The sequence below is a fragment of the Rana temporaria genome, chromosome 12 (genome assembly GCF_905171775.1).
Source record: "Rana temporaria chromosome 12, aRanTem1.1, whole genome shotgun sequence".
NCBI lineage: Eukaryota > Metazoa > Chordata > Amphibia > Anura > Ranidae > Rana > Rana temporaria.
Genome location: NC_053500.1, coordinates 70,256,435 through 70,328,523, shown reverse-complemented (window position 1 = coordinate 70,328,523; position 72,089 = coordinate 70,256,435). Strand labels below are relative to the sequence as shown.

Sequence of the window (72,089 nt, the reverse complement as noted above, 5' to 3'; positions counted from 1 at the left end):
TGGTAACATAGGGACATTTTTGCACTACTTCAAAATGGGTCAAAAACGAAATCTCTCATTGGACCAATACGTTTACAATGCAGATGTGTCATATACACACCCCTCTATGATTACTTACAATACAGTATGATTTTACTGTTTACATTTTAAGATATAAACACCCAAATATCAGCACATTGGCTAGTTATAATAAATATATGACCCAATGGAAAAATAGATAGAAAACTGGCTAAAAGATAGAATTCAGAGAGTCGTGGTTAATGATTCTTACTCTGAATGGTCCAAGGTTATCAGTGGTGTACCCCAAGGTTCAGTGTTGGGAGCCTTAGTTTTTAATATCTTTATAAATGATATTGGGTCTAGGATTTCTGTCTTTGCAGATGACACTAAGCTATGCAGTGGAATAACGTCCTTACATGATGTCGCCAATTTACAAGCCGACCTCAATGCTCTGTCTAATTGGGTGACTAAGGCCCCCGTACAGACGAGCAAACATGTACGATGAAACCGGTCCGCCGGACCGTTTTCAGCGTACATGTCTGCCCGGAGATCTCTGTATGATGGCTGTACTCACCATCATACAGAAATCCGTGCGTACTCGATAAGCGGCGACGAGGCCGTGCCGTCGCCGCGACGTGCGCGGCCCTGGCAGTTCAATGCTTCCACGCATGCGTCGAAGTGATTCGACGCATGCGAGGGATTGCGGCCACTCGGACATGTACGGTAGGTCTGTGCAGACGACCGAACATGTCCGACAGACAGGATTCCAGCGGGCTGTTTCTAAACATGTTTAGAAATATTTGCCCGCTCGAAAAAGGCCCGGCGGGCAAATGTACGGTGGAATCCTGTCCGCTCGGCTGTACAGACGACAGAACATGTCTGCTGAAACTGGTCCGCGGACCAGTTTCAGCAGACATGTTCGGTCGTCTGTATGGGGCCTAAGTGGCAGATGAGGTTTAATGTTGATAAATGTAAAATTATGCACTTGGGGGCTAAGAATATGCATGTGTCATACATACTAGGGGGGGTACAACTGGGGGAATCCGTAGTGGAGAAAAATCTGGGGGATCAGTAGGAGAAGGATCTGGGGGTTATGGTAGATCATAAGCTCAGTAATGGCATGCAATGCCAAGCTGCGGTTTCCAAAGCGAGCAAAGTCCTTTCTTGTATTAAGAGAGGTATGGACTCCAGAGAGAGAGATATCATTTTGCCCCTGTACAAATCATTAGTAAGACCTCATCTGGAATATGCAGTTCAGTTTTGGGCTCCAGTTCTCAAGAAGGATATCGGGGACCTGGAGAAAGTGCAGAGAAGGGCAACCAAACTGATAAGAGGAATGGAGGAGCTCAGCTATGAGGAAAGATTAGAGGAACTGAATTAATTTTCTCTTGAGAAGAGGAGATTAAGGGGAGATATAATCAACATGTACAAATATATAAGGGGTCCATATAGTGAACTTGGTGTTGAGTTATTCACTTTACGGTCAACACTGAGGACAAGGGGGCACTCTTTACATGTAGAGGAAAAGAGATTTCATCTCCAAATACGGAAAGGTTTCTTCACAGTAAGAGCTGTGAAAATGTGGAATAGACTCCCTGCAGAGGTGGTTCTGGCCAGCTCAGTAGATTGATTTAAGAAAGGTCTGGATTATTTCCTAAATGTACATAATATAACTGAGTACTAAGATTTGTAGGTAAAGTTGATCTGGGGAAAATACGATTGTATGAGCAACTGATACAGTCAAAATGTCTAATGTAAAATATTTTTATTACAAAGTAAAAATTTCTAAACATTTACAGTAAAATATTGATTGTGACAACCATAAATCAGCTTATTAACATTGTATTAACAATGATGTATACAAAACATCAAATATTGTGCAGTGTATATAAACTCTACATGTTGCATGTTTCGCGGTTACTTGGTGTCCGCTTCCTCAGGAGCCATACATGGGCACATAATTTATTAAACAATGTATATGGAATATGTCACAAAATGTGGATGCTGTGTCAGGTAGGTGACCAAGAACCCGGTTCAGGGAACCAACCCACCCCGGGGGACACAAAAATGCAGGATGACCCACATAAATTGGTACAACCTGATTATAAAGAGACGTCTGTCCTATCCCCACAGTGTCACCTTGGTATATTGTACATGAATAGCCCCTCTGGGTACAGGGACGTCTTAACAGAAATTGTGTTGGTGTGAAGGGTAAAATTATACATCCTCCAGCCAGATCTTCCATTACTTCAATCAGGTAACTGCCTCAAATAAAGTGAGGGATCATTGGTGACAGGGGAGATACACAGGCGTCTCCTTAAAGCGGGAGTTCACCCATTTAAAAAAAAAAAAAAAATCTCCCCTTAGCTTCCTGCTCGTTCGGTCTAGGGGAATCGGCTATTTATATTAAAATATGTGCAGTACTTACCCGTTTTCGAGCTGCATCTTCTTCCGTCGCTTCCGGGTATGGGTCTTCGGGAGCCGGCGTTCCTTCTTGAGTGACAGCCTTCCGAGAGGCTTCCGACGGTCGCATCCATCGCGTCACTCGTAGCCGAAAGAAGCCGAACGTCGGCGCGGCTCTATACTGCGCCTGCGCACCGACGTTCGGCTTCTTTCGGAAAATCGTGACGCGATGGATGCGACCGTCGGAAGCCTCTCGGAAACCTGTCAATCAAGAAGGAACGCCCATTCCCGAAGCCCATACCCGGAAGCGACGGAGAGGATGCGTCTCGTAAACGGGTAAGTACTGCACATATTTTAAAATAAATAGCCGATTCCCCTAGTAATAACGAGCAGGAATCTAAGGGGGAAAAGTGCCCTCTAAGGGTGAACCCCCGCTTTAATGCAGCACACAGCTATTATTTATTTATGTTTTTATGGTTGAACTTTTTTCAACCTGACTAACTATGTAACTAAATAATAGCCCATTCATTGAAATTTATGTTGTCATAATTATATATATATATAGAAAAAACATCTTATATTAAATCTAAGAATTTACAGAGACATATCTGTTTAAAAACATTGGTTTACCATACATATTTTCCTGTTTCGGGCAATGTGTCTGGAATTAGTTTGTGGTTGGTACTTACATTGGAAATATTGTAACAATAAAACATATTCGTATACAACACCAGCATGGCCACTGTTGATGCATAAATATGATCCCTACTTGTTTCATCTTAAATCCATTTAATTCTGATTGTGAAGGATTAATAAATGTTTCTCATCATGTTTCTCATTGATCATTTAATACTCAAAATACAAAATTAATACAAATGTATTTTAAAGGTTGCTTTCATATTTTTTAAAAATTCATGGCAAAATCCATGGACAATTATGAAAAATATCGAATTTATCCGGGGGAGGGAACACAACAGTCTACTTGTGAATACATAGATGTACATTTCTGTAGATTTCGGCAAACAAATATCTATAAAAACAAAATACTGTCAACCTACAAATTAGTATGAAAAATGTTCCAAATAGAAACTTAAACTTTGTGTGTACTTCTTTTCATAAAATATGTTGTGTTTTAAATTGACATGAATTGATGTATCTGTTTATTTACAAATTTTGCATTTCCATACATAGCTCTTCTTTTTAATTGCAATCTCTGGTATATTTTGACATTCTTGATGATACCATTTTGAACATGATGAGCACTGAATCATCAACTCCCCGCAGTAAACAAGCCTACATATGCAGTACAGTGGGAGCACAGCAATGTTTAAGTCAAGTGCTTCTCTTCTACTTTTACTTGGGAAAGGTGTTATGAGTTGGTCCTTGAAACATGCTGAAATGTGTGATCTTAACTTTGCTTGGTCAAATGTAAGGCTAGTTAGATTTTTATCAAACGCTAAACTGATTGCAAATGCTATTGAAAAGGCTCCACAATCACATGATTTTTTTTTGGTTTCTGAACATTCTTAACATTTATTTTGATTTCATTGTTTACGAACATTCTCATCATCCAAAATATCATCAAAATTTCTTCAGAATCAAGACATGCTGTCATATACATTAACAGTTCCTTTAGAACAATACAGGTTACTTACTGTAACCCAGTGATTGCCATGCACATGTAGTATTTAATTGAAATCATCAGTTGGGGACCCAACTGGTTCACCAGAAATTACTGCAGCTAGCACTACTGTGCTCTGTAAACCATCTATTTGTTGAATTTTTTTTTCCAATCAAATAATGTGCTACATCCATGTGATCACTTGACAGCCAATTTGTTTCTTGGAGATCTCCAGGTGCACTTTGACGAGTGCTGTAGAGAACCAACTTTTTGATTTTGCTTATGTTCCTCTGCTAGATTATTCTTCCACACAGGACCAATGTAATTCTTTATCTGTACATAAAAAATATAAATAGATTACCTTAATGTTGAACTATTTTTGTTCACATTATAGAATTGTCTTGGTATGATTTATAATACATTATTAAAATGCATCTATATTATATCTATCTATATATCTATCTATATATTATATATATCTATACATCTCATTTATAGTATAGATACAGCACTGTTCAAAAGTCTTATGCCCTGTACACACGATCGGTTTGTCTGACGTCTGTCATGTTAAATTCATTTGTGTCACTTGTCCTCAAAATAGCACGGATAAAATAATTTCAGATTTCTTGTATTGTAGGAAAAGTGTATATCTCTCAAAGCACAGATTTACATATTTCCATGAATACAATAATAATTTTATATTTCAGTATAAAACATTCTGATGGTATATTTAGGCTCTATGCCGAGATACGTCAATGGTTCTGACAGCGTGTACGACACATCTGCATTGTAAACGTATTGGTCAAATGGGAGAATTTGTTTTTAACCCATTTTGAAATGCAAACATGTCAGTTTGTAGCCAATGGGTTGATATTTGGGGCTCTGAGGGGGGTGTATGTGTAACAACTCTGTGTAATCATTATTTTATATATTATATATTAAATTATGTTATATCTAGTTTTCCTGTGTTGTATATCCAACCAAAAAAACTTGCCTGATAGCATGACCACTGATATGGAACTGTCTGATGGCTTGACTTCAGTATTGATCTCTACCTGTCTCTAAGATTGTTGAGCGGTTCATGGTGTCGCAGGGCCAGATATTAAATGTCATCGCATCGAGTGCTTGTGGCGACAATGGACCATAAGGCATGCCACATTGACTGTGAGGTATGGTTTACATCAAATTTGGATCAAGATTGTGGAAATCAATCTAGATCCTCACAGGAATCAGTTAGATGGGTGGTTAGACCAATGTTATCTGATTCACGATTGAAATGACGGTCTGCTTTGCGATATGTGAATTGGTCAGTTGGTGTCACTTAGTGTTTTGGTCCCCTTAGCGGTTGGGCTGGTACAGAGGGAGGAGTTCATGAGCTTTATATGGGATATCTTGTTAGATGCTACAGGTATGAAACATAACAATGAGATTAGGGTTTCCCCAATGAGAAATATGGGTCAATTTAATGAAGGTGTCTGTATGTACAGTTTTAACATATATACATATTCATGTATGGCCATGAATATGTTTGTGCTAAAAGGGAAAAGAAAAGAGAATGATTTAAGTGTAGATGTTGTGGATTTTTTTTCCCCCTCTCTCTCTTACCACTCCAGTGTATATAATAATAATGTAAGCGGAGGATAGGGCATATATACATGGTTTGTTCTGGTCTCCGCTGTGAGATATCCCCTGTGCTCACCCACTTAACCCCCGTGTAGGTACACCAGCCCTTTGGTAGGGCTTGGTTATTTTCTTTTTTTTGGATATAGTCCATAGCCCTTTGTTTTTTGTTCCCTTTCCTTACATGTTGTCCCATTCGTGGTTTCTGAGTAGTTCAGGGTCCCAAGAGAGGGAACCTCTCTTTTACATTCCCCCCCTCTTTTTTTTGTTTTTTAAGATGGCAGGGGGGTCTTCTTCGACATCCCTACTGAAACTTTGTACCTATAATGTCAAAATCCTGAATAAACGAGTCAAAAAGAGGGCAGATTCTGTATAACTTGCATAAAGCTAAGGCAGATATTATCCACTTGCCCACCGGGTTAATTCTGGCACTTCTCTCCTTCATGTGAAAATCACAATTTTTTTGCTAGAAAATGAATCAGAACCCCCAAACATTATATATTTTTTTTTAGCAGACATCCTAGGGAATAAAATGGCAGTCATTGCAATACTTTTTGTCACACCGTATTTGCGCAGCGGTCTTACAAGCGCACTTTTTTTGGATAAAAATCACTTTTTTGAATTAAAAAATAAGACAACAATACATTTTGCCCAATTTTTTTATATATTGTGAAAGATAATGTTACGCCGAGTAAAATGATACCCAACATGTCACGCTTAAAAATTGCGCCCGCTCGTGGCATGGCGTCAAACTTTTACCCTTAAAAATCTCGATAGGCGATGTTTAAAAAATTCTACAGGTTGCATTTTTTGAGTTGCAGAGTAGGTCTAGGGCTAGAATTATTGCTCTCACTCTAACGATCGCGGCGATACCTCACTTGTGTGGTTTGAATACCGACGGCTCCGGTAAGCGGCAGAGGGCGCGGGAGAGCGGCGGGAGGGGGGGGGGCCCCTCTCCCGCCACCGATAACGGCGATCTTGCGGCGAATCCGCCGCGGAGACCGCCGTTATCGTGTACACCACCGCCCCCTGAAAAGATGAATATCTCGGTTGTGGCAGCAGCTGCTGCCGTTATCGAGATATTCAACTTTAAAAAGAGGACGTCTTTTTGACATGGGGCGGTGGTCAAGAGGTTATACTCCTCCAGGAGACCCATTTTCATACCGAGGCATTCCTGTATGTTCTGGTAAACATTATTCCCAGTGGTTTCAAAGCCCTATGTCTGGTTCAAAGGCTAGGGGGGTTCTCCATAGCGTTTCATAAAAATTTACCGGCCCAGCTCCTGAAACATATAGCTGATATTAATGGTAGATACTTATTACTTTTTAAATTCCGGCTGTGGGATAAACTTTTCACAATTGCTAAATTTTACATTCCGAATTATGATAAAACCACAACAATTTCCCGCTATGTTCGCCTTTTAACAGATTTTGCTAAAGGTGTCATTCTTGTAGGAGGAGATCTCAATTTAGCCCTAGAACCTCAGTTAGACACCTCGGCACAGCGTTATAATATTTCTTACTCTCGGCTGAGGGCCCTTAAAAAAACAACAGGCTACTTGATCTTTGGCGGATTTTATATCCTAAAGATCGTAACTATACATACTTTTTATCAGCTCATAAATCTTACAGTAGGCTAGATCATTTTTTATCATCAGGTCCGAAGGTTTTGGAGTGGAACCCTTCAATGGAAATAGGGTCATCTATCTGGTCTGACCATTCACCAGTATTTCTATCAATATACACCCATATCCCCCTCCCCCCCAGACCCGAGGCACAAGTTGGTCCTGGTGTTTGAATGATACGCTTATGTTGGACCCACTTTGCCACAAGGCAATTGTAGAAGCAATTGGCAATTTTGTTTCTGATATTGAACAGGACGAGACTGCATTACCATTAAAATGGGAAGCCCTTAAAAGCGGTATTACGAGGGTTATTTATCCAACATGGCTCTCGTCTTAAAAAAGAAAGATTGGTGGCCATTCAAAATAGTCTGTCAAAACTCCAATCATTTGAAACTTTACATAAAGCCTCACAGTCTACAGAAGTATTAGCTAACATCACATCTACTATGACATCATTATTGCAGCTTATGGAAGAATCCCATAGTTCATATCAACAGAAATGTGCCTTAAGTAGTTACAGATATGGAAATAAATGTGGGAGACAACTAGCGCGTACATTACATCCACGTCCTCCTCAGACTTTTATAGCCAGTATAAGGAAGTCGTCGGGGGAAATTACCTCAGATCCTCAAAACCTTCAACAAATATTCCGAGAATATTTTTCAGCACTCTATCATCTTCTGCGGAAGACATGGGATCAAATACTTGTAGCATTGAAGACTATGTACAAGAAACTGCTATTTCAAAACTAGAAGATGAACATAGGGAATCATTTGATTACTCTTTTTTAATGGAAGAATTACTGGGAGTAATTACAGATATTCCACTGGGCAAGAGCCCTGGTCCAGATGGATTTACTCCAAAATCATTTAAAAACATATAAAGAACACTTGGCCCCATTTATTCTACAGTTTTTTTTTATTCCATCTCTTCCACCAACACATTCCTGACTCAAACATTGGAAGCCCATATTACTTTGATCTCTACCTGTCTCTAAGATTGTTGAGCGGTTCATGGTGTCGCAGGGCCAGACATTAAATGTCATCGCATCGAGTGCTTGTGGCGACAATGAACCATAAGGCATGCCACATTTACTGTGAGGTATGGTTTACATCAAATTTGGATCAAGATTGTGGAAATCAATCTAGATCCTCACAGGAATCAGTTAGATGGGTGGTTAGACCAATGTTATCTGATTCACGATTGAAATGACGGTCTGCTTTGCGATATGTGAATTGGTCAGTTGGTGTCACTTAGTGTTTTGGTCCCCTTAGCGGTTGGGCTGGTACAGAGGGAGGAGTTCATGAGCTTTATATGGGATATCTTGTTAGATGCTACAGGTATGAAACATAACAATGAGATTAGGGTTTCCCCAATGAGAAATATGGGTCAATTTAATGAAGGTGTCTGTATGTACAGTTTTAACATATATACATATTCATGTATGGCCATGAATATGTTTGTGCTAAAAGGGAAAAGAAAAGAGAATGATTTAAGTGTAGATGTTGTGGATTTTTTTTCCCCCTCTCTCTCTTACCACTCCAGTGTATATAATAATAATGTAAGCGGAGGATAGGGCATATATACATGGTTTGTTCTGGTCTCCGCTGTGAGATATCCCCTGTGCTCACCCACTTAACCCCCGTGTAGGTACACCAGCCCTTTGGTAGGGCTTGGTTATTTTCTTTTTTTTGGATATAGTCCATAGCCCTTTGTTTTTTGTTCCCTTTCCTTACATGTTGTCCCATTCGTGGTTTCTGAGTAGTTCAGGGTCCCAAGAGAGGGAACCTCTCTTTTACATTCCCCCCCTCTTTTTTTTGTTTTTTAAGATGGCAGGGGGGTCTTCTTCGACATCCCTACTGAAACTTTGTACCTATAATGTCAAAATCCTGAATAAACGAGTCAAAAAGAGGGCAGATTCTGTATAACTTGCATAAAGCTAAGGCAGATATTATCCACTTGCCCACCGGGTTAATTCTGGCACTTCTCTCCTTCATGTGAAAATCACAATTTTTTTGCTAGAAAATGAATCAGAACCCCCAAACATTATATATTTTTTTTTAGCAGACATCCTAGGGAATAAAATGGCAGTCATTGCAATACTTTTTGTCACACCGTATTTGCGCAGCGGTCTTACAAGCGCACTTTTTTTGGATAAAAATCACTTTTTTGAATTAAAAAATAAGACAACAATACATTTTGCCCAATTTTTTTATATATTGTGAAAGATAATGTTACGCCGAGTAAAATGATACCCAACATGTCACGCTTAAAAATTGCGCCCGCTCGTGGCATGGCGTCAAACTTTTACCCTTAAAAATCTCGATAGGCGATGTTTAAAAAATTCTACAGGTTGCATTTTTTGAGTTGCAGAGTAGGTCTAGGGCTAGAATTATTGCTCTCACTCTAACGATCGCGGCGATACCTCACTTGTGTGGTTTGAATACCGTTTTCATATGCGGGCGCTACTAGCGTATGCGTTTGCTTCTGCGCGCGAGCTCGTCGGGACGGGGCGCTTTAAAAAGTTTTTTTTGGGTTTTCTTATTTATTTTTATTTAGTTTTATAATTTTTTACACTGAAATAATAAAAAAAAAAATGTATCACTTTTATTCCTATTACAAGGAATGTAAACATCCCTTGTAATAGAAAAAAGCATGACAGGTCCTCTTAAATGAGATCTGGGGTCAAAAAGACCTCAGATCTCATAATTAGACTTAAATGCAAAAAAAAAAAAAAAAAGTCATTTTTTCAAATGACAAAAATAAAATGTTTCTTTAAGAGGCTGGGCGGGACTGACGTTTTGACGTCACTTCCGCCCAGCAGAGCTATGAGGACGGGTGAAGGAGATTTCTCCTTCAGTCCCGTCCCCGCTCAGCTGCCGGACACATCCGATCCCCTCCGCCGCTACCGACGGCTCCGGTAAGCGGCAGAGGGCGCGGGAGAGCGGCGGGAGGGGGGGGGCCCCTCTCCCGCCACCGATAACGGCGATCTTGCGGCGAATCCGCCGCGGAGACCGCCGTTATCGTGTACACCACCGCCCCCTGAAAAGATGAATATCTCGGTTGTGGCAGCAGCTGCTGCCGTTATCGAGATATTCAACTTTAAAAAGAGGACGTCTTTTTGACATGGGGCGGTGGTCAAGAGGTTATACTCCTCCAGGAGACCCATTTTCATACCGAGGCATTCCTGTATGTTCTGGTAAACATTATTCCCAGTGGTTTCAAAGCCCTATGTCTGGTTCAAAGGCTAGGGGGGTTCTCCATAGCGTTTCATAAAAATTTACCGGCCCAGCTCCTGAAACATATAGCTGATATTAATGGTAGATACTTATTACTTTTTAAATTCCGGCTGTGGGATAAACTTTTCACAATTGCTAAATTTTACATTCCGAATTATGATAAAACCACAACAATTTCCCGCTATGTTCGCCTTTTAACAGATTTTGCTAAAGGTGTCATTCTTGTAGGAGGAGATCTCAATTTAGCCCTAGAACCTCAGTTAGACACCTCGGCACAGCGTTATAATATTTCTTACTCTCGGCTGAGGGCCCTTAAAAAAACAACAGGCTACTTGATCTTTGGCGGATTTTATATCCTAAAGATCGTAACTATACATACTTTTTATCAGCTCATAAATCTTACAGTAGGCTAGATCATTTTTTATCATCAGGTCCGAAGGTTTTGGAGTGGAACCCTTCAATGGAAATAGGGTCATCTATCTGGTCTGACCATTCACCAGTATTTCTATCAATATACACCCATATCCCCCTCCCCCCCAGACCCGAGGCACAAGTTGGTCCTGGTGTTTGAATGATACGCTTATGTTGGACCCACTTTGCCACAAGGCAATTGTAGAAGCAATTGGCAATTTTGTTTCTGATATTGAACAGGACGAGACTGCATTACCATTAAAATGGGAAGCCCTTAAAAGCGGTATTACGAGGGTTATTTATCCAACATGGCTCTCGTCTTAAAAAAGAAAGATTGGTGGCCATTCAAAATAGTCTGTCAAAACTCCAATCATTTGAAACTTTACATAAAGCCTCACAGTCTACAGAAGTATTAGCTAACATCACATCTACTATGACATCATTATTGCAGCTTATGGAAGAATCCCATAGTTCATATCAACAGAAATGTGCCTTAAGTAGTTACAGATATGGAAATAAATGTGGGAGACAACTAGCGCGTACATTACATCCACGTCCTCCTCAGACTTTTATAGCCAGTATAAGGAAGTCGTCGGGGGAAATTACCTCAGATCCTCAAAACCTTCAACAAATATTCCGAGAATATTTTTCAGCACTCTATCATCTTCTGCGGAAGACATGGGATCAAATACTTGTAGCATTGAAGACTATGTACAAGAAACTGCTATTTCAAAACTAGAAGATGAACATAGGGAATCATTTGATTACTCTTTTTTAATGGAAGAATTACTGGGAGTAATTACAGATATTCCACTGGGCAAGAGCCCTGGTCCAGATGGATTTACTCCAAAATCATTTAAAAACATATAAAGAACACTTGGCCCCATTTATTCTACAGTTTTTTTTTATTCCATCTCTTCCACCAACACATTCCTGACTCAAACATTGGAAGCCCATATTACTTTGATTTCTAAGCCAGATAAGGATCTAACACTAATGTTCTAGTCATCGTCCAATAGACTGATACATAATGACCAGACCGGAATTGTTCAAGGAAGAGAAAGATGCGACAACACAATAAAAACATTTCTACTTATGGGCCATGCCCAAACAACCAAAATACCTGCATGCCTTCTCTCGGTTGATGCGGAAAAGGCTTTTGATCGGGTTGGATGGCCTTTTCTTGAGCATTTATTAAGACAAATAGGGATGGGCTCGTTGATACATATATGGTGGGAATGCCCTTAAAATTTGTCAATTCTGGGACAAGATTATGCAGCTGTATACTTTAGTTACAGGGGAGTTAATCCCCAACACACCTCAAATTACATTGTTATCCATCTTACCAGGCTCATATAAAAATATCAAAAAGGGTCTACTCAGACATTGGATAACAGCGGCGAGGATAGTTATTTCACGGCATTGGCGCTCAACACAAACTCAATCAGTGAATGAATGGATAGTGGAAATGGACCTAATAGAGAAGATGGAGACCCTTCTGTCACATCAATTAGACACATGAAAAATGCTGTTGGATATGGGCACCCTGGAGGACATTTAAGCAATCAACAGGAAATTAAACTAAAAGGGAAAAATGAAACTAGAAATTAATTAAAAAAATAGGACTTGATAGAGTTTCAGTGGAGATGTCCAAATGCCATAACCCCTTGACATCCCCCCCTGCCATCTTTCCCTCCTCCCCCCCTATTTTTTGTCTGTCGTTATTTCCCCCCCCCCCCTTTTTTTTGTTGTTTGTTTGAAGTTTTGGCCACAATAGCTTGTATAATCTGCAGACGATGTAGAAAGATGTTTTGCTGGTATGTAAATACCGTTATTGTATGCACATTTGTTTATTTGTAAGAAAAAAATATAAAACTGAGATTGAAAATAAAAATTTAAAAACTGAATTTTGATGCTTCCATTGTGTTAAATTGTGTGCTACTTTCATTGCGTGAAAAGAAAAAAAATGTGGTGCTTTCATTGTCTGTAAAAAAAAAAAAAACTGATGGTGCTTTCATTGTGTTTAAAAAAATGTTGTGCTACTTCCATTGTTAAACGAAAAAATAATTACAGCGCTTTTATTGCTTATAAAAAAAATTGGGGTACTTTCAGTGTTAATTAAAAGGGTTGGAAAGGTTAATTTTTTTATTTTCTAAATATGTTCCTTTAAGCTAGTGCATTGTTGGTTCACTTATCTTTTCCTTCCATTTCCTTTCTAAATGTTTTTTTTTTTTGTCTGAATTCCTCACTTCCTGTAAACTTGCCCCCATCATCTGAGCTGTTCTGGCTGAGGGTTAGTTAGCCAGAACAGCTTACTGAGGAGGAACAGGAAGTGAGAAATTCAGACAAAGAAAAAAAACATTTAGAAGGGAAATGGAAGGAAAAGGTAAGTGAACCAACAATGCACTAGCTTAAAGGAACCTATTTAGAAAATAAAACACAAACCTTTACAACCCGTTTAAATAAAAACAATTGTGGTACTTTCATTGTGTTTAAAATAAATTTGTGATACTTTTGTTTGTTAAAACAAATGTGATTCTTTTCATTGTTTGTAAAAAAATAAAAAATAAATTGTTTTTCATTCTGTTTAAAAAAGATGTAGTACTTTCATTGTCTGTAAAATTGTGGTACTTTCATTGTCCGCTAAATAACAAATAATTGTGGTGCCTTCACTGTGTGGGTATTTTCATTGTTTGTAAAATTATATATATATATATTGTTTTCATTGTTTAAATAACTTGTGGTACTTTCAGTGGTTTTTTTTTTATTCTTTTTTAGAAAAAATTAATCATGCTGCTTTCATTGTTTTAAAAAAAATTGTACTTCCATTTTGAGAAAATACAGAAAATAATTGTGGTACTTTCATTGTTTGTTAAAAAGAATAAAATAAAAAATATTACATAATGAAAAAAAACTGAAAATGTGCACGTATGGAACCTAGCACAGTGAGCATGCAGAGTGCTGTGCCCCAAGTCTTTTTGAAAGTTCTGAGTCTGCTCTAAAAACACTACTAAAACACTATACTGGGAGGACAGGTCATGCAGTAATCCCTCTCCAGCATATAACAGCTCTGAGACTTCATATAAGTTCTTACCCTCCCATAAACTATTATATACATACGCATTTCGCCATATGATGTCATCAGGTGCCCATTGTGAAACACCATGAAATATCCACTTTGTGAATGCTGTACTGAGTTATTTACTTATATTTTATACTTACCGTATTATATGGGTATTGTGTTAGATGCCCATCTTATTGATCTGACACAAGCGCAGTTATTTTATTATTTAATTAAACAAAAAAAATGAAAATTCTGAGTGTGGTGCCCCGAGGCTCCTTCAAACACTACTAAAACAATATACTAAGAGGTCACACTATGCAGTCTTCCCCTCTCCAGCATAAAAATAACAGCCCTAAGGACTTCACACAAGTTCTTACCCTGCTAAATTGTTTAACTTCCCAAAGTTTAAAAAAAATCGTGCTACTTTCATTGTCTGTTAAAAAAATATATATATATGGTGCTTTCACTGTGCGTTAACAACAGAATTACAGTGCTTTTATTTTTTTAAATAAAATGGTGGTACTTTCATTGTTAATTAAATAAAAACAATTGTGGTGGTTTCATTGTGTTAAAAAAAAAAAAATGTATTTTCGTTTGTAAAAAAAAAAATGTGTTTCCTTCCACTACATTGTGGTACTTTGTGCTTTTTTTTGTATTAAAAGGAGAATTGTGCTGCTTTCATTGTGAGATAAAACCCAGAAATGCAAGCAATGCTTTCATTGTGTTTTTAAAAAAATGCTGTACTTTTATTGTGAATAAAACAATTGCAGCCCTATCGGGGTTTACAAAAAATGTGTTTTCAATGTGTTAAAAAAATTGTTCATTAGAGAAAGAATTGCGTTAAAAAAAAAATATATCTTGCATTCATAGTGTTAAAAAAAATTGCGCTAATTTGTGTTTTTATAGAAAAAAAGCATTCTTCTGCTTTCATTTTGAGTTTAAAAAAAAAAAGAAGAATTGTGGTACTTTCATTGTTTAAAATAAATGTGATGTTTTCGTTGTCAAAAAAATGTGTTGCTTTCATTGTTTAAATAAAGTGTGGTACGTTCAGTTGTTTTTTTTTTTTTATTTCTATTTTTATTTTATTTTTTAAATAAAACTCCACTGCTTTCACTATGAGTTTAAAAACGAAATTGCAATGCTTTTGTGATTGAAAAAAGTTGTGGTACTTTCATAGTGCGTAAATAAAAGAATTGCAGGGTTTCATAGTGTTAAAAACAAAATTGTGGTGCTTTCATTAAAAAAATAGTAGCATTGTGGCGTTTTCATATGCTGTAACCCAGGGGTGTCCAAACTTTTTTCAAAGAGGGCCAGATTTGATGAAGTGAACATGCATGAGGGCCGACTATTTTGCCCGACATTCTGTGAACCATAAAAAATTTGGTCTATGTGTGTTCCTCCGAGCACTAATACACTGCCCAACAGGAATTCTCTTGCCTTTGTGGCTGTGTGTGGTGAAGAGATGAGCTTGGGCATGTTATTTGGATATACCATAATTTAATTTGAAATAAAGAACTGTGAAGCAAAATAAGGGTCAGTGCCCATCAATGCAGCCTCACCGTTGCCATGAATGCAGCACCCATTGTATTGCCATGAATGCAGACTCACCATTATCGTCAGTGCAGCCTGCAGAGGGGGCAGGACGAGCGCCAATAGACATACAGGAGAAACTCCTGTTGTCTCGACGAGCCTCTTTAATTGAAAGTCTTGCCTCCTGTGATGGACAGAACAGTTGTCCAATGGCAGCGCAGGAGACGGGACTTCCTTTTACACAGGATGCCGTGTAAACAGGAAATACTCATGTATGCACAGCACTCGTCCCGTCCCCTCCAAGGCAGCCAGCATACGATCTTTTGTGGCCCCCGGCGCTCGGAGATTCATTGGGGGCCACAAAAGATATATATACACACACACACACAGTGGGGATCGAAAGTTTGGGCACCCCAGGTAAAAATTTGTATTAATGTGCATAACGAAGCCAAGGAAAGATGGAAAAATCTCAAAGGCATCAAGTTACAGATTAGACATTCTTATAATATGTCAAAAAAAGTTAGATTTTATTTCCATCATTTACACTTTCAAAATTACAGAGAAAAAAAAAAGGGTGTCTGCAAAAGTTTGGGCACCCTGCAGAATTTATAGCATGCCAGTCCACCTTTGCAAAGCTGAGACCTGCCAGTGTCATGGATTGTTCTCAATCATCGTCTGGGAAGACCAGGTGATGTTCATCTCAAAGGTTTTAAATGCCCAGACTCATCTGACCTTGCCCCAACAATCAGCACAATGGGTTCTTCTAAGCAGATGAAAACTGAAACTGAAAATAGTTGACGCTCACAAAGCTGGAGAAGGCTATAAGAAGACAGTAAAGCGTTTTCAGATGTCAATATCCTCTGTTCGGAATTTAAAGGGTCACTAAAGGAAAAAAAATGTTTTGCTGAAATGACTGTTTAGTGTATAGAGACATAAAAGTTAACTGATTCCTTTTAAAAATGAATCATATAATGTGCCTCTAGTTTCACTTTCGGTTTTAAACTGGTTTCATGTTTCTGTGAAGTAGAGAGAGACACAGAACAAAAACAAACAAATCCAGGGCAGTGTTTTGTTTTTAAAATGAATCTGATTGGTTCTGAGGAGTTTTAGACACACAGCGAGAAGCTCCCATGAGTTTTTTCATAAGGAGCCAGACAAGCAGGAAGTGTGGAGATCACAGCAGAATTACAGCTACTTCAAAGCAAAAAACGAACAATGAGGACATGAAACCAGTACTGCAGTAAGGTAAAGGAAGCTATTTAGCTAAAAAAATATTTTCCTTTAGTGATCCTTTAATTAAGAAATGGCAGTCATCAGGAACAGTGGAAGTTAAAGCAAGATCTGGAAGACCAAGAAAAATATCAGACAGAACAGCTTGCAGGATTGTGAGAAAAGCAATTCAAAACCCACGTTTGACTGCACGATCCCTCCAGAAAGATCTGGCAGACACTGGAGTTGTGGTACACTATTCCACTATAAAGAGATACTTGTACAAATATGGTCTTCATGGAAGAGTCATCAGAAGAAAACCTCTTCTACGTCCTCACCAAACATTTTTATTTTTTATTTTATTTTTTGTCATTTTGAAAGTGTAAGTGATGGAAATAAAATCTAACTTTTTTTAACATATTATAAGAATGTTTAATCTGTAATTTGATGCCTTTTGGAGATTTTTCCATCTTTCCTTGGCTTCGTTATGCACATTAATACAAATTTTTACCTGGGGTGCCCAAACTTTTGATCCCCACTGTATATGTCGATCCATGGTATTGCAGTACTATAACCCTATAATCTCCTGTGTGGTTACTGTCCGCCTGATTAACAGATTGTCTTTCAGTGCTAGCTTCTTAGCAGCGTGTACGGTTGTGTACTGTCAGTATTGGAAGTCACTACTGGAGGTTACTGTGGGTACAGAGGTACCAGTATTACCAGATATACCAGAAGAGTAACCAGATGAAAAAGTGAACAAGAACGGTGTAAATTGAATAGTGAAATATTGAAAATTGGAAATAATCGCATAATAACTGCATAATTGAACTTTCAGATGAAAAACTGATGAGCAAGAGCCTTAAGGATTTTTTTTAAGGTAAACTGCTTTTTGTTTTGTGCCTCTGTGCTATTTTTGTCTCTTACCTCCTGACTCTGGCAGTTTTAGACCAGGATGAATATACATAAGATATAAGCATAATCTATATGTTATTATATGCTGTTATATACTAAGCCACCTATTATGCAATTAGGTTATTGCAATTAGGTTATTATTCTATTATAGTATTGGTGTAGAGATTGTCGGTATTCCTGATATCCGGATGATATTCTGACAGACATTATTGTTTTTTACCGTTTGTGTCTTCCTTGGCTATTAATTTCAAAAAACCTCTTGATATTTGTTGCTATACCTATTGGATACCAGCAACTACCTAAACGTCACATGGTTCATAATATACACACACACACACACATATATACAATAAGAATCATATATATTTGATAAAAATAAAAAAATTGGCTCTTATTTAGTTATTATTTTGCATTGCTTTGTGGACTGCTCCTAGTTTTCTTAGTATCCTTAGTGACAATCCTGTTACAACCCAGTTAATTTGTTTAACACAGTCTGCCCTCTTTAGGATTGTTCAGTCCTGGCTCAGGCCCAGTATAAATACCAGCATCTGGTTACATAGGATTGGTCATTCTCTTTTCCTTTTTTTGGGGGGGGGGGGGGGGGTCCCCTTGGAAACTCACTTGGAAGCAGCTGGTGACTTATTAGGAAATACCAGAGATATCAGGATATTGTAAGGTCATGACTAGGGGCAGAAAGCATGTGGAACAAATTACAGGAGCAACAGTTAAACACCCTAAATTGTCTAGATTAAATAGTCTTCACCCCTATATGTCCACTGCCACTTCTGCTTCACTTGCCTCTAACTTTACTTCAAATCCTACCTTAACCTCTACTTCCATTGCAGCTAAGTTTGAAAATAAAAGCTACTCCTTCCACAGCAATAGCCCGGAATGCCAAACTAACAGGCCCACTTGTAGATACGGAGAATACTTTGGACAATCCGGACAATGACCAGGGAGAGGATAACATTCTTGGAAATTCATCTGATAATAGGGGGGGGGGAACAGTTGTTAGCCCAAGAGTGGTCCTTCAGGGCATGGAAAGGGACCCAGAGGGTAATTCTGGGTCCACAGTTGTTTTGAAAACAGGATCTAGTAATAGCAATCATACCCATACCATCCCTATCGTGCCCATTAGCGCTATGGTTGACAATTCCCTCAGGATAAATAGAACTGAGAGTATGTTATCTATGCTACCAACCTCTCCTATTGGCCATATTGCTTCTTTAGTGGAATCAATAGAAGGGAGCGGTAGGACAACCATTTTAGTCAGACCAAATATGTGTGCAGAAGACCCAAGAACTTACACGGCTAACACAGTTAGCGATCTGGTTATAGCTGACAATTCTGGGACGCCTGTAGCTCTATACAATACTGCCATACGTCATAACATAGCTGTCCCTCCGATTTCAATATTAGTTTCATCAGAAGACACAGCTATGGATCTCCAATCACGCAGCCTAGTATCCTCAGTAGTGATCGGGAATATAGCGAATCAACAATCCGATAGGGGACCATCGGTCCCATTAAATCCAGCACAATCTAGATCTTGCTATACATGGATTGAAGATCCAGAGTTGAAGGCAATATTGCTCTCACTCCCTACTAAACAAGACTAGCATTGCTACCACAACGTTTAGAAGGGGCTTTACGGAAGGAGATATCTGAGGTGAGGGAACAGTCGGATATTGTTGAGACTAGAGTTTCCAACTTAGATTCTAACTTAGAATCTGCAGTAGAAAATGTGAATATATACGCATGGACAAACTAGAACTAGAACTTTTTCTTCAGGTAGATGACTTTTAAAAAGCCGGAGGAATAACATCTGGTTGAGGGGTATTCCCGAAAATATTGAAGATGCAGAGTTGAGCCCTATGGTACAGTCTATCTGCAACAATATTTTGGGAAAACCTCCATCAGATGAACTCATAATAGATAGAGTACATTGAGTCACACCGTATAGAAGTTATCAGGGGTCGGGTCCACGAGATGTCCTTTGCCGTATACATCTTTTCAATATAAAGGATGAGATCATGCGCAGAGCGTGGCAGCTACGCCAGATTGAACATGCTGGAGTAAGGATATTGATCCTCTCGGATTTATCAAGGAATACACGTCACATGAAAGGATGTATGTGCCCATTCTTAGACCAGATTAAAGCATCTGGGGCAACATATTCTTGGGGTCATCCATTTCATTTGAAGGTCAAGAAAGAGAATCACTCTCACTCCACACACAGGACCAACTTAAAGATGTGTTTATATTTTTGGGATGTGAACCAATATAAGTCCCTAATTGGTTGGACCTTACTTGAGTTTGACTGTTTTTGTGTTTTTTTATTTCTAGGTTTTCCTATATTATATGAGCACCATATAGTATATTTTAGTGTATCGGGTGGACACAGTGTATTATTAAATAGTGATTATTATCATTAATGCCCTCGGAGGACTCAGAGTACCGTTTTTTTTTCCCTTCCTTTTTAGTGGTCACGGCAGCACTGCTGGCCATAGGCACACCCCCAAATAGGCATCTCCCAGTCCCATAGGGCTAGGTTGGGAGAATTTCGTTTACCCTTTTTATTTATTTTATTATCTTACATAGTTACATATAGTTACATAGTTAGGTTGAAAAAAGACACAAGTCCATCAAGTTCAACCATAAGAAATAAAATAATAATATCGTACTATCTATTCATTTTTATTTTTTTTCCGTTTTCTTTCTCTTTTCCACCTCTTTTGCCTCCCCCTCATTTTTTTTAAAGGAAACAAAACTGCACATCACTCAAAATTACATCCGAAGCTGGCACCAAGTTGTCAGACCCAGACTCTATAGCCCAGGAATTTCAAAAATGCTATCGGAAGCTTTATAACCTCCCTAACACTCAAATTCAGCAAGGTCCATCTCGGGCAGATTTGATATCCACTCTCTTGACAGGTTCAGGTGTGCCCTCCCTCTCGGCAGAGATAACCAAGAGAATGAAAGCACCTATAACAGATAAAGAATTGGCCATGGCAATAGAATCCTCTAAATTAGGGAATGCCCCTGGCCCAGATGGGCTAAATCTTGCCTATTACAAAACTTTTCAGGATGTTCTATCTCCATATTTTCTACGTACCTATAATTCTATTTCAGCTAATTATAAGTTAATAGAGGATGATTTGAAGGCTCATATTATGGTCATCCCTAAGCAGGACAAAGACAAAACTCAATGTGGGAATTATCGTCCCATAGCACTCTTAAATGCTGATTAAAATTATTTTCTAAAATCTTAGCGAATAGGCTATTGCCATATATCCCCTATCTTGTTCATGTAGACCAGGCAGGTTGTATTCCCCAGAAAGAGAGAGATAACACTAAGGGCATTAGATCTGATCCACTCCGCCCGTTCGGAGGCCCGATCTTTTTTTGCTTCTATCAATAGATGCTGAAAAGGCCTTCGATCAGGGGGATTGGCAGTTCTTACAATTTACTCTTAAGACATATTGGTTTGGGGTCACGAATGCAGTCCTGGATTCAGGTATTATACACCGGCCCCACAGCCGATGTGTTGAACGGGGCCCGATCAGAGTATTTTTCTATGTCCAATGGGACGAGACAAGGCTGCTTTCTTTCTCCATTAATTTTTGTACCAACCCTAGAACCCTTTCTCTGTAAAGTTAGATTAGACTCTTTGATCAGTGGAATACAGGTCTCAAGTAAAATTGCTGCCTATGCAGATGATCTTTTATTTTTTTCTTACTAACCCAGAGGTTTCATTACCTTGTTTATTTCAATGTTTTGCTCAGTATAAGGATCTCTCTAATTTTTCCCTAAATTATGTGAAAAGTGAAGCATCGAGTATTCTTCTCCCTACGGAGTGTACTGCAAAGCTACAAGGCGTCTATCGGTTTAAATGGGTTCATTATTTTCTGAAATACCTGGGGGTTAAATTAACCCCTGATACTGCCCAATTATATGAGATACATTTTTGCCCATTATTATCCAAAATGCAATTACATCGCAAACTGTGGCAAACACCTTACGTGGTTTGGGCAGTGTAACGCATTTAAGATGGCATTGCTCCTACAGATTTTATATCTAATGCAAGAGATACCTATTAAACTACCTCAAGCTTTTTTTTGTGCGTGTCGAACACTGTTAATTAAATTTCTTTGGAGCAATAAAGGCGCTAGACTTCGCTATTCATTGTTAGTGTTGCCTAAATCTCTGAGGGGGCATTGGTCTACCTGACTTGATTTCATATTACTGAGCTCTACATTTGTCGAGAGAGTGGTGTCATGGTGTACTTTCCATGCAGCCCAAACCCTGGGTACAAGTAGAACAACAAGCTTTCTTGGGTTGCCCATAAATATTATCGGGGATTGATGAGGCACCCTACGATTGGGGCAACAATTGCAGTCCTTATTCAAATACTCCCAACCCATCACATTTAACCCCAGTGATTCAGAACCCAGACTTTACGCCTGGGATCTACAACAGCTCCGGGCCTGGTAGGACTTGGTATAACTAGACGTATGCATTTTGCTACTCTGCAGGGATGGATGTCTATGCAAGATCGATCCACCCTTTCACAGCCTCATTTGAGCTCCTGGTCAGGCACATTATTTAAGGTCTATACCAGAGGCGGAACTGCATGTTAGGCCACTGACACCTTTTGAACATCTATGCGCAACGGGGGAATATGTACCACATTCGCTGTCACTCTTGTACAAATTGAATATTGAACATCCAGAAGGCCATGTCCCCCCGTATATACACCGCTGGGAGGAGAATCTTCAAATTTATTTTACAAGCATCCAAATGAAAAGGATTATTTTATTGGCCCATAAATCTTCTATAGCAAATCGCTTTCAAGAACAGGGTTATAAGTTGCTGGTCAGGTGGTATAGGGTCCCGGCCCTACTCAAGAAATTATATCCGCAAACTCCTAACCTATGTTGGCATTGCAAGAAAGAGCCAGAGACATTACTACATATTTTCTGGGCATGCCCTTCAATTATACCATTTTGGAGGGAAGTGGGTAACTGGATTAAACAATTGAAATCAGTCGACCTTGGTTCAGACCCTCTGGGATATCTCCTTCACCTAAATGTAATACCCCTCCATTAATACAAAAAGTCATTGGTAGCACACATGCTGAATGCTGCCCGGGCATGTATTCCAGACCTATGAAAATCTACTACTACTATGCCACCAGTGAAACATTTTTTTTTTTTTTTTTAAATAGATGAAATTAGGATAATGGAAAACATGACAGCCTTCTTCTATGGTAGCGGAGGAGGAATGTAGGGAAACCTTGCGGCCATGGTTGACCTTCACCTGTACATCTCAGTGTGTTGATTGCCTTTCCGGTTAGCCACTAAAGTATTAAGCCCTATTTGGGTGGGTCTGGTTGGATGGGGTGGTCTGGGGGGAAGGAGTAGGGTGTCTGAGGCTGAGAAGCTTTTAAAGACAGGGCTCCTCTTTTTTTCTCTTTGTTTCTTTGTCTGTTTTCCCCTCCACGCGACCTCTAGGGGAAGGAGTCAGAGGGAGGTTTCTTTTTTCTTTTTTAAGTAGAGAATGTAAAAACAAAAAGGAATAATTTAAGTAGCAATACCGATGCATTGCAATCCAAGTTAATAACTAGTAATAATTATTAGGTAGATTTTGTGGCTTTATACACTTAAATGTATGTATTTAATAGGAGATGCCGCTGGATTTTTTTTTTCTCCCTTTTTTTGGGAGGTCGGATGGTTAAGATTTGTACTCTTCTTTAATATAGGTTTATTCCCTCTTGCAATTGTATTATATTTTTTATATGTTTTGTTATAAAAGAAAAATATTGAATAAAGAATTATATTTAAAAAAAAAGATATATATGTCAAGATCACCAAGCGGCCATCCGAAACTGGAATGCGGGACGGACTTTGGACATGCCTGCTGTAACCACTTCAATAAGGGCACTTTTGCCCCCCTTCCTGCCCAGGACAATTATCAGCTTTCAGCGCTGTCACACTTTGAATGACAACTGTGCGGTCATACAACACTGTACCTAAACTACATTTTTATCATTTTCTTCCCAAAAATAGAGCTTTCTTTTGGTGGTATTTGATCACCTCTATAGTTTATTATTTGCTAAACTAAATAAATAAATATATATATATATATATATATATATATATAAATAATTATTTTATTTTTTTTGATTCGGTTATAAAATGTTGTTTTCTCCTTCACCAACAGGCACTGATGAGGTGGCACTGATATGTAGAATTCATGGGCACTGATAGGTGGCATTGATGGACACTAAAAGATGGTGCTAATCGGCAGCACTGATTGGGGAGGTACTGACAGGTGTTATTGCTGGACACTGATTTGCACTGTGGTGGGCACTGACTGGCAGCCGATGAGTACATTTAATAGGGGCTGGCTGTGGATCTCCTATACACTACTATATCCCTACTCAGTATACTATAGGCCCTGCAATGTTCAGTATATAAACAGCAGCCCTGAGATCGATATTCCTAATCAGTGTAGATATGCATATAAGGGGATCTCCATCTCTCAGATATGTTGATTGAGTCAATAAAATGTATTCTGTGTCAACGATTAGTGCCTAGAAAGTCCACTTTTTCCTCCAACAACAAATTCTCCTATTACAGTTTAGGACGTGGCACTGTACTACTTTAGGACACCCATAGCCCATCCTTTGGTTTGTGTACTTTTACCTTCTTGAATTCAGATATGTAATACGGGTACACTCATCCACGTGGACACAAACAACCATCAATGGACGAGCCCCATATTCCACATATCCACAAAATACTTCAGACTGCATTGACACAAGGCATATCTCACCCTGTATCCCTTCTCTGTGTACTATAGACCCTGTAATGTTCCGTATATAAATAGCAGCTCTGAGATCTCCTATATACCTACTCGGTGTACTATAGACCCTGCAATGTTCAGTATATAAATAGCACCTCCGAGATCTTATATGTGTGTATATATATATATATATATATATATATATATATATACACACACATATATATACACCTACTCTGTATACTATAGACCCTGCAATGTTCAGTATATAAAAAGCAGCTCAGAGATCTCCTATATACCTACTCGGTGTACTATAAACCCTGCAATGTTCTGCTTATAGCAGCCCTGAGATCGATATCCCTACTCAGTGTAGCTATGCATATAAGGTGATCTCCATCTCTCAGATATGTAATACGGGTACACTCATCCACGTGGGCCCAAACAACCTTAGAAAGTACAGCCCAGCGTATTATTATAATAAAAGCTCCGCGCCCGCAGACCGATCCACCCCCCACAGCACGTAATGAGCCCAGTCCCAGATTGAATGTGTGCACGAGGGTGCGCACACGTTTATATACCTATGACGCCCTGACGTAGCCGCCGTTTGGCGCCTGTGTGACGTGCGTGTACTATAGACCCTGCAATTTTCAGTATATAAATAGCAGCCCGAGATCGAATATATACCTACTCGGTGTTCTATAGACACTGCAATGTTCAGAATATAAAATAGTAGCTCTGAGATCTCCTATATACACACCTACTCCGTTTACTATAGACCCTGCAATGTTCAGCATATAAATATCAGTTTCACGATCTTATATACACACCTACTCGGTGTACTATAGACCCTGCAATGTTCAGTATATAAATAGCAGCCCTGAGATCGATATCCCTACTCAGTGTAGATATGCATATAGGGGGATCTCCATCTGTCAGATATGTAATACGGGTACACTCATCCATGTGGACACAAACCACCATCAATGGACGAGCCCCATATTCCACATATCCACAAAATACTTCAGACTGCATTGACACGAGGCATATGGTCCCCCGTATCCCTTCTCTGTGTACTATAGACCCTGCAATGTTCAGTATATAAATAGCAGCCCTGAGATCGATATCCCTACTCAGTGTAGATATGCATATAGGGGGATCTCCATCTGTCAGATATGTAATACGGGTACACTCATCCATGTGGACACAAACCACCATCAATGGACGAGCCCCATATTCCACATATCCACAAAATACTTCAGACTGCATTGACACGAGGCATATGGTCCCCCGTATCCCTTCTCTGTGTACTATAGACCCTGCAATGTTCAGTATATAAATAGCAGCCCTGAGATCGATATCCCTACTCAGTGTAGATATGCATATAGGGGGATCTCCATCTGTCAGATATGTAATACGGGTACACTCATCCATGTGGACACAAACCACCATCAATGGACGAGCCCCATATTCCACATATCCACAAAATACTTCAGACTGCATTGACACGAGGCATATGGTCCCCCGTATCCCTTCTCTGTGTACTATAGACCCTGCAATGTTCAGTATATAAATAGCAGCCCTGAGATCGATATCCCTACTCAGTGTAGATATGCATATAGGGGGATCTCCATCTGTCAGATATGTAATACGGGTACACTCATCCATGTGGACACAAACCACCATCAATGGACGAGCCCCATATTCCACATATCCACAAAATACTTCAGACTGCATTGACACGAGGCATATGGTCCCCCGTATCCCTTCTCTGTGTACTATAGACCCTGCAATGTTCAGTATATAAATAGCAGCCCTGAGATCGATATCCCTACTCAGTGTAGATATGCATATAGGGGGATCTCCATCTGTCAGATATGTAATACGGGTACACTCATCCATGTGGACACAAACCACCATCAATGGACGAGCCCCATATTCCACATATCCACAAAATACTTCAGACTGCATTGACACGAGGCATATGGTCCCCCGTATCCCTTCTCTGTGTACTATAGACCCTGCAATGTTCAGTATATAAATAGCAGCCCTGAGATCGATATCCCTACTCAGTGTAGATATGCATATAGGGGGATCTCCATCTGTCAGATATGTAATACGGGTACACTCATCCATGTGGACACAAACCACCATCAATGGACGAGCCCCATATTCCACATATCCACAAAATACTTCAGACTGCATTGACACAAGGCATATGGTCCCCCGTATCCCTTCTCAATGTTGTATAGACCCTGCAATGTTCAGAATATAAATATCAGCTCTGAGATCTCCTATCCCTCCCTATTAGATGATGAAAGCTCCGCGTCTCCTCTCCTCACACGCGGCCTATGCAGTACACAGGCCTGGTCTCCTGGTATAAATCGGAGCAGCGAGTTTTGTAGGACGCTCCCAGCGTCTTCCATACACTACACACCCCATTCATCCCTACACTGCCTGGTCGGGCGTTAGAAAGTACAGCCCAGCGTATTATTCTAATAAAAGCTCCGCGCCCTCAGACCGATCCACCCCCCACAGCATGTAATGAGCCCTCAGCCCAGTCACAGATTGAATGTGTGGCGTGCACGAGGGTGCGCGCACGTTTATATACCTATGACGCCCTGACGTAGCCGCCGTTTGGCGCCTGTGTAACGTGCGTGTCTGGTGACGGTAAGGACGGTTTTATGTGACGTATGGCTGTTGGGGGCGGTGCTGCATAACGCTTGTCACCTTAGAGACAGAGATGGCAGCGGCGGCGGCGGCGGCGGCTGCGGCTGTAGGGATGTCGTCTCCCCAGCACACAGGGGGTGGTGTTGAGGATGGTGAGGTGAGGGACGGAGCGGTAGAGGACGGTGAGGCGGAGGTATTTCTCTCAGAGAGTCATTGCTCGGAGTTGGCGTGGAGACAGAACGAGCAGAGAAAGCAGGGCCTGTTCTGTGACATGACTCTGGTATTCGGGGGAGGAGGGAGGGAGTTCCCGGCTCACCGCTCCGTACTGGCCGCCGCTACAGACTACTTTGCCCCCCTCCTCTCCGGACAATTCGAGGAGTCCCGCTCCGGCCGGGTGGAGATGAAGTGGAGTTCGGAGCCCGGACCGGACCTGGAGACGGTGGAGGCGGTCATCCAGTATATGTACACCGGACAGATCCGGGTGTGTACCGGCAATGTACATGAGGTGCTCGAGCTCTCTGACAGGTAGGCTCATCTCTACCTACCGCTCCTCTGAACAGCGATCTGTGCTCACATCACTTTTCAGAGGAGGTGGTTTCTCCTCATCTTTGCTGACAAACATCTTTCATCTGGATGGGCTGAGCACCCAGCAATCCCTACCAGTGGGTGATTCCTGCTACTGTGGCATGTACTCAAACCCCCTTCCCACTGCCTGGCGTTGGGGGGTCAGCTGGGTTTTTACTGTCCCCACATAACCACCAAAACATGGCTACAGCACAGGCTTACTCTTGTGATCGCACCGTCCCCTCGCCACACTCTGTGATCGCTGTATCTCTTGGACTCATCTGATCATGGATTGGGCGTAATGGACCAATCATAGCGCTCCTTTACCGCATGATCAGCTGTGTCTAATGACAGCTGATCACAATGTAAACACAAGCTGGTTATCGGCATTCCTTTCCTCACACTGACCGCATAAGGAGAGCCCAGAACCAGCTTGTGTTAAATGAATGTGCGCAAATTGCACGGCAGAGAATCGCATGCTTTTTCCTGTACTACTCCTGTGTAAACCCAGGCTGAAATGACTGCCAAGCCTGGGGAGCACTGAGGAAAACGCATACAACTTTGACAGGAATCGCACTGCATTCCTGTTCAAATTGCATGCGATTTATTTGCGGTGCAATTTGCACCCATTCATTTTGTATGAGAGTAATGTCGCCAGCACACCAAGATCTCCAAAAATGAGTCCAAAGCTTTATTCAGCGATCACATTGCAGCATAAAGCAATGTTTGGGAGCCACGCAGGACCCCTTCATCAGGCATGTGACCATTCATTTTGTAAGGACGCAAATCTCACCGCAAAGTATCGTTGCTCTTTATCAACGAGTACTTGACTGAAAGTTTCCGTACTCATACTCGCCAATAAATAAACGGTATCGGTGCATCCATAGTGACCATATAGCATGTCTTCTGATTGGATTCTTCATGTTCTTTACAGCCTTTAAAAGTGAGTCATTGAAAACCTGTATTTACCAGGGGCAGCAGACATTGAAAGTGGGTTCCAGGAGCTGTATTTCTTACTGGCCTCAGTGATTTTGGGGAGCTAGTCCTTGCTCTAACCCAGGGGTAGGCAACCTCGGCCCTCCAGCTGTGGTGAAACTACAAGTCCCATCATGCCTCTGGGAGCCTGAAATGGTCAGGGTCTTGCAATGTCTTATTGGACGTGTAGTTTCACCACAGCAGGAGGGCCAAAGTTGCCTTCCCCTGCTCATTCCATTCAAAACCTAAAATAAAGTTTTGACTTTACACACACTTTTTAAAATCTGCACCTTTTAATTACAATACCTTGTAAATCTGTGATGAAGTTTCTTATTCCGACAACTCCTGTTATAGGGTGACAACACTCTCACTGTCTCCAATTGGGCCCCTGCAATGGCATTCTGTTCTATGGGCTTCCAAAAGAGCAGGCATGTCCAAAGTCCAGCCCACGGGCCAATCGCGTCCCACCTTCCAGATTAATGTGGCCCCCCTGATAATTTGTGTATGTGTGTGTGTATATGTGTGTAATATATATATATATATATATATATATACACATATATACACACACACACACACTTTGACAAATTTGCTTGGAATCTAGGAGCCAGCTAAAAAAGTTAGGAGCCAGAAAACGCACCCCGTCCCGACGAGCTTGTGCGCAGAAGCGAACACATACGTGAGCAGCGCCCGCATATGTAAACGGTGTTCAAACCACACATGTGAGATCGCCGCGATTGGTAGAGCGAGAGCAATAATTCTAGCCCTAAACCTCCTCTGTAACTCAAACATGCAACCTGTAGATTTTTTTAAACGTTGCCTATGAAGATTTTAAAGGGTAAAAGTTTGTCGGCATTCCATGAGCGGACGCAATTTTGAAGCGTGACATGTTGGGTATGAATTTACTCGGCGTAACATTATCTTTCATAATTTTTAAAAAAATGGGGATAACTTTACTGTTGTCTTATTTTTTTTTATTAAAAAAAGTGTAATTTTTTCCCAAAAAAGTGAGCTTGTAAGACCGCTGCGCAAATACGGCGTGACAAAGTATTGCAACAATCGCTATTTTATTCTCTAGGGTGTTAGGATAAAAAATATATATAATGTTTGGGGGTTCTAATTAGAGGGAAGAAGATGGCATTGAAAAATAGTGAACAATTACATTAGAATTGCTGTTTAACTTGTAATGCTTAACTTGTAATACCAACGGCTCACCACTAGATGGCGCCAGCCCACCTTCCAAGCCAAGTCGCCAGGACACTATTTCTAGTCACCATGGCGACCGGGATTTGTCGAGCCCTGTTATATATATTATACACATATACATACATACATACATACATACATACATACATACATACACACACACAGTGGAACCTTGGTTTACAAGCATAATCCGTTCCAGGAGAATGCTCGTAATCCAAAGCACTTGCATATCAAAGCGAGTTTCCCCATAGAAGTAAATGGAAATGAAAATAATTTGTTCCACATTGACTTCTATGGCATGCAATACCACATGTGGCCAGAGGTGGGGGGCGCTGGAGAGCCTCGGAAAAACTCAGAAAGGCTCTGGGACACCTCGACTGAACTCAGAAACAGAGTATTTCCGAACAGCTCTGATCTGCTCGGCTCTGGTGCCCCCACACCTCAGGCCAAATGCGGTACTGCACACCGCTGTGGCTTGAATCCTGCTCATTTTGTGAGACAACACTTACAAGCCGAGTCAGGATTGAAAAAAAAAACAGTGCTCGTATTGCGAAACGCTTGTTAACCGAGTTACTCGCAATCCGAGTTTCCACTGTATGTAATAAATATATATATTATATTATATCCAAATAATACGCCCAAACTCATTTCTTCACCACACACAGCCACAAAGGCAAGAGAATTCTTGTTGGGCCGTGTATTAGTGCTCGGAGGAACACGCTTAGACTGAATTTTAGTGGTTCAAAGAATGTCGGGCAAAATGGTCGGCCCTCATGCATGTTCACTTCATCAAATCTGGCCCTCTTTAAAAACAAGTTTGGACACCCCTGCAATAGAGCATACAAGTTGCAATTGCAACATGGATAAGGCAGCTATAGTCCACTGTGGTCACCATCAGCCCTCAGCCATCACCAGTGCTTGCATGTAGACATGAAGTGGTTTCAAAGGGGCTGCAGAAGATTGGCAGCCCTGGTATGCCATAAAATATAGAAAAAAACGTTTTTGATGCACGATGCTCTAGCAAATGTAAACATTTTCGGATAGGTTTTACTTTATTGTCTCATCTAACAGTTGAGCCAAGTTTTATTGCCCTGTATAACCTTTCACGCTTGTTCTCTGTATTCTTTAGGTTTTTGTTGCTTCGCCTGAAGGAGTTCTGTGGAGAGTTTCTGAAGAAGAAGTTGAACCTCTCAAACTGTGTTGCCATTCATAGTTTGGCTCATATGTACACACTCAACCAGCTAGCTTTAAAATCTGCTGACATGATCCGCAGAAACTTCTACAAGGTAATTGAAGATGACGAATTCTATACACTCCCATTCCATCTTGTAAGGGACTGGCTTTCCGATCCTGAGATCACAGTCGATTCCGAAGAGATACTTTTTGAAGCAATTCTAAAATGGATTCAGAAAAACACTAACGAAAGAGAAAAATATTTTGAAGAATTGTTTAGGCTTCTTCGACTGTCTCAGATGAAGCCAACTTACCTTACCCGACATGTGAAAGCAGAGAGATTGGTGGCAACAAATGAAGCCTGTTTACAGTTGGTGGCTGAAGCGGTGGAAGGCCATGCTTTGCGATCAGAAAACCTTCAAGCCGGAAATCAGTCATTGGCCACCCATATGACATCATTGCCACGCTTTGGGCAAAATATGGATGTAATAATGGTGATTGGAGGAGTGTCGGAAGGTGGTGACTATTTAAGTGAATGCGTTGGGTATTTTATTCATGAAGATCGATGGGTAAATTTGCCTCACATCCACAATCACCTTGATGGCCATGCAGTTATGGCTACAGACACCCATGTCTATGTGGCTGGCTCCATGGAACCTGGGTTTGCCAAGACTGTTGAACGATACAACCCAAACAGAAATCTATGGGAACAAGTGTGCAATTTAATCACTCGAAAGCATTCCTTTGGTCTTATGTCTGTGAAAGGCAACTTGTATAGTATTGGCGGGCATGGAAACTTCAGCCCAGGCTTCAAAGACGTCACTGTTTATGACCCAGAGCAAGATAAGTGGCAGATCCTAGAATCTGCACCCAAGATCTTACGGGATGTCAAAGCTTTAAGTGTAGAAGATCGCTATGTTTACATAACTGCTCGTACTCCAGTGGACAGCGATAATGAGGATGGGCTTAGAACGATCAACTGTAGATATGACATAGAAAGCAGTAGATGGCTGGATGTAGAATCCTTACCGATCCTGGACAATTATTGTGCATTCCAGATGTCAGTGGCCTGCACAAACTTCTACAACACTGCGTCCTGCTGTCCTAAGAGCTATTCTGTAACTGTTGAAGAGGCTCAGAGTAAAATCTCCAGGCAGGTCTCCAATGAGATTCTTGAGAGCTTACCTCCTGAAGTCCTGAGCATAGAAGGGGCAGCTATCTGCTACTACAAGGATGATGTCTTCATTATCGGAGGTTGGAAGAACAGTGATGACATAGACAAGCAGTATAGGAAAGAGGCATACAGATATTGTGCTGAGCGTAAGCGCTGGATGCTGCTTCCTCCCATGCCTCAGCCTCGGTGCCGTGCCACCGCCTGTCATGTGAGAATCCCCTACAGATACCTTCACGGCACACAGAAGTATCCCATGCCTCCTAATCTGATGTGGCAGAAAGATAGGATCAGGCAGATGCAAGAGCTGCATCGGCATACAATGAACTTGCGACGCACGCCACGTTCCCAGATTGAATGCTAATTATTTATTTTCCCTTGGAGCCTTTCATAGATGCAATTTGCACATGAGAGCCTCTTTGTTTTTTCCTAGTTGTTTGAGGCGTTGTACAATAACTCTAGTGAAGCACGAGGTGTTTACACAGACTTATCTGCAGAGTGTCAAACACTCTATAAGCATGTAATGTATAGGGTATGTGTGTATGTTAATACACAACATTTAGTGCTAATGAAACATACTTATCTAGTCTTGCCTACCAGGACCGGGCAGTTACTTGCATATAACATTCCCTCTAGTGCTTGCTAGCTGATTTTCTCAGTTACAGTTTACACTGGCATCTATAACCAGGCTATTACAAGTTGTAGATATCTGAAAGAAAAACAAAATGTAGTGCTTGGTTTTGGCTTGCTGATAGGTCTTATTCACATATTGTATTCTTAACAAGAAGTAATACTTTGTAATGGGATTGCTGTAATGTTTAATCTCATTAATTGGCAGCTGTAGATAATAGGAACTGGTTTGCCCATTTGTGCCGTGGCGGTTAAATGATGAGCCATTCTGACTCGTAAGTATGAGAACCAGCTATCTTTTTGATATAAATTCCTATGGTTATAAGCATTTCTTCCCTAAATTAGGGCTGTTCCCGACACTTTATTTCCATATCTTCAACTCATTCCATGCTGCACCATTGTATATCATTCCACACTTATAAGCAGCAAGCTTTACACTTATGGTTTAGAGCCTCACTTATTATTCTGAACTCATATTGGTGGCTTTAAATGTTCTTGAGGCATGGCCAAACATTCCTTTTTTTTATGCTGAACTTGACCCATATGACTACATATTACTAATGTGTGGATTCTGTAGAGAAGAATTCCAAGAATTTTTTTTTTTTTTTCCCATGCAGTTGAGCTGTGCTGCACAGGTAACCTGCTTGTTTTTGTCTAGGGGTGAGAGATATACTTACCTAACCCACCAATCCTCCAAGCACAAGACTGGTCCCTGCTGCTCCAGGCCCTGAACACTAGCAGCTTTGTGAATGGACTGTTCCTGACATCATCCCATTCATAGACTGGCTCTTAAAGTGAGGACGGCAGGAACAGTCCAGCTGGACATGAGAGCTGTTTTCCAGAGGATTGAAGGATCGGGGTAAGTATAGCCTTTCGGTGCGCCCCTGGACAAAACAAGCAGTTAACCCATGCAGTGTGGGCACAGCCCCACTGCGAAGTAGAATTTTTTTTTTTAGAGTTCTGCTTTAATGTTAAATGTGTGTGTGTGTGTGTGTAAAAAAAAAAATATATATATATATATATATATATATATATATATATATATATATATATATATATATATATATATATATATATATATATATACACACACACACTTAAGCTGGCTGTGCTTGTATTGATTTGTTATTGTTCAGGGGAGGAGCAAAAGATATCTAACAGATTCCTCTTTCTGCGCTAAAGCTGGCTATATATGGATCAAAATGAAGCTAGTTTAGCAGGGATGAGTCAAATTGTGATCCATTTGTGGCCATTCCCATTCAAGAGGGGTGCATCTAATGATTGACTTCTCTCAGGCGGGACCGTTTGGGTCACTCAGTGCCTGCAGCCAGGTGGCAATGGAGGAATCCCAGCTGTCAGAATACAATGGTACAGCAGGGAGGATTCCTCCATCTACCTTACTTGTTTGGCTTCACTGGCTGATCAAAAAAAAAGTTGGCCTAATAGTGCAGATTGATGCATCTCGTGCTGTGGGCTATTGTAATCTGACATGCAGAATACCCAACCAGTGTCTGCATCTAATCGGATGCAGGTGCTGTTTGGCTGCCAATTTTGTACCCTATATTCCCTCGACAAAAGCCAATTAAAAAAAAAAGTACTTTTTGCCAATCTGGGTGTTGCCATCATATATAGTAAACTTTATAGAATTCAGTATGAAGATGTTTTTTCATCATACAGATTTGGTTTCATTGACTGTAACCACACAGAACTCATCTTGCTTTCTCATGCAGTTCTACATGTATTTCTATACATCGGGACCCTAGAGAAGTGTTGTAGGGCCAATGGGGAAGTACGTTTGTCTCCTATGTTGTACCCGATTGTGGTACAATCCTGAGTTCTGTACAGTTTATGTGAAAGAAGTTCTTCTAGAACAGAACAGCAGGATTGAGTGCTGCCATCTTGTCTCACATAGACCACATCTCCTGACCATTCCTGTTACATTTGTAGGTCACTGCTCTGTGCATATGTCTGTGACATGGTGGAGTGGTTACAGAATGGGGGGGGGGGCTGTCTTTTTCAGATACCACATGATGGTTTATTCCATGTGAGCTGATGGGGTGTATTATGAAGTTGTCACCAATTGAAATGATGTTCACTATGGAGGGTAATTGTCTTCTCTATTTAGCCCACAGATAATGATTGGCTATCCTTTTGTTTTGTTTTTCTTCTACCCTTTGACTCTCAGTTGACCAGCACTTTTCCAAACATTGTGAAGACTGACAATCTACTTTATATTTCCTGATGTCAATCTTTTATGACCATTCCTTTATGAAAGTTATTTGTCTTTTTTTGTCTGCTTTTAGCATTTGTTATTACTTCTGTTCATTCATTTGTAGTGTCTAAATGTCCTTTCATGTCACTGCTTGTTGCACTTTATTAAGATTTGTGTTTAAAGTCAAGGGGATTTCCTCTATGGCAACTAAAGTGTGAAACTGTCTAGTCTCTATGTAAATTTCAATTCAAACAAGTAGTTGGGCTAATAAAGCTTTCTCACTACTAAATTGGTGTAAGTACTCAGAGCCTGCTTGGGTTTCTTCATTCAGTAGTGGGATCAGACTCTTCTTATTATTCCACTATCCTGCTCTGCTTGTACACACTCATGCAGCATTAGAAAACCAAACCATAATATACTTTTACTTGTTTGAATTTTTTTACTTATAAAATTGAAAGAAAAAAACATTGATTTGTATCAAGACATACAGGAGAACCTACATGATGCTTGTTTACTAAAAAAAAATATATGTATTTAGCAATGATTATAAATACCCTGCTGACAATGGATCGATGAGTTTAATGCAAGAGCATATTATTTTTATTAAAATGTTGGTGGGTTACTTGGGACAAGGTCATCTCGCTCCCAGACCGTAGGCCCCACCACCCTAAAAAAAAAAAAAATTCAAGCATTAACCTTCACACTTCCCTACTACACAAATCCTTTCTCCTAGCACTTATCTTTTTTCTCCATATTTCCCCTCCTAGCACAAATCTCCACCCCCCCCCCCAATTATCCCTAGTGGCTCAAATCCCCTCTCCTAGCATGTATCCCGCCCCCCAATTTACACTCCTAGCACAAATCTCCACCCCCCCCCCCCAATTATCCCTAGTGGCTCAAATCCCCTCTCCTAGCATGTATCCCGCCCCCCAATTTACACTCCTAGCACAAATCACCCCTACTACTAGCACAAAATCCACTTTCCTAGCACTTATCCTCTCCCCCAAATCTTCCCTTCTAGCACAAATTACCCCCCTTATTATCCCTACTAGCTTGAATCCTCCTTTTGTACAGAAATCCACTCCACCTCTCAATTTTCCCTTCTGAGCATAAATCCCCCCTCTTAGCACATATACTCCCTGCAAATTTCCCCACCCCAACCCCCCCCCCTTCCAAATGTACGCTCCTAGCACCAATCACCTCTGATTTTTTCCCTCCTAGCACTTATCCCCCTTCTGAATCCCCAATCATCCCTACTAGCTCAAATACCCTCTCCTAGCACTTATACTACCTGCAAATTTCCCCTACTAGCACATGTCCCTTCAATCATTCAATCATGCCTCTTAGCTCAAATCCCCCCCCCCCCCCCCAAATTTACCCTCCTAGCACAAAATACCTAGCACAAATCCCCCCCCCCCCCCAATCAGCCATACTACTAGCACAACATCCCCCTCTCCTAGCACTTATCCTCTGCCCAAATTTACCCTCCCAACACAAATCCCCCCCCATTATCACTACTAGCTTGGATTCTCACCGCCACCCCCCGATCCCCCTTCCTAACAGAGATTCACTCCCCTCTGAAATTTGCCTTCTGAGCATAAATTCTCTCCTAGCAGTTATCATCCCCGCCATGCTCAAATCCCCCTCTCCCAGCACAAATCCCCCTCCTCCTAGCACATATGCTCCCTGCAAATTTCCCCTCCTAGCACACTGCCCTTTAATCATGCCTCCTAGCAAAAATTCCCCCAATGATCCCTACTAGCTCAAATCCCTGCCAAATTTACACTTCTAGCACAAATCCCCCCCCCCCCCAGATTTTTCCTCCTAGTACTAATCCCCCCAAAATGATCCCTACTAGCTCAAATCCTCACACACACACATCTCCCTTGATAAAATAAATCCACCCCCCTCTCAAATTTCCCTTCTGAGCATAATGCCTCTCTTGGCACTTATTCCCCCCCCCTCCCCCCAAATCATCCCTACTAGCTCAAATACCCTCTCCTAGCACAGATCCCCCCCCTTTCTAGCACATATACTGCCTGCAAATTTCCCCTTCTATCACACATCCCTCCATTCATGCCTCCTAGCACAAATCCCCCTTCCTAACAGAAATCACATCTCCCACTAAAAATCCCAAATTACCCATTCTAGCACAGACCCTAAAATCCCCCACTGCGTACAGGACAACCGCCCCTCCAGCCCTGCTTGTGACAGTTGTGATTTACAAAGTAGCACTTGTGTTGTGTACTGAGAGCTGTGTCTCTGCAAATCCAGAAAATGTGCAGCCCTGAGGATGGTCAGAATTCAGTAAAATGAGGAGTCTTCAGTGAGGGACACAACAAGACAAGTGAAGGGAAATACTTCTTACTTCCAGGAAATATGTGACAGTTGTCTAATATTTTAATAAAGAACATGCCCTTTTTTAGGTGTCGTTTATTTACAATAGCATGATGGATGGAAACATTTCTTGACGTGCATTTCTCCTCTATTCTTTCAGACCTTTTTTTCCCTCACGGAGGTCTGTATAAACATTACTTTTCAACAAGCAGAGTGAATCAAGGACATGAGACAGAAGAGCTTAAAGTGATATTAAAGGTGGATTTTAGTTTTTAAATAACTAACATGTTCTACTTGCCTGCTCTGTGTAATGGTTTTGTACAGAGCAGCCCCATCCTTCTTTCTCTCGGGTCTCACGCCAGTGTTCCTGGCCCCTCCTTCCTGTTGGGTGTGCCCAGAGCTCGCGGGGGCTGTCCATTCGCGCACACACAGCACAGGTCATCCCGGCCCCTTCTTTCGCCTCATTGGCTCGCCATCTGGGATTAACAATCCTTCTTTTTTTTTTTTTTAACCAAACCAAAAAAAAAAACAGTGGTGTTCAAATCCTACCAAAAGAAAAGCATTTATTTTTTGGGGGACACTGCCAGCCCCGAATAACACTGGTAAAGCATTGCTAAAACAGCGATTTACCGGCGTTTTTCCGAGTGTTAGCGGGGAGCTTTTATTCCCTGCTAGTGGACGAATAAAGGGTTAAAAGTGCCCACAAAGTGCTGCTGCCTAGGCGTTTTTTTAGGTGTTTCCCATCGATTTCAATGGGAAGGGGCATTTTAGGAGCGGTGTATTCTAAAGCAATGCATAGAGACTTTTTGACGCCCTGCTAGCGCAGCGCCTCACTGTGAAAGCACTTGGACTTTCACATTGGGATTACAGATGCGGCTTCTTTCAGGCTGGGTTCACACTATACTACACGACAGTAGTACGACTTTCATCCTACTTTGCTCTCCGACATTGGACCTACATCCATCCGACTTTCATGAACAGCATACTACTTTGATCCAACTTTGTCATAGTCTGACTTGTTCTTGGACCAATCAAAACAATACCAGAGTGAGATAAATTAATTTTACTGTTGCTGTAATCACATGTCGGATGTCAAAAGTCGAAGGGTAAGAACAAGGATCCTACTTTGATCCGACTTCAATGATATTCAATGGGCTGAAGTAGGATCAAAGTCAGACCAAAGTAGTACAGGGAGTATTTTCAAAGTCGGACCAGTTAAGACGGCTCCCATAGGGAAACATTGATTTTCACACGTCATGCGACATGAGCTCCCAGTGTCGGAGCGTTGTGAACCCGGCCTCAGGTGCTATTTTTAGCGCTAAAGTGCCTGAAAAATGCCCCATGTCTAAATCACATGACTTAAAGACTTGCTTTCTGCCTGACCTGCATGTAAATGTTGAAAAGAAAATATGAATTCCTATACTGAATACTATCATAGGTATTTACCCCATGCAGTTAATAAAGTACAATATTTTTCACTATAGTCGCCCTTTTAAAGGCTCTTGTGGATCCGAACAGTCCATTATAGGTGGCTTGTTACTGAAGGCCCCCCACTTGTATTTTTCAGGTGACAGTACACTTTTTGCAATCTTGCCCTCCAGGTTATGGTAAGTGATAAATTGCAATACAGCATGTATCGGACACGAAGCCCACTGCTAGCAAGATTGATGATTGTGCAAATTTTTTTTTTTCTTTTTAACGTTAACACCATGTGTGCAGTGACTATTGGCAAATCACATTGATTGAATCCCACTGTATTGCCTGTAATAACATTATGGTTATGAAACTTGTATAGACTGCGTGGAATAATTGTACTTATAACAATGTTCTATCTCATATCAGCTTTTTGTCTAACACAATTAGGCCTCATGCACCCTGGACATTAAAACAATGTTATAAAAACGCCAGTAGCTTTGCACAGAGTTTTTAAAAAAAAAAATTGATGTTTTTGTAATAGCGTTTTCCGCGTCAGCGTTTTAGCTCAATGGATTAAAAACAATAAACGCTGGTGAGCAAAGTTTTTGAGCGTTTAAATGTCTCTCAGAACCCACTATTTTTATTTATTTTTTACTGCCCAAAACTGCTGATAACAGCCTATGTGTGCATGGACACATACGATAATCTGATGGAGAGTTTAATGACTGCCAAAAGCAGGTGCTGTAAAATCGTCCAGTGTGCACAAGGCCTAAATGTAAAGACAACTTGTTCTAATTTGCATGACAAAGTTTGGGGAAAACAGGCACTGCAGGCTATACGAAGGAAAAAAAAGTATTTGATCCCCTGCTGATTTTGTACGTATGTCCACTGACAAAATGATCAGTCTATCATTTAAATGGTAGGTTTATTTTCACAGTGAGCCTAACAAAAATATCCAGAAAAACACATTTCAAAAAAGTTATAAATTGATTTGCATTTTAATGAGTGAAATAAGTATTTGAACCCTTCGCACAACATAAATTGGTACTTGTGGCAATCACAGAGGTCAGACGTATCTTGCAGTTGGATGCCAGGTTTGCACACATCTCCAGGAGGGATTTTGTCTCGCTCCCTCCACATATTTTCTATGGGATTAAGGTCTAGAGACTGGCTAGGCCAGTGCTTCTTGAGCCACTACTTTATTGCTTTGGCTGTGTGTTTTGGGTCATTGTCATGCTGGAATACCCATCCATGACCCATTTTCAATACCCTGGCTGAGGGAAGGAGGTTCTCACCCAAGATTTGACGGTACATGGCCCTGTCCATCATCACTTTGATGCAGTAAAGTTGTCCTGTCCCCTTAGCAGAAAAACACCCACCAAAGCATAATATTTGCACCTCCATGTTTCATGGTGGGGATGGTGTTCTTGGGGGTCATGGGCAGAATTCCTCCTCCTCCTCCAAACACTGCAAGTTGATGCCAAAGAGCTTGATTTTGGTCTCACCTGACCATAACACTTTCACCCAATCCTCTTAATCAGTCAGATGTTCATTAGTAAACTTCAGACAGTCCTGTACATGTGCTTTCTTGAGCAGGGGGACTTTGCGGGTGCTGCAGGACTTTCATCCTGCACGGCGTAGTGTGTTACAACTTGTTTTCTTGGTGATTATGGCCCCAGCTGCCTTGAGATCATTGACAAGATTCCCATGTTTAGTTCTGGGCCGATCATTGAAACTCCACGAGGTGAGATCTTGCATGGAGCCCCCAGACCGAGGGAGATTTGTAGCACATTCCAGCCTTGTGTAGGTCTACAATATTGTCCCTGACATCCTTGGACAGCTCTTTGGTCTTGGCCATGGTGGAGAGATTGGAATCTGATTGATATAACTTTTTTGAAATGTGTTTTTCTGCTGTTATTCTGTGTCACATCTTTAAAATAAACTGACCATTAAAATTGTAGACTGAACATTTATTTGTCAGTGGACAAACGTACAAAATCAGCAGGGGATCAAATACTCTCTTCAGCTCCATGAAACCATTGAAATCATTTTCAGGTCCTGGGGAAATAAATAAACATGGAATGGAGAAAAATGCACCTTACAGACAGCTACAATGAATATTGGTGTCATACAGCTGACTCTGCCAAGTGGCATTGGCACCGTAACAATGCAGGCACCATCAATTGGGAGATCAGACAGCCACAACTCAAGAAACCCCTAGCAATGTCTGGAGGCACCCTAGGGTTTCAAAGAACGCTGGTGTACTGTGTAAGACTGCTTTCACACTGAGTCTCTTTGCAGGCGCTATTGCGCTAAAAATAGCACCTGCAAAGAGCCGCTCCTTTTATATCCAGTGTGAAAGCCTGAGGGTAAATCTAATCCTGAAGTGTGAAAGCCTGAGGGTAAATCTAATCCTGAAGTGTGAAAGCCTGAGGATAAATATAATCCTGAAGTGTGAAAGCCTGAGGGTAAATCTAATCCTGAAGTGTGAAAGCCTGAGGATAAATCTAATCCTGAAGTGTGAAAGCCTAAGGGCTTTCACACTGGAGCATTGCGCTGGCAGGACGGTAAAAAAGTCCTGCCACCTGCATCTTTGAAGCACTGTAGGAACAGTGAATATACCACTCCTACGGTGCACCTGCCCATTGAAATCAATGGGGCAGCACCTCCAAAACGCTTGCAAAGCGGCGTTTTTGCAGGCGGGTTTATCCCTTTTTTGGCCGCTAGCCAGCGCCCGAAAATCCATGCAAAAACAACGGTAAAGCCGCCGCTAAATATAGGGGCACATTAGCGCCGATGCACTCTGCATTTTAGTGTGAAAGTATCCTGAGCCTGCTCTAAAATATAGTGCTAAGCTTCATTCATCTACCAACTATTATCTTCCCCAGCCCAGTTTCAGGTGCCATCTTTCTTATGCAAGTCCGATATCAACACAGGCTTGTGGCTGTTTTTCCTAAGAAAGAAAATGTAATGTCTGCTTCTCAACTTCAGGATTAGATTTACCCCTAGCCTCTAATCCCCAAGCTACCTAGGTGTCTGTGGACCCTTATATAATGGCGGTAACCTGCTCCAGTAACTCCACAGAGGCCAGCTGTCCATCAGGCAGCACCAGCTACAATTTTAGGATGCAGACTATTAACATATCATGAGGTGGCTGCTGCTGTCAGGAAAAAGTAAGTATGCAGCTAAACTTATTGCAGGAAAAAAAATTATTTAAAGTGGTTCTAAAGCATAAATGCATAGAATGTATTAAGGTAAAAAAAAAACATTTAAGTGGCTCTAAAGCCTTGAGCTTTTTTTTGCCTTTGTGCATTCTATGCATTAAGGTAAAAAAAAAAAAAAAAACCTGTGCTGCAACTCCCCCCTTCCTTACCCGAGCCCGATCCAGCAATGTGCAGGAGGGCAGCGGCTTCAGCCACTGTCCCTCTCCTCATTGGACAGATTGACAGGGCCTGGAGCACTGGCGGGGGACCCCAGAAATAAAGGACCGGGCTGTCCTGTGCAAAACTATTACATAGAGCAGGCAAGTATACACGTTTCTTATTTGTAATGTTTACAATCACTTTAAGATGGAAAAAAAACCTGTGTAACAGAATCCCCCCCAATATCTCCTTTCTTTATAATTATCTGGGCCCATTTCACGATGCAGCTCTGTCCCTTCTCTTTGGGACAATTGATAGCAAATCAAATGCTGTAATGAGGAGTGGGGGGCAGGGGGCCAAGCTGTCCAATCTGCCAAGTAAACACAGGCAGGACAGCTCGGGTGTGAGCCTGCACCAGCAACCCCGTAGGAAACAGCTTGCTGTGGGGGCATTCGCTGAAGAAAAGCCAGGGGTGCCAGCAGGAGACCACAGAAGAGGATCAGGGATGCTCTGTGTAAAAAAAAACATTGCACAGAGCAGGTAAGTATAACAAATTTTTAATTTATTTAACCACTTGCTTACTGGGCACTTAAACCCCCTCCTGCCCAGACCAATTTTCATCGCTGATGCACTTTGATATTTTTATATATTTTTTCCCCCACAAGGAGAGCTTTCCTTTGGTTGAATTTGATCACCTCTGCAGTTTTTATTTTTTGCTAAAAAGACTAAATTTGCAAAAATGTCTAAAAAAAATATATATTTTTTAAACAGGTAATTTTTGTCCTTCATTGATGTACACTGACGAGGCTGCAGTGATCAGTGACAATAATGGGCACTGCTAGGTGGCACCAATGGTGGGCATTGATAGGTGGCACTGATGGGCTGCACTGGGAAGTGGCACTGAGAAAACTGGCAGGGGGTTCAGATTGGTACACATGAGGCAGATGTGCCTCCTTTCTCCGCGGGACCAATGTCTCTTGCACCTAAGCCAGTGATCGGCTTTTTTATTTATCTTTTTTGAGGAGAAAAAATAAAGATTACCGAGCTTTGTTTACATTACGTGATCAGCTGTCATTGGCTGACAGCTGATTACGTTGTAAGGGGCCGGGACTGGCCCCTCACTCGGATCTGTGATCACCCGAGTCTTTGTGACTCAGGTGATCACAGCTGTGACCATCATTCGGCTATAGCGCAAGCCCCTAGTGGTTAAAAAAAAAAACTTTAATAAAACAATATTTCTAAATATCCGCAATGGATATAAAGATATTTTGTGTGCACCAAAAAACTTGGCGATTACCATGTAAAAAGAGCAGTAATATCAGAACTCAGACTTCACCCACTTACAGGCAAACTGGTCAGAAGCACATTTTCATACTGGATTAGTGCCGGGATCTGGAAGAAATACACAGAGACCACCCAGATTCAAGTAAGAATACATATAAAACAAGATTAGCTTATCCCAGAGTTCATCCTAGATTAGGGGGCTATGGGTTTTTTTTTTTCCTCCTTATACCTTAACTTGCACTTTAACAGCATGTACTGTATGGGATAACAGATCGTTCAGACACTGTTTCAGAAGACCATATAAAGTTTTTGTGACAAGTCTGGACTGTAAAGCTGTATGTGAACGTAGTGTACAGAAAATGATATGAAGTAATCTGGGCAACTAAACCAAACATAGTTAGAGACGTTTTTCTGGTTAGCGGTGCAGTGTTTCTGCATGTATGTGAAAGCATGTTACCAAGAGAGTAATATGCCAAAAACACCCTACATAAATTGCATGCATACAACTGTCCAAAGATTGCTAAAAGCAAGTGTTCAGAATCTAATTAGGACGTTGCTCGTTTCTCATAGTAGCCATAGAACAGCTTTGCCGACACCTGCATGGAAGTTACATCATTATACATAATGTTGTTCTGAACACAAACCCCAATCTAGAACACCTTGCTTGGAAGAACTGCCTTGTGCATAATTATGAGCCTGTAAATGCTAACACTAGTTGGTATCATATTTGTGACCTGGTTTACCACATCATCCTCTTCTGAGGGGTAGAAGACATAAAAGAACACATTTACCATGTCTTTACTGCATAAGTGCCAATACTGCTACATGGGCCTTAGGGAGGGGGGATAGGTTAGATAAGCTGCTGTGGTTGCCCTCACCAGTCCCAATATCCTGAACCAACATTGCAGCCAATAGAGGGAACCATAGAACAATGCAGTTCCTTCTGTCAGCCCCCAAGACATTAAAGTGCTTGTAAACCCTTCCATATACCCAGTGAAGTGACTGGCTTCACAGATGAAAAATTATCTTATGTACCTTTTGTTTTTTTTAAGCCATTTGTCCCATACATCCTTGTAAAACTCTGAGATAAAATACGATTTTTGTACTCTTTTGTTCATGGAAGGACACCGCACCTTTCATCTTGACCTTCGGGCTATATGCTGTCTATCAGGAGAGGACTCCTCTCCTGATAGATGGCATATAAACCCCAAGGTCAAGAATAAAAAGGAGCCGTGTCCATCAATAAATGAAAGAAACTAGGATTTTTGTACTCACCGTAAAATCCTTTTCTCTTTTCGTTCATGGACGGACACAGCTCATTTATTCTTGACCTTGGGGTTTATATGTCGTCTATCAGGATAGGAGTCCTCTCCTAATAGAAGACATATAACCCGAAGGTCAAGATTAAAAGGAGCTGTGTCCGTCAATGAACGAAAGAGAAAGGGAATTTTTCACACGACTTACAAAAGTAGGGGAGCTAGTGTTACACACTGTACAAGAGCTGATTGAAGAGAAGGAATACCTCCCCCACCTGGAGGCCCCTGTCACCTTTTTAGCTCTTGATGTCAGAAGTGACTCATGGCCATAACAGAGGAACCAGACAGTGAGAGGACACTTGGAAAGAGGCAAGTACTTTGGAGTAGGATAGATCTTTCAGTTAGGTTCAGCTATTTAAAGGGATAAGTACACAATTAAAGAGGAGCTCCACCCTAAAGTGGAACTCGCGCTGATCGGAACCCTCCGGTGTCACATTTGACACCTTTCAGGGGGGTGCAGATACCTGTCTAAAGACAGGTATTTGCACCCACTTCCGGCCACACCATTTTCGGGTTTTCTGCAGGCAGAACGTCACCTCCTGTTGTGCTCTGGGAACACTCGGCTCCCAGAGCACAGCGGGAGCCAATCAGCGGCGCAGCGCATGCGCCGTAGGGAACCAGGTAGTGAAGCTGGAGCGCTTCACTTGTTGGTTCCCTCACTGAGAATGGCGGGGGGAGCAGCAGAGTGACGACCGATCGCTCGTCCTCTGCTGCGGATGGCGCTGGACTCCAGGACAGGTAAGTGTCCTAATATTAAAAGTCAGCAGCTGCAGTATTTGTTGCTGCTGGCTTTTAATATTTTTTTTTAGTGGAACATCCGCTTTAAGAACATGCAACGTGTTCCCAGGGATGCAGCAGGAACCACGAACACCCCCTCCCCCCAATCATTCATTCACACAGCTCTGTATATGAATGAACTACAAGGAAAGCCCAAACATCCTTAGTGGTTGTAAGCTTGTAGTTTTCAATGACCTACCACGGCACTGTGGTAGTTTGAGGCTTACCTGTATGGGCAAGCAGATACACCGAGTGTACAAGAGACCAGCATGATAAAAGCAATCTGCTGGTGCAATGCTTTAAGGGCTCCTACTACAAAAATAAAAATAAAAAATCCCTGCAAAAAGATGCATTTTTTTTTATACAAAAGTAAACTTGACCTTTGGGCTGAAAATTAGAAATCTCTTGCGCTACTAGTGAGTAGATACGAAATGTGGGGAAGCCAGAAAGCAGAAGCTGCTAGATCTACTAGTGTTCACTATACACATGAATAAATTAATTTTGAAAGAGGATCTTGTGCTAAAAATAGATAAATACAAAACTACAAACAGTGCAATACTGTGATAAAGTGCTATCCAAGTGATACCAAAACAGTATATATATATATATATATATATATATATATATATATATATATATATATATATAGACCCGTAAACAAATGTAGATACAATATTCAAAGGTGATCAAATATAAAGTGCCGCTGTGTGCAAGGAAAATGCAAAAAAAAAGTGCTAAACGTGCAAAAGAATGCACCAATGCACACAGTGTGTGGATGGTTCAATAATGCAATGTGCAAAAGATGTCAATGTTGGAAAAATTAGTTAACGTCCCATATAATGAGGGTAGTAGATCCTCCAGTGTCTCCAAATTCTTGATGAGAATGTTTAATAGTATTAAACCATGGTGTCTCTCCTTCGCCAGTCTCTCAGAACTCTCACCTTACAGATATAAAAAAGCAGGCACATCAATAATTTATCTTCCACCATTTGGATGCCTTTATCACCCACGGTCTCTCCGTCCTGCAGCAAATCACTGGAAGAGGGGATGGGGAAGAGAACTCCAACCCGTGCCCAGGAATAAGCAAGGAGGAGACTCCAATAGTATAGCAATTTGAATAAAAACTTTAATGTAGACACATACGTATGGACTCTTACAATGAATAAAATAACAAGCCTGCAAGGGTAAACCGCAGTGTAAGTTCACCGTCTTACTGTTCCCTCCGCTCCTTCCGGTTTGCGCTGGCCTCAATCTCCCTACGGCTTTACGTGTGACGCACCTCGTGACTTCACGACCTTTGGGCTGCATTCACACCTGAGCATTTCAAAGTCATCTGTTTTTTGCCACAATTTTGTGCAGGTCACCAATGTAAAAAGGAGAAAAACCGCCTGTAATCTGCCCCAAAGAAGCTCATTGCGTCAGTTCTTTGAGCTTAAGGCATTTTTGCTTCAGGTGACAAAACACTCAGATGTGAACAGGTGTCATTGAAATAAATGGGATTTTGCTTGTTGGGCGTTTTACAAGCTGAAAACACTCAGGTGTGAATGCAGCTCTACCCTAAACAGATGTTTGCCTTATAAATGGTTTATGACCACTTAGATGGAAGTGTAAGGTTTAAAAACAATCACAGCATTCATCCCCATATGCTTTCATTTTACTGATCCATGGACCTTTTTATGTAAAAGATGAATACACTGTATGCCTGTTCTATGAAATAAAAAAAAAAGATGGATATTTGCTTTGGTGCATGTCTTTTCTCTATAATCGTGTATTACAAAACTATATGCTCTTCCCATTTTAAGTCCCAGATGGGCATACATTGCAAAAACCACCACACACAATGAAGAATTGATCAGATTTTTATTGAGACTCAATACTAGAGGGCCTGGCTTACTTTATGAAAATCTGACAGAGACCAGGCACTACACTGGTTATGTCAGATACTAAAGTAGAGAAGCCTTTGGATCAGTATGACAGAGGGGAGGAATACTGGTTCACCCAACTAATGTGCAGAGATACTTCCTTTATTGTACACTCAGCCCACATTTCTGCTGTGAAAGGACATCATCAAAACAGAATCCATTACATACACTTAATGGATGAAAAAAATACAAATTTTATTTTACATATCTGCTTGTAATTAAACGTTAACAGAAGCTTAAAATTCTAATTTTTGTTAGTAGACAAGTCATGCTTGGAAGCAAAGTGAAACCTAGCTCAATCTGCAATATATTGATTATTATCAGCGCATCTACACATACGCTTCCTTCTTGGGTGCAACAAAAGGGATGGGATTTGTAGATTTCAGCTCACAATTAAATATTTCGATACAGCTGTGATGACATCTGGTAGCAGTTCAGTGTTCAGTTTAGGTCGAGTACAGGAAGCAGATGAACTTCACCAGTCATGATCATGGTTGTAAATGGAACCTTATGTTAAACTGAAAACAAAAACAAAAAAAAAAAAAAAGTGAGCTCAAGAGACAAAAAAAATAGAGTCTGCAAATCTTCTTTGTATCCATGCAAGAATAAGTTTAGTGTACTTTCACACTGGGGGGGGGGGGGTTTGTGGTAAAGCGCAATTTCAGCGGGAGCTTTGCCGCTGTAATAGTGGCACACTTAACCCTTGCTAGCGCCCGAATAAAGGGTTAATAGCGCCCTGCCAAGCGGTGCCCATCAATGGCAGGGGAGGTGGAGGAGTGGTGTATTCACCACACCGCCCGAAAGATGCTGCTTGCAGGAGTTTATCGTCCTGCAAGTACACCTCCCCAGTGTGAAAGCACTCAGGCTTTCACACTGGGGCTGCATGGGAGGCATTCTAATGCACCATTTATAGCCCAAACGCGCCTGGAAAATGCCCCAGTGTGAAAGGGGTCTCATTGTAAATGTTTTCATGTTTCAGCCTTGTAAAAGAGGCAGCACAATATACCTACCCTTCTCTAAGCGTGTGTGATTAAATTGCAGCTGCACTTATTCCACCCTTCCTGGTGTGCTATGCCACCTCCCACCACTCACTGCGGTTTCTGTCATCTGTTCATACATCACAAGACGACATACTAGGCAGAGGGAGGCAGTGGTGCAAATACAATACTAGCTGCAGCTGTGAAACTTTAAAGCAACAGTGTTACGCATTTGGGCAGCCAAACCTCATTACTGAAAACATGCATTACCAGTTTGGTAGCAGTGGTTTCCATCTACTTTTATTTTAGTGCAATTCTATAGGCCATCTCAGCCTCAAAAAGATTTGATGGGTGCCTCCTCTAAAGTATTTCCAGCAATACTCATTGCAATGATGAAAGGCAAATGGGCTGCTCCCCCACTGTGGCAATTCAGTTCCCTGACACAGAGATCGCCACTCTGCAAGGAGAGGAAGGCGAGGCCCTTCAGCAGCCAGTATAACACCCCACAATGGTAGGCACGGCAAATGCACAATTATATGCCGAAAGCACCATTTTTGGCCACCAAAATTTCAGTGCATCCCTAGTTTAATGTATATACAAGGCATGTTGGCACAGCTTAAGCCTCCATGCACTCTGGGCTTTTAGCCAGTGCAAGAGGCTTGGGCAGAAGGCACAGACACACCATCTAGCCCCTGCTGCAAGTAGCCTGTAAAACTATGAGTGTCTGATTTGGCTGGAAACTGTACCAAGTGCTACCAATGTCCAGGTCATATGCACCCAAGGACTAATGTTTACAATGCAAGAAGTCAGCCTCTCAGATTTCCAGGCTGCCAACACCTGTGCCTTTCTCCTCACACCTAATGGCCGGAGCCGCATGCACCAGAGCCTAATGCCCAGTAAAGAATGTGAGGGAACTTCTTGTATCAAACTTGGTAAAGTTATAACTAAAATCAGAACTTTTATTTGAATAGTGTTTAGAACCACAAGGTCCCAGTTAAAGGGATAGTTCACCTTTGCCACAAAACTGCCTATGCAGCCAAGGGGCACCTGTAGATAAAAACAAACAGTGCAGCTCTGACTGAAGTTTAATAAAAGGCCTTGCTGTAGGTGTAGGCCATTCATGTACCTTATGAAGCCTGACGAGAATATTCCCAGGACATTGCCAAGTGAGGCCTAGTCATCACTACTCACCTCCACCATCTAAGGAGAGCTGTCAAATGCAGAGCACAGAGCTATTGCATGGGGGGAGAGAGCATGTGAGGAGGTTTAAATTAGAGAAAGAGCTCACTCCTGTGATGAGTATAAACAACTAGGGCTCACTTGGTAACATCCTGGGGAGTATTCCAGGTATGTAAATGGCCTACACCTTTTTAGTCAAAGCTGCACAGTTTGTTTTAATCTACAAACATGCCGTAACTGCATAGGCAGGTTATTTTGTAAAAGGTGAACTATCCTTTTGAGGAGATTCTCACCATTGTTACTGGGGACTAAAATTAGGGTATGTCCAAAATTCTGAATTGCCACCAGAACATGACAAATTGTACAAGGGCGACACTAGTCTGTGTGACAACAGTCTGAGGGCACCTCCAGTGGAAATTACTGGATAGGAACCCTCCCCCCCCCCCCCCCCCACTATTTAAAAACAGAAAGAAGTAACTCCTAAAACACCAATTGTAATAAATGTACAGTCATCAGTGCAAATGAATACATAACTATACAATAGGAGACAATTGAAACTCTACATTCCAGTACTGCGTTTTTATCTTTTAGCCACTAGAGGGCATTTTAACATTAATGCCGTTTGTTCCCTTCCTTTTACATTCTGCAGAGTGGTATTCTTATGTCATCTTTCCACACCCCCACCTATCTGCATTATAATTGCTGCTTGCAGTTGTAACATATTTTGAATGCACTTCTTTGGGCAATCTTGGTTTGATCTTTAAGTCCATGTCACACATGTAATCCTGTTTCTAGTGAAAATTTGGCAGCAACAGGAGAAAACTCACCCTCTCATTGGGTGAATGAGGAAAGCATCTATCCATGGTTGGAGAGTAACATTCTGCAGCATTTCCAAGAAAGGCAAAAACTCTGGATGTATGCATGTTCTCTGCACCTTTTAGTGATCCTGTTTCTTGCTAGAAAGGATTGCAATTTGCCATGGCCTTTATTTTACACCCTAGCCCAGTGATGGGGAACCTTGGCTCCCCAGATATTTTGAAACTACATTTCCCTTGATGCTCAACTACACTGCAGATTGCATGATGGTAAATGTAATTCCAAAACGTTTGGGGTGCCAAGGTTCGACATCACTGCCCTAGCCCATGCACCCAATTCAGGATGGGAAACGACACCAAATCCATTTGATGGATAGCCTGCCTTTACATTTCCTAGACTGGCAAGTGGTGTGGTTGGAACCCCAATAGGGTTTTTTTTACATTAGATTGGGAAGAAGTATAACATCTACCGTATTTTTCGGCGTATAAGATGACTTTTCAACCCCTGAAATTCTTCTTAAAAGTCGGGGGTCGTCTTTTACGCCGGTAACCTAACATGCAGACCGCGGCCGTCCATTTTTCAAAAGCCGCGCCTCCTCCTTCTGCTGTTCGTGATAGGCGGAACACTCAGTTTCCCAGCAGAGCCTCTGTTCAGTGTTCCGCCTATCACGTATGCCCTCTCGTCCTCGGACGAGAGGGCATCCGTGATAGGCGGAACACTGTCTCCTGGGAAGCGGAGTGTTCCGCCTATCACAGAACAGCACAAGGAGGCACGGCTTTTGAAAAATGGACGGCCGCGGTCTGACAGATTCTGCATGTCATTGAAAAGGTAAGGGATCGTCGAGGCATGTAATGGTGGCACAGTCTGGCATGTAATGTTGGCACAGTGAGGTGAGGCATGACTAGTAGGAGGGGGGGGGGGGGGGGGGGTCGTCATATAAGGTGAGTATATCCCAAAGCCAACATTTTAGCTGGAAAATTAGGGGGGTGTCTTATACGCCGGAAAATACGGTAACAGGTTTCTGTTGCCGTCCGTGTTTCAGTCAGAGAAATTGCACCAAAGTTCTTGTCCTGGTGACTATACAGGAAGTGACATCTCTTCAACAGACACTGTAAAATAATGTGTGGTTCTCCCTGTCCCTCAACATAAACTGCAATAAAATCTCATTGTGGTTTCAAAAAGTTCTGGTTGAAGTTGTGCTTTTAAATCACTTAGTTACCTGGAAAAAGGGCAAAAAGCTTCCCTGTTGCAACAGCTGCTAGGGAGGAGGAATTGTATCCCCATTACAAGTAACATGAGACATGGAACCATTTGTAGGCTGCACAAAAAACAATGATCATACCTGTCAATGAGGGAGTCTCTCATACTAGTGGCAATAGTGCTTGGCTGGGCATCACTTAATTTGAATACACTTTCTATTACTGACAGCTCTGTACTTGTTGTGTCCAGACCACAGAAAGCACACCAGTCATTGACAACCATTCCTGCTGCAATGACTTCACTACCTCGATTCACTGTTCCAGCCTGCCAGGAGACAAGATTTGTTTTAGGATTTACATGCATAAAAAAAGAGGAGACAGCATTTTCAACTAAAGACAGTAACAAGTACCAAACCAACTTTATAGTCACACACAAAGTTTAAAATTGATCACCCTAGAATAAATTAGAGCTTAACTCAGACGATACAAAAAAACAAAAAAAAAAAAAGAAGAAGTAGTTTTGTGTTCGGAAATCAATCCAGTGGAACCAAACTAAGAAAAGGAAAAACCTGTGGGAGAAGCTTTTTCTTGTAGAAGGGACATGCTATGCTACCCAGGACTCTCCAGCTGTGCTAGAATGACTAATGTCCCGTACACACGATCGGAATCTCCGATGGCCTAAAAGCGGATGGAATTTTGTGTCGGAATTCTGTTCAAGCTGTCTTGCATACACACTGTCAGACCAAATTCCGACCATCCAAAACACGGTGACGTAAAACACGACGTGCCAAGAAAAATTAGGTTAAATGCTTCAGAGCATGCAGGTTTTTTTTCCCCGTCAAAGTTCCACACAGACGAGAAAGGAATTTCCGATAAGATTTTTTTCCCCATCAGGAAAAAATAAAAAATTTTCTATTTCTCAACTCCGACGAAAAAAGTCTGATAGGGCTCACACACGGTCGGAATATCCAATGAAAAAATCCCGTCTGACTTTTTTCATCGGAAATTCCGATCTTGTGTACAGGGCATAAGTCCCTTCTGTAAGGCAGCGTAAACAGCAAACACCAACTTACACTACAGATCTGCAAGAAGAGTTGTCTTGGGCAACACCACAGGGCAAGGTCGTAAAACTCCAAATTCACAAGACAGAGGCAACTGGGGACAAGCCTCAAAACAATCAATAGGTCAGACCCTTCCTGGGCATAGAAGATTTCTTCCTAACTTTGACATTGTGTATTTCTTTCCTTTTATTAGGTGCTGCTACAGTAGTAAAGAGGGACCCCGATGCTGAGGGTTTGAAGACTTGCAGGTTGCTCTGTGTAGATGCAACGCGCTCATACTGTGGTTTAAAGCACATACACTGAAGATTGGTCAACAAGTGGGTAACACATACACTGCTAAAGTGAATAGAGGTAAGCAAGCTCTAGAAGGCACACCTCACTGGTGACATGGAGAAGCTGGGTTATGGATGTCACATGCAACAGGCATGGTACCAAATACTGGTATGTGAGCCGTGTGTGTAATGGGCTACAGATCCCACTAGTAATATGGATACTGGGAATTACCTACTGTATGTGTGCTGGAATGCAGATAATTCACTGGCAGGGGTCCTAGTCTGAAAAATATTCGAGGAGTCCGTAAGCTGTGGCCGAGGTCCTATTCATCATCCTACAGCCACACATATTCTTACAGCTGTGGGGGGGGGGGGGGGGGGGAAATGCCTCAGCTGTAGATGATTGGTCCAGTGCAGTGTCAAGCTTTCTAACAGGTTCGCTCATGTGGGTTTGGATTAGGATCTGAACACGCCTAAACCTCATCGAGGCTCACTGGTAATGTCTTGTGTGTGCTGGTGACAAGAATACTAGGGAGTGAGCTACATGTGCTGGAGTGCAAAATCTCACCAATCACTATTATGGAGTTCATCAATGATCAAGCCTGCTGGGGAGTGTCATCACTGGGAGAGCATGCTCTGTTCAGCCAAGTTCTCCACAGAAGACAGAATGCTCCAGCAATTAAATAAGTAGAAGAATCCTTTTTAATGCTGTATAGGACAGATGTTTGATCATTTTGCAAAAAATACACACACACGTACAGTTGGGATAAAGCTCTTGTGTCTGATTTAGGTTTCCCATTTCAGGGTACATGAAGTTCTCTCTCCAAGACCCTTTTCACACTTGTAAGACTTGTCCTGCGCCTTGGGACTGCAAAGTTGCATGACAAATTGTACCCATGGATTTCCAATGAGTACCATTCATATCTGTGCGACTTCAAGTAGTCCCTGCACTACTTTGGTCTGACTGATGCAACTTGAGGTCCATAGGCCTCAAGATATCACAGGCGTTGCTTCAAGTCAGGTCATATAGGTGTGAAAGAGGGCTAAATGTTACCCTGCAAGACAGGGGAAAACCCTCTGAGCCATACATTAAATTCTGTAACTCACCACAAGGGGGACCTGGAGAAGAGCCGATAGCTCATCTTGGTGTTCTATTGATGTTTTAGGATGCACCAAACCTCCTTGATTGCTGAAAGCACAGTAACTTCCAACCAGCACTTGATCAGCAACAGTCTGTCTAAATACCTCTACTTTCAGGACATCTGCCAAAATCTCCTCCGTCTCCTGGAATATAAAAACATAAAATGACACATGATCTCCTGCCCACACCAAATAGACTCATTGATAAACAGAGGTTGGCGTATCAATCCAGACATGCAACACAGGAATAATGTTGGAAAGTACAATGAGGGGAATTTATCAAAACTGGACCAGACAGCAGCCGATTGGTTGCTGTGCCAATTGCTCCATATTCTATCTTTCATTTTCAAAGATTAACCACTTCAGCTCCGGAGGGGTTTTACCCCCTTCATGACCAGGCCATGTTTTGATATTTAGCACTGCGCTACTTTAACTTGCAATTGCGTGGTCATGCAACACTATACCCAAATGAAATGCATATTTATTTATTTTATTTTTTACACAAATATATTTTTCTTTGGATAGTATTTGATAAACTCTGAAAACTGCCTCTGTCCTTTTAATTAGGAGCAGACTTGCACCAGCTTCTATTTCACTCTGAAACAAACTGGCATGAGTGTTGCAGATGGACCTGAAACAAGTATCCGCTTAATACGGTACATGCCACTCCCGACAGCTTCTTGCCCCATTATAATGGCACAGAGAGTTTGGTTACCCCCCCCCGACAGTGTGAAAACAGAAAACATACCCTGTCAAGGTCAGGGTGAACCAGCGCTACATAGTCATTACAGGCTATCACATTCCCTAAGGCGGACAGACGCTCCTCCACTCGCTGGATACGAACTGAGTCTGGCAAACTGTTTCTTATATTTTGGAGCTCCTGGTCTGTTGTGTTGCTTGGAACTAGAAGGCCATTACGGTTTCCTAAAAACACAAGAAAAACAAGATGGCAAGGTAAGACAAAAACTATTAACATTTCAATTTACAACACATTTCTGACACGCCTACAGGGGTAAGATTTACTGAGCATCCCAATGCATTCCTAAACAACCCTCTGAACAATCTGATATAAGACATAGTATGGGGGGGGGGGGGATGATCCGGGAGTAGAGCTGCAACCCTTTTGCTACCAGAACCATTTTTGATTTTGCTGATACATTACAATGCAAGTTTTGTTGCTTGCTCCTGAAAGCTTCCTTGCTTCCTTGCTCCTGAAAGCGTAGAAGGCATTGGCCAGATTTATAGATCAAATCACATCTACACATAGCAGGAAGAAAAAGGAAATTAACCACTTAAGGACAAGCCTCTTTTTCAGATTTGTTTACAAGTTTTTTTTTTACATATCTTTTATTTTGTTTTTCTCCAATAAACAACACAAAATGTTACAACTGTAAATACATCTTCTACACATTATCATTTAACAGTTCCTGCCTCCTAACCCTTCTTCATTTATATCCCTTCTTAACCTCCCTCCCTTCCCAAACCCAAAAAAAAAAAAAAAAAAAAAAAAAAAAAAAAAAACCCCCCCCCCTACCCTCCCCGTCCACCCTCCCCTCCCTTTCCCTCCCTCTCTCCTCTCTCGGTAACTAGGACTTGAACCTCTCAGAACTTTCTCATCAGCTTCTGGCCTACTTCCTTCTCACTACGATTCTAATTTCCCTCTAACAACCTCCTTCCTTCTTCTGATCTAATGAATACCTTCCACCCCGACCATGTTTCTTCATACTGTGTTTTCTTATTCTGTGCTGTATATACCAAATCTTCCATTGCTCCTACTTCATCAATCCTTTTCAGCCACCCTGCAATAGATGGCGGGCGCACATCCCTCCACCTCAACGTGATTCCTACTTTTGCCACGTTTATCATGTGACACACCACCGACTTCTTATATTTCTGCACTGGTATCTGTGAGCTATGTAACAGGAAGAGAGCAGGATCGTCCGCAATCCATTCTTCCGAAAATTTTTGAGAGATTCTTCTTACTTCCTCCCAATAGTGTCGCATTTTTTGGCAAGACCAAAAAATATGGAACAGAGTTCCTTGTTCTCTACCACATCTCCAACACCTTTTATCTACCTCTTTATCAAATTGATATAATCTTTCTGGAGTGTAGTACCATTGTATAAGGAGCTTGTAATTAGCTTCTTGCATTTTTGAGCATACTGATGAGTTGAATGTCAGGTATATTATTTGTTTACGTTGACTTGGGGTGAATATTCTCCCCAGATCTTCTTCCCATTTCTGAATACCTGGCATCACATAATCCTCAGCTGGCACGTTCAAAAACCCATACATTTTAGATAATGTCCTTGAAACTGGTTCCACCCCGCTGCAACCTTTTTCCAATACTGTCAATTTCCTATTAAATTCTGTTACCTGGCCCAAAGATCTTAAAAAATGACTTACTTGCAATGCCTGCCATAATGCAAGTTCAAATGTACCTCCCACTTCTGTCAAATCCTTAATTGATGGCCACGCATTTGGCCTCAGAAAATCTGAGACCTGACAGAGGTCCTTTTCTTTAAATTTTTCTTTTATGTTTTTTTCCATCCCTGGGGTAAAATTAGGATTACCTATTATAGGTATCAATGGCGATTTACTTGGTGTATATTTCTTATCTAGACAAATTCTTGCTGAGATTTGCAGTGTAGGGCCAATTATAGGGTGTCTCTTAAGGTATCTAGGGAGAACCGCGTAGCACCAAGGTGCTCTAGCCAGGGGTATCTGACTCACGTACTGCTCTATGTTTACCCAGCGTTTAGACTCCCCGTTTCTACACCAATCTACCAACCTAGTTAAATGCGATGCTCTGTAGTATTTTATTATATCCGGGACTGCCATCCCTCCTACCTTTTTCGACATTCTCAACAATTCTTTTTTAATTCTAGCTTTTTTCCCTGCCCATATAAATTCCATAAACAGGGTATTTACCTGTCGAAGGAAGGTCATTGGTATACGGATTGGCAGTGCCTGAAACAAATATAATACCTTTGGCAAAATACACATTTTAACTATACTTCCTCTCCCGAACCAGGAGTGCATTCCATGTCTCCACTTTTCCAACAGTCTTTGTATTTCGTTATATAATGGGGGGAAGTTCAACGCATAAATATTTTTAATATCTGATGGTATATATGTGCCTAGATACTTTAATACCTTTCCCCATTTAAACCTAAAATTCTGTTTAATTATATCCCCCATAGGTTTTGGTATCGCCACCTCCATAGCTTCAGATTTTATGTTATTTATTTTCAAATTAGATAGTCTACCATATACCTCTATTTCTCTTACGAGATTAGGAAGTGATACATGAGGGTTGGTCACTGTAAAAAGCAGGTCGTCCGCATATGCTGCTACTTTATGTGTCTGATCTCCCATCTGAATTCCCTGAATGTCTACATTTTGTCGGATCCTATTTAATAGGGGCTCTAGTGTAAGGGCGAATAACAAGGGTGATAGGGGGCATCCTTGTCTTGTTCCATTTGTAATTTTAAAAGGAGGTGATATTACTCCATTGACCCTTACTGAGGCACGTGGGTCTGTGTATATACTCATAATCCATCTGACCATCTGTTCACCTATTCCCACTTGTCTCAGTACTTCCTCCAAAAAACGCCAACTCACCCTGTCAAACGCTTTTTCTGCGTCTGTGTTTAAAAGCACACAGGGTATTTTTTTTTCTCCTACATAGTGTACCAAATTAAGTATTTTAGTCGTATTATCTTTAGCTTCCCTTCCTGGGATAAATCCCACTTGATCCATATCTACTAATTCAGCTATCCATGGTTGAAGCCGAGACGCTATTATCTTGGAGAAAAGTTTAAGGTCTGCATTTAATAATGAAATCGGCCTATAACTCCCACATTCAGCCGGGTCCTTCCCCTCTTTAGGAATGACAGTAATATGAGCCAGAAGTGCCTCGGGGGGGAATACCGCCGTACCTCCAACTGCATTAAAGAACTTTGCCATCTGTCCATTTAATATCGTGGAAAATTCCCTATAATAGCTTACCGAGAATCCGTCTGGGCCGGGTGATTTCCCTAACTTCATTTTTTTTAAGGTTTCCCCTACTTCTTCCACTGAGATAGGACTCTCCAACTTCTTCCGGACTGAGAATGGTAGTCTCGGTATGCCTGCCCCAGATAAATATTCCTCTATCTCCGGCTGTTTGTCCCCTACTGTTGGTAAATTGTATAACGCCGAGTAATAATCCCCAAATGTCTGAGCTATCTCTCTAGGTTTTTTTTTAAGCTGTCCTTCCTTCCCTTTGATCTGTGGGACATAGACCGACCTATTCTTTTCCTTAAGTTTCCCTGCAAGTAGCTTACTGCATTTATCTCCCAACTCATAATTGGCCTTCCTACCTCTCTGTATAATCGCCTTAGCTTTATACCGCATAATCTCTGAAATTTGCCTCCTTAGTTGCCCCAACTTTCTCCCAGTCTCTAGTAGTTGTTTTTTTTTTATGTTGAAGTTCTAGTTTCTGAATTTCCACTAATATCTCCCTGATCTGTTTCTCTCGTTTTTTTTTTTAAATAAGATCCATGTTTTATCAAAATCCCCCGAATGACTGTCTTATGAGCCTCCCAAACCATTCCTGGGTTGCTTCCTGGTATATCATTGACCTGAAAGTATGCCGCAATCTCCTTAGCCACATCATTCCTGACTTCTGGATTTTGCAGCAGCCCCTCGTTCAATCGCCAGTTTCTATCTTGGGCGAATGCCTCGTTAGAAAGGGAGAGACATAGACTAATTGGGGCATGATCCGACCACGTTATGTTACCAATTACTGTCTCTGTTACAGAAGTAATCAAATAATGGGGTACAAAAAACATGTCTACCCGGGTGTAAACCTGATGCGGATTAGAGAAAAAGGTGTAGTCCTTTTCCCCTTCATGTAGAATCCTCCACACGTCCACTAGTTGTGCCTCATACAATTTCTTTATTATCCCCCTTCTGACCCTCCTAGGGGTCGAAGAGGTCCCAGACGATGTATCTATCTTGGGATCCAGCGTAATGTTGAAATCCCCTCCCAAAATTAATTTTCCCTCTGAAAATTCGATCAATTCTGTAATAACTTCTTTAATGAATCTATCTTGTTTAGTATTCGGTACATACAACGAGGCCAAGGTAACTCCAACCCCTCCCAAACTGCCCTTTAGGAAGAGGAACCTGCCATTCGGGTCCAAGCGTTTATCTTGTAAAGTCCAGTTCACACGGTTTGAGATCAGAACCGACACTCCCTTAGATTTCGCCTCTTGATTCATTGAGTGGTATACGTGAGGGAAAAATCTATTCTGGAGGTATGGCAAACTCCCCCCCCTAAAGTGGGTCTCCTGGACAAAAGCTACATCCGTATCCCAGTTCTTTAAGTCCTTCAAAATCATTTTCCTTTTTTCAGGAGTATTCAGTCCTCTCGCATTCAGAGAGGTTATTTTTATTGTCCCCATCTCGAGAGTAGGAGCGAGGGAGACAAAGAGAGAGAAAAAAAAAAAAAAAAAAAAAAAAAAAAAAAAAACCCCTGTCAGCCCCCCCTCCCTTCTTTACTTCCTCCCCCTATGTCCCTAAGGAAAAAAAAATACCCAAGACTGGATCCTTCTCCAGTATTCACCGTGGGTATGTACCTACTCTGGGGGTAATAACGGAGCGATCAAGTAGCTCCACCCCACCTCCCTTCCCCCCCCCCCCCCCCCGACCATCATTGACCATTTTAGACCTTCCCTTTCCCCTCTTCCACCTTCCATTTCCCCCTCCCTCCCCCCCCTTTCCAGCTCCTTTGTTATATTTGCTTCCTTTTTCCTCTTTCTCCTCTCTCTCCTTTCATTAACCCCTTTCCATTTCCATCAGTCCCCTCCCCCTCCCCCTCTTCCCCTCCTCACCTCCTTCCAACAACCCGTTCCTCCCCCCCCTCTCCCCATACCCCAGCCATCTAGTTCCCTATTTAAATCCATTTCTGTTTATTTGGTTTCCCCGGGAATTTTGATATTTATATTTCTTCATATCCAATACCCATCCCTTAAATTAAAGTAATGTTTACTCATTTTTTTTTTTTTTTTGGGGGGAAAATAGGGCAAAAGACTTTAACCTAACGGTATTTCCGTCTTTATAACAATAACTCTAGTCTCATTTGGGGAGGGCGAGAGGAAAAAAAAAAAAAAGGGGGAGGGGGGGGGGGGGGGGAAAAAAGAACTGTAACATTCCTTTCAATCTCTCCTTTTGTTCACTTTATGTAACACCGGGGACTTGATATAAATAAAATAAAATCCCACACTCTCCCCCTACTGCCTCTCTCCTTCCCCCTCATCCCCACCATCTACCTCGAACCCCCCACGTTCCCCTTATTGTGTCTAAAAAAAAAAAAAAGGAGTGTATCCATATCTGCATACTTCTGCCTACATCTGTACCTCTACGCATTCCTATATATCTTACTTCTTAAATCTCAATTAGGCACCTTATTTCTTACTACTAGCCGGTACTACCTCCTTAATTCCTATGAGTCCTATAAGACTGTGATTTCTTGTGATATCCTGTGATCGAAAATAAACAAAAACTATATATATATATATCTATATATACATTCATATATTTACTCCTTATTACTTTAAATCCCCCCCCACTCACAACAAAAAAAAAAAAAAAAACACACCCCCTCCCTCCCCCCCCCCCTCATTCCCCCACCCCCCCCGCCCAAAAAAAAAGAAAAAATAGTCCTTAAAAAAAAAAAACATAGAAATGTAACCCCCCCCTTCCTTCCTCCTTTAATCCTGTGATTCGTGTCCCGTATCTCAGTTCAAAAAATGTGTTTCTTCTTTTCTCTTATTTCTTCTGTGTCTAATTGTGAGTTAGTGCAATTCGTGTAATTTGTGCACATTACAATTCAGGTGGGGTGACCTGGCGGTAGTAGGGAAAAGAAAAAAAAAAAGACAAGAGACAAAATCCATCCAAAAAAAAAAAAAAAGGAGAAAAAAAAAAAAAAAAAAAACTTTTATATGGTGGAGGAGCCGGACCAGAAGGGCGGAACCCATAATCACCCCCTAATCTCCCTCCGGGGTCTTCCCACCGTTCTTCATTCTCCTCTGTTTTCTCCTGGCCTTATTTTCTATTATTTGATAGCTGCTGTAACCAATCTGGAATTTCTATTGGCTCTATTTCCATAAATTTAAACAAGCCGGGTAGATCCTCATGTTGCTGTATAACATATGATTCAGCCCCTCGTTTAGCTGTAACAGATATTGGGTACCCCCATCTATAGCTTCCTCCAGCCCCCTTTATTCTGTCCAGTAGCGGACGCAACATGGCCCTTCGTTGTAAAGTAGCTCTCGATAAGTCCGGGAGGATTTTTATTTGCGCCCCCTCAAATTCAACCCCCCCCGCTTCCCATGCTGCTCTACTGACCAGCTCTTTATGGGCATATCTATGGAAGCACCCAATTACATCTCTCGGTCTATCCAAATTCGTTGGGCGGGGACCCAAGGCTCTATGCAACCTTTCAAACTCAAACCCCTGAGGGAGCGGTGAACCCACCAGCTGAGTGCATATCCCATTTATTGTTAGTAATAAGTTCTCTTTTTCCACCGCTTCTGGGACCCCCCTAAACCTTAGATTCTTGCGCCTGCTACGATCCTCCATTTCTTCCAATCTAAGCTGCATACGGTCCACCTGAGATATTTTTGCCTTATACATCTGCTCTATTATCGTAACTCGTGTATCCAAATTAGACAGCAACAGATCATCTCTTTCCAACTTATCTGTTATCTGCTGGACTTCTTCCCGTACGACCTCCAAATCCTTACGGTGGGATTCCTCCATACGTTTGACCAGTGCCTCCATGTCAGCCTTTGTGGGGAGAGCTTGCAGCATAGCTTTTAATACACTTAGCTCAGTCTCATGGTCTCCCTGTAAGATCTGTAAGGGCTGGGTCTGAGACCGCTCCTTTTCCCTCTGTTTTTCCTTCAGCTCCATCTGCTGATTCAGACCTCCATTCTCTCTAATCTCCTCTCCTCCTGTATACAGCGTACGTGTCCCTGCAGACACAGTTGGGGAGGCAGAGAGAGCTACAGCTGACGTCTCCCCAGACGTCACACTATCATGTGACCCGGTCTCGCGATGCTTACTCGAAGCCGACCGTGTCAAGGGGAAATACCTCTGGATCTCTGGCTGGGATGGATGACTCTGCCTGCCCGGAGCTGGTGGTCCCGACGGTTTAAGCAACCGCTCGCCCCGCGATGGCACCCTATGCGGCTCTTCTCCAGGTGGGTTAGTCAGCGCTTTTTCCCTCCTCATGCCCTGGGTCCTTTCCGCCGCAATCCGGCTGGTCTATAGTCCGGGCGTCCGTTGTACTCCACCGCGCCGCTATAACCCCTTTAACCGGAGTGTGAGCAGGCTGAGTGCAGGCTGGATGCAGAGTGGGAAGTGGCGGGCTCAATCAGGGAATCTCAGTTGGGGAAAATGAGAAAGATTCTTTCACTCATGGTCGGGCGGAGGAGCGTGGTGTAGCGTGTGGAGAGTATCTGTCTCTACTCCATCTCCTTCCGGTCACTCCCCCCTTGTTTACAAGTTAAACAAATTTGTTTGCTAGAAAATTACTTAGAACCCCCTAGAGAATAACATGGCAGTCATTGCATTACTTTTTGTCACAACGTATTTGCGCAGCGGTCTTACAAGCGCACTTTTTTTGGGGGGGGGGGGGGGAATACACTTTTTTTAATTAAAAAATAAAAACAGTAAAGTTAACCCAATTTTTTGTTATATGTTGAAAGATAATGTTACGCCAAGTAGATTGATACCCAACATGTCATGCTTCAAAATTGCGCCTGCTCGTGGAATGGCGACAAACTTAACCTTAAAAATCTCCATAGAGATGTTTTGAGTTAGAGGAGGTCTAGGGCTAGAATTATTGCTCTCGCTCAAACAATCGTGGTTTGAACACCGTTTTCATATGCGGCACTGTTCACGTATGTGTTCGCTTCTGCGCATGAGCTCGACGGGGCGTTTTAATTTTTTTTTTTCACTTTATTTAAAAAAATATTATTTTGACAACTCAAAAAAATAAAAAAATTGGGGTCACTTTTATTCCTATTACAAGAAATGTAAACATCCCCCTGTAATTGGAAAAAAAAGCACGACAGGCCCTCAAATATGAGATCTGGGGTCAAAAAGATCTCACATCTCATATTTACACTAAAATGCAATAAAGAGAAAAAAAAATAGCCCTTTAAGGGCTGTGGGTTGAAGTGACGTTTTGACGTTGCTTTTACCCTGTTATGATATGGAAACGGGTGGGGGGCCATCTTCCCCTCACTCATCTCCATACCCAGCCAGAGACAGGTCACCATCACCTCTACAGACTTCTCTGGTAAGCAGTGGGAAGAGGGGGCCCCTCTCCTGCCGCTGATGCGGTGAATACGCTGCAGAGACCACCATTATAATAAACCGAAACGCTGCCCAAAGAGACGGATACCTGGGTTATGGCAGCTAGCTGCTGCTGCCATAAAAGATGTCCATCTTTAAAGTGCCGACCTATATATACAGTGGTCTGGAAGTGGTCAATGGTAAAGTGCTAAGGAAACCAGCGTCAAAAATTTACAGAGAAAAAGTAATTAAATAACTTTCAAACATTTGTTGAGTAGAACAGGGGCAGGTTCAGACACTGATTCCATCCAAATCTTAGCTGCGACAGTACTTACCAACCTGGCATGCATTATTACTAGGGGTGCAACGGATCGTGCCCGATCCGCACGGGTCGACCTGTTCGGATCGGAAAAGTATGCGATCCGCGGAACGCACCGCCGCCGTGGCCTTAGAAAAAAAAAAAAAAAAAAAACGCGGCTTCGGCCTAGCACCGGAGCGGTCGGCCACCTTGGTACACTCGGCGGCGGTGCACGCTGACGTCATCACCCCTCCCTCTGCTCGTGGATTTTTTCTATTTTGCAAGAGCGCGCTGCGCCGCTGACTCTGCATGTAACCTGGAGACGGACGGAGTACATCAGTACAGTGAGTTAGCTAATGGCTATTAAGCCATTAGCCAACTCGCTGTACTGATGTACTCGGTCTAGTAAAACAGTAACACTGTAATTACCATTTTTGCCACTGTAATAATAGTAATAGCCAACATTGCCCCCAACATACTAAACAGTAACACTGTGTGTATAGCCATTTTTCCCACTGTAATCAGTGGGAAAAATGGCTATACACACAGTGTTACTGTTTACTAGTGTGGGGGCAATGTTGACTATGACTATTATTACAGTGGCAAAAATGACAATTAGTGTTACTGTTTTACTAGTGTGGGGGCAATGTTGGCTATGGTTATTAATAATAGCCATAGCCAACATTGCCCCCACACTAGTAAAACAGTAACACTGTAATTGCCATTTTTCCCACTGTAATGGTCCCAAAATTGTCCGATGTGTCCGCCATAATGTCGCGGTCACGAAAAAAAAAAAAAAAGCCGATCGCCGCCATTAGTAGTAAAAAAAAAATATATATATATTAATAAAAATGTAAAAAGACAAAACTTTTGTTTGTCTTGTGTTTTTTTTCTTTTCTTTTTACTGATCCGAAAATGATCCGATCCGTGACTCCTGATCCGAGGATCGATCCCATCCGTAAGTTTTTTGATCCGTTGCACCCCTAATTATTACCCCTCCAAATAAAAGTTAACACATGGCACACTAGGATGTCGCATACGCACCTACACACATTCTTCCAATAATTCTACACCCGGCTATTGATGCATGGACAACAGGTATTGTCTCTGAAAGCTCCCCTTCAAAAACACTGCAATGGAAGAAAAGAGAAAGTTAGAATACATCTGGTTTTCATTAAAAATCATGCAACAGGTTTACACTAGGCTGAGCATTTTTTCCTGCCCTATGTGACAATGCTGGTGCCTGCATATGCCTACTGCCAAGCATCAGCCATGTAAGTAAAAAAAATAAAGTATTTGCAATGACCGCAGTGATTTCCTCATCCATAAATGTATTTGTTTACTCACAACATGCTTTTGGACTTGCTAGAAAACGTGGCGACTCTGTGGGGAGTCAATTTCTTAGCACAACCCCCTTCCTCCTTGCATGTCATAGCCCTCTCCTCTTTTAGGAAGTGCCCAATTACCCTTAATGCTGGCCCAGCTACAAAGACATTATATGCAATACGATGCAAGCTCTCTACTATTCTCCACATGGTTTTCTCTCACAACCTATAACTACAGCTAGAGGTACTAGACATTGTTGTCCATCGTCATCTTTAATTTTTGGCAACTGATACATTAGTAATTGCAGTTATAGAGAACCTAGATATTAGTGGGGTGATCTTGTATTCCTCACCCCCAAGGTTATGCATCTTCTGAAGGAATTTGAGGGCATCTCTGATCTCATGACAAATGTGTTGAAATTCATTACCTAAAAATGTAGCCCATTTATATCATACTAGTTATCCCCCCGCTCTATAAAGGAAAAGAAAAAAAAAAACTTGAATGAAAAAACTTACAGCACTGGTCTATATGGCACGACTAGGATGACTTTGTGCCCTTCTTTCAAACCTTTTCTATTCTGAATAGGCAGACATTTGTTTGGGGTAGTAAAGTCCATAGACAATCGGCTACTCAATCCTATAGGTGGTTTGGGCTGCCCACCCTCTCCATATTTGGCTGCCCAATTGGCACAATTCTCTGTGGTATATTTCCAGAAGGGAAAACCTGACTGGGTGATGATGGAAAGACAGCCGGTTCCCCTACTAGACCTTAGATTTAGTGTGGTGAGTGCCAAGACAGAGGCTGCCTGTTCTTGCCCCAACTATGTCATTCAGTAAGGGTTTCAATGACAGTTTTTTTACCCTAATGGATTCCATGCATTAGCCCCTGTTCACACAAATGTCATGCAATTTGATAGTTCTAAATCGCATGAGACATCCCCACACCATTGATGGCAATAGACCCTTTCATATCACACAACTCACGTCACAGATTATGAATATGGTTCCTGCACTACTTTTTAACTGATTTAATTACGACTTGCATAGATTTCTGTTGTATGAAGTCACAAGCTGCAATCAAATCGCACAGATGTGCAGCTATGAAATCATGCTAAAGCATCGCGATTTCAAAGCCACACTGGTGTGAACAGGGGCTTAAGGTAAAACAACCTTCTGTGTGCAGCTTCCCCCTTATACTTACCTGAGCCCAATCTCGGTCCAGTGATGTGCATGAGAGCAGGAGCTCTCTCCCTCCTCACAGGGCAGGTTGATAATAGTGGGAGCCATTGCTATCAAATCCTGTGACGGGGGAGCGGGGTCAAGCCCACCGGTGTGTCATCATAGGACGCAGCTTCCTATTGTGGCACACCATGAAGGAGGGGCCAGGAGTGCCAGCAGGGAACCCTAGAAGGAAAAGGATAGCTCTGCAAAACCAAGTATAATTTAAAAGGAATTGTAAAAGGTAATTTTGTCATCCTTACCTCCACTGTGCAGCTCACTTTGCACAGAGTGGCCCCGAACCTGGTCTTCTGGGGTCCCTCGGCGGCTGTCTCGCTCCTCCCCACAAGAACCAACCACCCTTCATGCAAGCGAGCATGGTTAGTTCTTGCGGGCACGCTCCTGTGATACAGCCGCTCACTGTATCAAATCGGCCCTGGCGCGCCACATCATTGGATGTGATTGACAGTAGCGCGAGCCAATGGCTGCGCTGCTTTCAATCAACCAATAAATGAGCCGAGAAGCCAGCGCGTTCACAGCGCAGGACTTTCGAGGGGTCAGGTAAGTAAACAGGGGGCGCTGATCCTCAGATGTTTGTTCACCTTAATGCATAGAAATGTACCTTTACAACCCCTTTAACACGTTTATTTAAAGCGGTGGTTCACCCTTAGAGAGAACTTTTTAGCCTTAGATTCCTGCTCGTTTTGTCTAGGGGAATCGGCTATTTGTTTTAAAATATGATCCGTACTTACCCGTTTACGAGATGCATCCTCTCCGTCGCTTCCGGGTATGGGCTGCGGGAATGGGCGTTCCTTCTTGATTGACAGTCTTCCGAGAGGCTTCCGACGGTCGCATCCATCGCGTCACGATTTTCCGAAAGAAGCAGAACGTCGGTGCGCAGGCGCAGTATAGAGCCGCACCGACGTTCGGCTTCTTTCGGCTACGAGTGACGCGATGGATGCGACCGTCGGAAGCCTTTCGGAAGACTGTCAATCAAGAAGGAACGCCCGCTCCCGAAGACCCATACCCGGAAGCGAGGGAAGAAGATGCATCTCGAAAACGGTAAGTACAGCTCATATTTTGAAACAAATAGCCGATTCCCCTAGACCAAACGAGCAGGAATCTAAGGGAAAAAAAAAAAAATTAATAAATGGGTGAACTCCCGCTTTAAAAATATATTACCCTTTACAATAACCAGAATCTTACATCTTCCTTTTGTCCATTGGCTCATTTCACATGATCCAGCTTTCCCACCGGGTCTAGTCGCTTAGGTGTTTTAATGGTGGTGGACAAAACGTTACACAGAATCAGGCATTATTTAACCCCTAGAGCAATGTTCTCCAAGCTGCGGCCTGTGGGCTGAATGTGGCCCTTGAGGCACTATTCTTCCCACTGATAAAAGGCAATCCCCCCTCCATGATGGGGCATTGATCCTTCCACCAACACCAGTAATGGGGCACTATTCCTCCTACTGACCACAGGCGCTTAAAAAAAAAAAAAAAAATGAAATAAATTGGCAGAACTCCGCTTTAAGTAAAACTTCCCCAGTGAAGGGCAGCCTAGCATGCAGCTTCTATTCTATGGAACGCTCCATGGAACCAAAGAGTCACTCTGTACCACTCCCTCACTAATCGTATTTCAGCCACATCTGGGTAAGCAACTTCCACTTGTCATAACATGACATTAAAGATGACTGTTTCTGCTATTGGCAAAGTATACCAAGAAATGGGTCACACCAGTTCAATGCCCAGGTATGAAAAAGTAGGACATGCAGCCAAACATCCCTTAATATCTGCTCCTTACACATCAGGGCCCAGACAGGGAGAAAAGGAGAGAGGGCAACACTGTAAGGGGCCAACCTGGCTGTGCTGTCATGTCTGGATCACTGTCCAAATACAAGTAGGAACCAGTATCTAGCCATTTCCCTGACATTGCTCAGTGGGCAGGGATGGGAACTACAAAAATAATGTATTTTTATGTTTTTAGACTGAAACACAATATATGTGGAAGTATGGTAACCACCGTACTCACAGCCCATGGCCCTGCCTATACCGTGTCACCTTCTATAAAGCTGGGAGGAGAGAGAAGAGGGAAAACTAGCCAAGTAAATATGTTATGTTTCAATGTGGACATGAAGATAGGTAATGGCAGACTTTAGTAAATGAGAACTCCCCAGATGTGTGCATTAAAACATACAGTACTTTAAGGGGCACTCCGGAAAAAGTAAAACGGAGGCTGTTCCCACACTGGAAAGGCAAAACACTAAGTTCCGTCTAGGGGATGGTCAGAAAAGTCTTACCTACCTGATCCTCTGCTCCCCCAGTGTTCTCACATTCAATGAAGGGTTAATCTCCCTGCATTCTGACTTAAAGTGGGGTTCCGGGCATACATTTTCATTTTTTTTTTTTTTGCAAGCTAAAATGAATCAAATTAAATAGTCCCTAAAACATAATAATAGCTCCCCAATTGTTCCAGAAATCATTGCAAACACTTGCCTCATGTTGTGGCCGTACCCATCATGTGAAGCCCGGTTCCTTTTTCTTCCTGCTTTTCAGGGAGAGGTGCATGCTGGGCGATTTTTAGGTACAGTAATGCCCAGAGACTCCTGGGAAATGTGTGTGTCAGGAGGCAATGGGGTCTTAGGACAGGGAGTTGAACCACCGAGGACTAGGAACTAGGCAGATTACTAAATCTGCCTAGTAACAGCCAGGTAGAAGCGCGTAAAACATTTTTATTTATTTTTTACATTAATAGGCAAGCTGTTAATAGAAAGTTCCTTTTTAGGGAGGAACTCCGCTTTAAAATAAAAATTAAGTCAGCAGCTACAAATACTGCAGCTGTTGACTTTTAATAATTGGACACATACCTGTCCCAGGTTCCAGCGATGAGGGTGTACGAAGCTCCGGCATCACTGCTGTGGGCACCTGGCTGTGGTTTCACAGCAAGGCACGCGCTGCACATATACGTGAGCCACACTGCACACTGATTGGCCGGCAATCATCTGGGACCAGGAACGTGTCCCAGATGATTGCCGAAGGGGGGGGGGGGGGGGAACTTCCTTCTGACACTTTGAGACCTTGTCACTACGGCTGGAACTTGTCACCAGTGTACAGATATTTAGAGTGCTCAGAGTACAGAGACACACCACTGTTAGGAAGGTGACAGCTTCCTGCAACAGGGCTGGTGGTTGCTAGGATGCAAGTGACCCAGGCTTCCTAGCAACAGATGACTTGGCCGCATACAGCTACGGGGGAGGTTAAATGAACACGTTTTTTTTCTGCCTTGATTTTAGCTTTAAAACTTCTATAGTTCATCCTACAGCAACTACATAGTGCCACATCCCACATTGCACAGCTGACAAAGTAGAAGAAGAAAAAAAAAAAACACTTACCATCTGCATGCCATTGGGGAGATTTCCCGTCACTTCCTGTTCCATAGCAATGACAGGAAGCAAGAGGAAATCCTTCTTTTGGGTGTCAGCAGAACTAGTGTCCCTATTGGAGGGTTTTCTCTCCTCTCCTGTTCTGGCGACAACCCAAACATTTTAGTTTTCTTTCACATTTAATGATGATTATAGGATAAAGAGGGTGGATCTCCTTAATGGGTGTACAGACAGTGATAAGACCTGTCAGGGGTTCTAATGCCATATACTTTCATTAAAGATGAACTGTACATAGTCCAGGTGAGGACACATGTGGGTGGTGTATAGGGAGAAGGGGGTCTCACCTGTAGAAGTTCTCCGAGCCTCCAATGGCCACCAGGCAGTAGGTGTTTGTCAGCTTGGCGAAGCAGCCGATCTCATTGTTATTCTCGAAGGAAGCGCGGACAGCCATCTCTATGTGAGCAGGAACCGATCTCTGAGAACACACACCGAGCAAAAACTTCTCCCCGCTGTCTTCTACACCCCAACACGTGGCCTGACGACAACGCCTCCACTTCCGGGATGTCAGGCGCGCAGCCAATAGGGAGCAGGCGTCAGGAAAGCCGGGGAAACTGCGGCGGCCATGTTTGTTGTGGGATTGCAAAGTGGCCGGTTATATAATTATATGTGGTTGTTGCTAAGAAAGCTGGGTTTATTGTAATTGACTGATATTTTTGGCGCAATATAATTTATTTTCTATAATCCATGCTCGGATTTTTTTCCCGCTGTGAGTGGTTTGTGTTGTATCAGCCATGTTACTCTGTGGGCCCGCCCACTGCTTCTCAGCTCCTCCCCATTTAATCTCCAGCCCTTTCAGAGAGGGATTATAGAGTGCTGTGAGAAGGGAGAGATGGCCCGATGTTCCGTCAGAGATGACGACCCATCAGAATTGGAAAAACGGAAGTGATGTTACGTCGTCGCCATCTTGCTACACCCCAACCTCCATGGTATCGATACACCGAAAAGGGGGCAAGCGAACATCTTGTTACACCCACCATAGTTTTGCATTTCACTGTTATTTTTAACAGTAAACGTAGCATATATGGTGAAATACAGGAATTGGAAATCCATCAGAGTATTTACATGTTGAATTATAAAAGCAGTGCTGTTCTGTCACATTGAAAAAGTGAAAGGTGATGAGCGCAATTAATGCACTGAACAGTGAACGACAGTAAATTACTGATTAAATATATGCAAACAAAGTAAATAAAACCATGTGAAAATCAAATTAGAAATGTGAATAAATTAAGATTGACACCAATTAAAATAATGTGTCAAACCAGTAAAGCCGCTATAAGTGACAAAACACACAAATGTGTGAAGCTGAAAAAATATATATCCAAAATATATCCAAAGAGAAAATATATCCAAAGAAATATAAATATCCAATATAAAGTCCCATCCAAAAACAACTGTCAGATGAAGTTGGTTAAATGGCAATATAGATGAGTCTTCACAAATGATGGAAAATTTGGTTCGAGGATTTTTCAGGCGATTTTCCCACAAGAGGGAGGTAAGCGCTCTGTGAGCCCATCATTTGTGAAGACTCATCTATATTGCCATTTAACCAACTTCATCTAACAGTTGTTTTTGGATGGGACTTTATATTGGATATTTATATTTCTTTGGATATATTTTCTCTTTGGATATATTTTCTCTTTGGATATATTTTGGATATATATTTTTTCAGCTTCACACATTTGTGTGTTTTGTCACTTATAGCGGCTTTACTGGTTTGACACATTATTTTAATTGGTGTCAATCTTAATTTATTCACATTTCTAATTTGATTTTCACATGGTTTTATTTATTTTGTTTGCATATATTTAATCAGTGTTTTACCCCAAGTACGGATCCCCCCCTGTTTACTTACCTGACCCCTCGAAAGTCCTGCGCTGTGAACGCGCTGGCTTCTCGGCTCATTTATTGGTTGATTGAAAGCAGCGCAGCCATTGGCTCACGCTACTGTCAATCACATCCAATGATGTGGCGCGCCAGGGCCGATTTGATACAGTGAGCGGCTATAGCCGCCGGCTGTATCACAGGAGCGTGCCCGCAAGAACTAACCATGCTCGCTCGCATGAAGGGTGGTTGGTTCTTGTGGGGAGGAGCGAGACAGCCGCCGAGGGACCCCAGAAGACCAGGTTCGGGGCCACTCTGTGCAAAGTGAGCTGCACAGTGGAGGTAAGGATGACAAAATTACCTTTTACAATTCCTTTTAAATTATACTTGGTTTTGCAGAGCTATCCTTTTCCTTCTAGGGTTCCCTGCTGGCACTCCTGGCCCCTCCTTCATGGTGTGCCACAATAGGAAGCTGCGTCCTATGATGACACACCGGTGGGCTTGACCCCGCTCCCCCGTCACAGGATTTGATAGCAAT

General features: G+C 41.9%; 3 protein-coding genes across 3 annotated transcripts in view; 2 read left to right on the top strand and 1 right to left on the bottom strand.

Moving 5' to 3' along the window:
* Window positions 1-20,884, top strand: part of LOC120918356 (putative nuclease HARBI1) — a 22,950-nt gene extending 2,066 nt beyond the window's left edge. Inside the window, exon 2 of the mRNA XM_040329895.1 lies at window positions 20,568-20,884. Within this exon, the coding sequence (XP_040185829.1) occupies window positions 20,568-20,884 (317 nt within the window). The remainder of the gene's footprint in view (window positions 1-20,567) is intronic.
* Window positions 20,885-27,173: 6,289 nt separating this feature from the next.
* On the top strand, window positions 27,174-33,430 carry KLHL11 (kelch like family member 11). Its single transcript, XM_040329692.1, has 2 exons — window positions 27,174-27,632; window positions 30,982-33,430. The coding sequence occupies exons 1-2, from the start codon at window positions 27,181-27,183 to the stop codon at window positions 32,558-32,560; spliced, it is 2,031 nt and encodes a 676-aa protein (XP_040185626.1). The 5' UTR covers window positions 27,174-27,180; the 3' UTR covers window positions 32,561-33,430.
* Window positions 33,431-47,371: 13,941 nt separating this feature from the next.
* On the bottom strand, window positions 47,372-70,242 carry EIF6 (eukaryotic translation initiation factor 6). The gene is made up of 6 exons (XM_040331485.1): window positions 70,015-70,242; window positions 64,790-64,875; window positions 54,845-55,020; window positions 54,064-54,240; window positions 51,767-51,948; window positions 47,372-47,970 (listed from the first exon to the last, which is right to left on the bottom strand). Exons 1-6 carry the CDS (start codon window positions 70,119-70,121, stop codon window positions 47,961-47,963), a joined length of 738 nt encoding a protein of 245 aa, XP_040187419.1. The 5' UTR covers window positions 70,122-70,242; the 3' UTR covers window positions 47,372-47,960.
* Between the last annotated feature and the right edge of the window lie 1,847 nt (window positions 70,243-72,089).

Excerpts from the sequence above, each read along its gene's own strand:
- KLHL11 (XM_040329692.1), top strand. The coding sequence starts at position 27,181 with ATGGCAGCGGCGGCGGCGGCGGCGGCTGCGGCTGTAGGGATGTCGTCT. Across the intron at positions 27,633-30,981 it reads GTGCTCGAGCTCTCTGACAG|GTTTTTGTTGCTTCGCCTGA; the intron begins GTAGGCTCATCT and ends TGTATTCTTTAG.
- EIF6 (XM_040331485.1), bottom strand. The coding sequence starts at position 70,121 with ATGGCTGTCCGCGCTTCCTTCGAGAATAACAATGAGATCGGCTGCTTC. Across the intron at positions 64,876-70,014 it reads GGCTCGGAGAACTTCTACAG|TGTTTTTGAAGGGGAGCTTT; the intron begins GTGAGACCCCCT and ends CTTCCATTGCAG. Across the intron at positions 54,241-54,844 it reads TTCACCCTGACCTTGACAGG|GAGACGGAGGAGATTTTGGC; the intron begins GTATGTTTTCTG and ends TTTATATTCCAG.